Genomic DNA, 70,012 nt, shown 5'->3' with positions numbered 1-70,012 from the left:
ATCGGCTTTCCCAACCTTGAAGGCATTATCAATTAAAAAGTCTCTAAGGCATTCATACCATGCTCTTGGGGCTTGCTTAAGTCCATAGAGCGCCTTAGAGAGCTTACACACGTGGTCGGGGTACCGTTCATCCTCGAAGCCAGGGGGTTGCTCCACGTACACCTCCTCCTTGATCGGCCCATTGAGGAAAGCGCTCTTCACATCCATTTGGTACAACCTGAAAGAATGGTGAGCGGCATATGCTAGCAAGATACGAATGGACTCTAGCCTAGCCACAGGAGCAAAAGTCTCCTCAAAGTCCAAACCTGCGACTTGGGCATAACCTTTTGCCACAAGTCGAGCCTTGTTCCTTGTCACCACTCTGTGCTCGTCTTGTTTGTTGCAAAACACCCACTTGGTTCCCACAACATTTTGCTTAGGACGAGGCACCAGTGTCCAAACTTCATTCCTTTTGAAGTTGTTGAGCTCCTCCTGCATGGCCAACACCCAGTCCGGATCTAGCAAGGCCTCTTCTACCCTGAAAGGCTCAATAGAAGAGACAAAGGAGTAATGCTCACAAAAATTAACTAATCGAGATCGAGTAGTTACTCCCTTGCTAATATCACCCAGAATTTGGTCGACGGGATGATCCCTTTGAATCACCGCTCGAACTTGGGTTGGAGGTGCCGGTTGCGCTTCTTCCTCCATCACGTGAACATCTTGTGCTCCCCCTTGATCACACGTCTCCTTTTGATGAACCTGTTCATCATCTTGAGGTGGGGGATGCACCGTTGTTGAGGAAGAAGGTTGATCTCGTTCATCTTGTTCCTGTGGCCGCACTTCTCCAATCGCCATGGTTCGTATAGCGGCCGTCGGAACATCTTCTTCATCTACATCATCACAATCAACAACTTGCTCTCTTGGAGAGCCATTAGTCTCATCAAATACAACGTCGCTAGAGACTTCAACCAAACCCGATGATTTGTTGAAGACCCTATATGCCTTTGTATTTGAATCATAACCTAATAAAAACCCTTCTACAGCTTTGGGAGCAAATTTAGAATTTCTACCCTTCTTTACTAAAATGTAGCACTTGCTCCCAAATACACGAAAGTAAGATACATTGGGTTTGTTACCGGTTTAGTAGCTCATACGAAGTCTTCTTGAGGAGGCGGTGAAGGTAGACCCTGTTGATGGCGTGGCAAGCCGTGTTCACGGCTTCCGACCAAAAGCACTCGGGGGTCTTGAATTCTCCAAGCATAGTCCTCGCCATATCTATGAGCGTCCTGTTCTTCCTCTCTACCACACCATTTTGCTGAGGTGTGTAGGGAGCGGAGAACTCGTGCTTGATCCCCTCCTCTTCAAGGAACTCTTCCACTTGAAGGTTCTTGAATTCGGACCCGTTGTCGCTCCTTATCTTCTTCACCTTGAGCTCAAACTCATTTTGAGCTCTCCTTAGGAAGCGCTTGAGGGTCCCTTGGGTTTCAGACTTATCCTGCAAAAAGAACACCCAAGTGAAGCGGGAAAAGTCATCAACAATAACTAGACCATACTTACTTCCTCCTATGCTCAGATAGGCGACGGGTCCGAAGAGGTCCATATGTAGCAGCTCCAGGGGTCTTGATGTTGTTATCACATTTTTGGTGTGATGAGAGCCTCCCACTTGTTTCCCTGCTTGACAAGCTGCACAAGGTCTATCTTTTTCGAAATGAACATTAGTTAGACCTATCACATGTTCTCCCTTTAGAAGCTTGTGGAGGTTCTTCATCCCCACATGTGCTAAGCGGCGATGCCACAGCCAGCCCATGCAAGTCTTAGCCATTAAGCATGCATCTAGACCGGCCTCTTCTTTTGCAAAATCAACTAGGTAAAGCTTGTCGTCTAGTACACCCTTAAAAGCTAGTGAACCATCACATCTTCTAAAGACAGACACATCTACATTTGTAAACAAACAGTTATATCCCATATTGCATAATTGACTAACAGATAGCAAATTATATCCAAGAGACTCTACTAAAAACACATTAGAGATTGAAACTAAATGATCACTACAAGCATCAATGTCAAAATCTTTACACCTATTACAAGTTTCAACAATTTCTACACAAGAATTAGATTTACTAGCTACTTCTAGTTTAGCATTTAAATCATCATTAAAACTCTTTAACTTAGCAATAGTTTCATGACAAGAAGATAATTCACTAGAGAGCATTTCATTCCTCTTAATTTCTAGAGCAAGAGATTTCTGAGCTTCTACAAATTTATCATGTTCTTCATACAACAAATCCTCTTGCTTTTCTAACAGTATATTCCTATCATTCAAGGCATCAATCAATTCATTAATTTTGTCTACCTTAGTTCTATCTAATCCCTTGAATAAGCATGAGTAATCTATCTCATCATCATCACTAGACTCATCCCCACTTGAAGAAGCATAAGTACTAGTATTAGGAGTGCTTACTTTCTTCTCCCTTGCCATGAGGCAAGTGTGACGCTCGTTTGGGAAGAGGGATGACTTGTTGAAGGCAGTGGCGGCGAGTCCCTCATTGTCGGAGTCGGACGAGGAGCAGTCCGAATCCCACTCCTTGCCAAGATGAGCCTCGCCCTTTTCCTTCTTATAGTTCTTTTTCTCCCTCTTGTTCCCTTGATCCTGATCACTATCATTGTCGGGACAGTTAGCAATAAAATGACCAAGCTTACCGCAATTGAAGCATGCGCGCTTCCCCTTGGCTTTGGTCTTGCTTGGCTGTCCCTTGCGACCTTTAAGCACCGTCTTGAATCTTTTGATGATGAGAGTCATCTCTTCATCATTAAGTTCGGCCGCCTCAATCTGTGCCACCTTGCTAGGTAGCGCCTCCTTGCTTCGTGTTGCCTTGAGAGCAAGGGGTTGCGGCTCGTTGATCGGACCATTCAAGGCGTCGTCCACGTACCTCGCCTCCTTGATCATCATTCGCCCGCTAACGAATTTCCCAAGAACTTCTTCGGGCGACATCTTGGTGTACCTGGGATTTTCACGAATATTGTTCACCAAATGAGGATCAAGAACGGTAAATGACCTTAGCATTAGGCGGACGACGTCGTGGTCCGTCCATCGCGTGCTCCCGTAGCTCCTTATTTTGTTGATAAGGGTCTTGAGCCGGTTGTATGTTTGTGTCGGCTCCTCGCCCCTTATCATCGCGAACCGTCCAAGCTCGCCTTCCACCAACTCCATTTTGGTGAGTAAGGTGACATCGTTTCCCTCATGAGAGATCTTGAGGGTGTCCCAGATCTGCTTGGCATTGTCCAAGCCGCTCACCTTGTGATACTCGTCCCTGCACAAAGACGCTAGCAACACAGTAGTAGCTTGTGCATTTTTATGAATCTGTTCATTAATAAACACAGGGCTATCCGAGCTATCAAATTTCATTCCACTTTCCACAATCTCCCAAATGCTTGGATGGAGAGAAAACAGGTGAGTACACATTTTGTGGCTCCAAAATCCGTAGTCCTCTCCATCAAAGTGAGGGGGCTTGCCAAGTGGAATGGGGAGCAATTGAGCATTTGAACTATGCGGGATGCGCGAATAATCGAAAGAAAAGTTTGAGTTAACCGTCTTTTGTCTATCGTGGTCGTCGTCGTCCTTTTGGGAGGAGGAAGATTCGTCGCTGTCGTAGTAGACAATTTCCTTGATGCGCCTTGTCTTCTTCTTCCTCCCGTCTTTTCTTTTGTGGCCCGAGCCTGAGTCGGTGGGCTTGTCATCATTGAGCTCGTTGACGAAGGTCTCCATCTCCTTGTCGTTGATCACCATCCCCTTGCCCTTAGGATCCATCTCTTCGGGCGGTTAGTCCCTTTCTTGAAGAGAACGGCTCTGATACCAATTGAGAGCACCTAGAGGGGGGTGAATAGGTGATCCTGTAAAACTTAAAAACTTAAGCCACAAAACTTTGATTAAGCGTTAGCACAGTTAATGCCAAGTGGCTAGAGAGAAGATCTTGCACAATACGATAACCACAAGAAGTTCAACACAGAGAAGACACAGTGGTTTATCCCGTGGTTCGGCTAAGTACAAAACTTGCCTACTCCACGTTGTGGCGTCCCAACGGACGAGAGTTGCACTCAACTCCTCTCAAGTGATCCAATGATCAACTTGAATACCACAGTGTTATGCTTTTCTTTTCTTATTGCGTTCGCGAGGAATCTCCACAACTTGGAGTCTCTCGCCCTTACACTTGAAGTTCACAAAGAAGCACGGAGTAAGGGAGAGAAGCAACACACACAAATCCACAGCAAAATACGCACACACACGGCCAAGAATCGAGCTCAAAAGACTATCTCAAAGTTCTCACTAGAACGGAGCTCGAATCACTGAGAATGACAAACGAATGCGCAAAGACTGAGTGTGGATGATCAAGAATGCTCTAAGGTTGCTTGGTGTTCTCCTCCATGCGCCTAGGGGTCCCTTTTATAGTCCCAAGGCAGCTAGGAGCCGTTGAGAGCAAATCTGGAAGGCCAATCTTGCCTTCTGTCGTCGGGTGCACCGGACAGTCCGGTGCACACCGGACACTGTCCGGTGCCCGATTTCCTTCCTAAAATGGCGCAGCCGACCGTTGGCCGCCAGAGAGCCGTTGGCGCACCGGACATGTCCGGTGCACACCGGACAGTCCGGTGCCCCCTTCTAGCCGTTGGCTTGGCCACGTGTCCCGCGCAGATCGCGCGGCCGACCGTTGGCCCGGCCGACTGTTGGCTCACCGGACAGTCCGGTGTACACCGGTCAGTCCGGTGAATTTTAGCTGTACGCCGTCGGTGAATTCCCGAGAGTGGCCACTTCGCGCCGAGTCAGCCTGGCGCACCGGACACTGTCCGGTGCACCACCGGACAGTCCGGTGTGCCAGACCGAGCTGAGTCTTGGCTGTACCCAGCCAAGCCTTTTTTCATCTCTTTTCTTTTCTTCTTCTTTCTGTTTCTAACACTTAGACAAGTATATTAGTACATAAAACCAATGTACTAAGGCTTAGAAACATACCTTTACTCTTGATTTGCACTTTGTCCATCCATGAGCATAAATTCACATTTAAGCACTTGTGTTGGCACTCAATCACCAAAATACTTAGAAATGGCCCAAGGCACATTTCCCTTTCACTTTCAACCACTACTCTTCAACTATATTGGTTTAGTTTACTATTGTTGTGGTTGGAGAGTAGTGGTTGAAAGCCTATGTAACTTAATCTATAATTTTTAAATATAACATTTGTGGACTAATGGCTCGTTTTAGAGACAAATTGGTCTGCCATGTGTACATAAAGAACTACATGGTGTATAACCCTGTTTGCCTATGTAAAAATCTAGCTTCGTTAATGGAGTATCATACAATTATCCAAAGGTAGTGTGCTACAAATATAGCCAAGTACTCAAATTTTATTTGACAAAGCAGATACCTCTGAATGAGAAGCTATATCTGCAGCTTTACCACTGCGGATGATACTGACTATATTTCCACCTTCATTTAGAAGATGGATGCTCCGACCTGGTTTAACATTACTAGGACAAAAAACAGAAACAAAAAGTTAAGTATCTGCATTACGTTAATAGCAAGTAAACACTAAGATTCAGCATAAGAAAAATTAAGTACAAGAGAGAGCACCTGTAGTCGATGGATAGCTTCTAGATGATATTTGATTAATGGAACTAGCTATTGCCGATATATTACTTCTTCCAAGTCTTTCAGCTCCAATAATACACAACTGAATCAACAGAAAAATACCCAAGATCTGATACCTGCAAAAGGTTGTAAGAATCTGAATCTTTCAAGAGGGAAAAATACCCAAGATCTGATACCTGCAAAAGGTTCCCCTGACAAGGAGGCATAAAAATGCTCAGCCTCGGCCTCCTGCTCTGCAGCAGCGGTGGGGGGACCGAACTTGCCAACCCTATCGGTATTAACCGCCACATAGTACTCAAACCGGTGCGGTGGGGGCCAGGGTGCCGCATAGTACTCGAACTATGTTGCGGAGAGGGAGGGGCACCGCGGCAGCGCGCGGCACGAACTCCTGCGCCTGCACGTTGAGGCGGCTGGTGGAGCCGCTCCGCGGGAGACCTCCCAGCCGCTCATCCGTCACTCAGCCGTGGAGGTGGAGGTGTCAGGCGTGGCCGCATCCCGCGTGGAGCCGCCGGTGCCCACGACACGGTGAGGCAGGGGCCAGTTTCGAACGGCGAGGAGAACGGGACACACGACGGTGCGAGCGCTGCAGGCAGGGCCAGATCTGTGTCAGCCATCATGTGTGGACGCGGGGCGCCGGATAGCGAGCCGGCGGGCAAGGCAGGGGCGGATTCATGGAGGCGCCGGGAACAGGAAGCGAACAACCGCCGCCAACGTGAACGCTCCTACGCTGCGACTGCGAGAGAATTAGGGTTTGTTTTGGGTCCAAAAAATTATATATCCCAGATTTTAGGGGACGGTTCAGCTGAATGGATGGGTAACTGTGCGCACATGGAGAGTGGAGCTATGGTCGGGCTAGACGGTTGTGGTTGGACTGAACCGAAATAGACTTTTAGATCAAGGCTTCCTTGTTTTATTGGAAGCCCAGGGCTTCTAATACATAAACTATATATATATATATATATATATATATATATATATATATATATATATATATATATATATATATATATATATATATATATATATATATATATATATATATATATATATATATATATATATATATATATATATATATATACACGCGCGCGCTGAGAAGGTGAAGAAGAAGCATGCATGACATCGTTTGTCGTTTTCAGCCACCACACAGGCGGAGTTGCAGTGATGATATTTTTTTTATTTTAGCCCCCTTTTCTATTAGAATTTTAGTTTTATATCTTGATAAAGTTATTACTCTATACTATTTTATAGTAATTTTAGCATAGTTATTAGAAGAAAGCTCCATAATTACTAATGCATGGTAACAGGCTAATAGGCTACAGGTCCATGTAATTCATGCATCCTCTCCGTAGCGGTTCCGTTAATTCACATTGTGGGGCTATGTTTAATATCTCCAATATATAATTTAGCCCCTTTTTCATCTATTTCTGCCGCCACTGTATATATACACACGTATGTATTTGCTAGAAAAATGATTGCGTTGGCTGGACAAAGTGTGGGCGTGTTGAGACTAGAGAGAGATTGCAGACTTTGCAGCGCAGCACCAACTTTCGCAGTAGTGAGACTGTCTTCAGCGGTTCCCCCTAAATTTCTCCCCCTATATCTCACTCACGTGCCACGTCAGCGTTCTCTCTCCCCCTATATCTCCACGCTCTACAGCGGTTCCCCCTATATCAATCCTCTATACCCAACCACAACAATATTATATACTTTCATCATCAACTAACTCAACTACCATCCAATATTAATTTTATTTTTTTTCTTATTTGCACAGTACACGGGCGTAACTTGGTCCACAATTAATTACCAAACTTCATAATTAGTATTAATACGTTAGTATAAATACGGTCGAATTTTATGTTTTTTTAAAATAGAAATTCGCATTCTTCTCGTACACGACACGAGTGGCTTCCACCACACGACTGGCTTCTACGGCAAGCCACGACCCCCTGCCTTCCTTCACACACCGAAGCCATCTATAAATAAGGCACCCCTGCGGGCATGCTCCACTCAACTACACACTCGTCTCTTCTGTATCATCCGCCATTCGATCAAAAGTACGTAGTACGTAGTCTTAGTTCACCTCGTCATGGACTCATTGCGAAGCCTAGTGTTGTCTTCGTCATCCGATGATTCGGACGATGAGATCGATAACTTGTTGCTTTGGCAACATGTTGACCACCTTGTACTCGGAGACACGAGCACGCGTCGTAGGCGCTCCTCATTGCCTCGCCGTGTTATCCATAGGGACCACGCTGCTGGAGAAAATCTCATCAAGCACCACTACTTCGGACCTAATCCAGTGTATCCATCACATGTTTTTCGTCGAAGGTTCGTTTCCTAAGTAATGTTTTTACTTTGATTTGGATCTTCGTTTTCTTATTTTTTGCTTTGTTTTCGTTTTTAGGTTTCGGATGCATCGTCCTTTGTTTCTACGTATCCTTCGTGCCGTTCAACGAGAAGACGATTACTTCACAGTACGATGTGATGCTACTGGTTTAGCAGGGCTTGGTCCATTGCAAAAAGTTTGTGCTGCTTTGCGTATCCTTGCGTACGGGTTACCAAGCGATGCGGTCGATGAGTACATACAGATTGGACAGACTACGGCTAGGGACTGCCTTATCCGTTTCTGTCGCGCAATCATCTCTTCCTTTAGCGAACGATACCTCTGTATCCCTAACCACGACGACATTGCTCGCATACTTAGTGTAAACGCGGACAGGGGGTTTCCGGGTATGCTAGGCTCCATCGATTGTATGCATTGGGAATGGCGCAACTGTCCTACTGCATGGCGCGGACAGTTTTGTGGGCGCAATTCGAGGCCAACAATGATACTAGAGGCAGTCGCTGGGTATGACCTGTGGATTTGGCATGCCTTCTTTGGAATGCCTGGTACTAACAATGATCTCAACGTGCTTCATCGATCACCAGTGTTTGATCCGTTACGTAATGGGACGATGCCACCAGTGCACTTCACTATTAATGGTACCACGTACAATTTCGGATACTACTTAGCAGATGGCATATATCCAAATTGGCCTACCTTTGTAAAAGCAATTCGTCACGCTTTTGAGGAAAAAAAGGTTCACTTCACAGCCAAGCAGGAGAGTTGTCGAAAGGACATAGAGCGAGCATTTGGAGTTTTGCAGGCGAGGTGGGCAGTTCTACGTGGCCCTGCTTATGGTTGGGATCGTAATCACCTCGTAGAGATGATGACTGCTTGTATTATTATGCACAACATGATTGTCGAGGACGAAGGAGATGGTGCAGCAAATGTGGACTTCATTGGCCCCACTGGTCCCCCAGAAGTTTGTAATAATATTCCTGAGGTCCGCAACAAGTGGCTAAACAATCATATCCGCTCTGAATTACCCAACGATCCCAAGCAGGACATCACATCTCAGACCACATACTTGTCTTTGCAGCACAACCTGATAGAACACCTTTGGGCACGTCGAGGGTCGATGGGTTGAAGGCCTTCATCCATATTATGTGGTTCAACAATGTTGTTATATTTGATTTATGAACTAAGTAAGTAGTTCAAGCAATGTAAGTCATGTATCTTGGGCGTCAGTGAAGAAGTCATGGTAACTGTCATGTGTAATGCATCTGCTACAAATAATTTGCATATGTTGCCAAACGTCTAGTCATGTATGAAAAAAACGTTATTATGAATATCAATATTATGACAATAAACAATGTTCAAAAACCAACCTCATGTTCTCAAACTAGTAAGGAAATGTTCAAACTACTCGAAATCAAACAAGTCCAAACACACAGGACCAGGGTACGCCGATACAAAGGTGAGCAACACCTTATGAAATAAATTAGTACTCTTCAGACAGGATTGTTGATGAAATAGTCGATTAAACCTTTCCTCCTCGCGAGGTAGACAGCTCTCAATTCTTCAGGTAAAGCATCCATGTCCATAGCATAAAGTTTCTTCAGCTCTTCGTCCTTTTGCTTCCTGTCTTCCATCATCAATTTTTTCCTGCACTTGTATTTCCTTGGATTGAACCTCCAACTTCTTGAGTTCAACTTCCTTCATGAACTCAATGTTCTGTTGTTTCAGGTCGGATTTTTCTTCACTTTGCTTCAATCTTGCTATTTGAATGTCATGGATTCTTGACAGGTAGTCAGTAGACTGGGATGAACTGGACATTGACTTCTTCCTTGATGCTTTCGTCGAGTCACGTCCTAATGGTCTCTTGCCTTTCGAACCACCTTCATCAAATTCCACTTCATTAACAGACCCTGTAGGTGTTAGACTACGAACAGGCTCCGTCCCCGCATTGCCTCTCTAGGGGCTTCCATGAACCATGGCATCCCATTTGGGTTCGTTTTTTAGGCGCGTCCAGCAATGCATGAAATGAAAAGGTTTTTTCTGTGACGTTGCATACAGAGTTGCAGCTTTCGAAGTCTACACAAGATTGAAAAGCAGTTGCCAGTGCATGAATAACATTAAGTGGACAAAAACCATGACATACATAAAGTATTACAAATGAATATCATTGTACCTTGTCGTTATCTATGAGGCCACTCTGGTTCTCCCTTAGTACTCGAGCGTAGAATCTAGCAAATTTTCCTGTTTCAGCTCTAATTTTGTCCCACCTGCTGCTGAGAGCCCTATTAAGTCTCAATGGAAACTCACCCCTAAGTTCATTGTACCTTTTCTCAATTCTAGCCCACAAACCCTCCTTCCTCTGCCCTGTGCTAATAACTGGGTCACTACTAATCTCTAGCCATGTTTTGCAAAGCAACAGGTCTTCATCAGGTTTGAAGTTCTGTTCCTTTGTCCTTCTAAATGTCGCAGGTGTATCTGAAGGTTTGGTAGGGCTGTTAACTTCATGGACACTGTGTTCTGCTTTGGATTCAAAATTTATAGGGTCAGTCTGGCTGGGAACATGGGTGGAAACTTGTGGACCTGCAATGGGTGGTACCATCTGTGGTTGACCGAAAGATGTTTGTGTAGGAGGACTCCCAGTATTCGTCATACCAAAATATGGGTTCCATGGATTACGAAAGGTATATGAAGATGGGTCATTAGGTCCCTGGGACCAAGTAGGATTGGTCATATGGGATGTAGGATTACTAAAAATAGAAGCCTGGGTTGGGTCCAAACCTTGGGCGTGCCACATCTGAGGATCCCACATGGGTGGGGGGGAATTTGGTTACCTGAATTGGGGCTGGCAGCAGGTGGTCGAAAAGGTGTGTTTGTGTTGTTGTCAGCCATTCTGGAATGAAATACATAAATACATTAAGTTGGACAACAGATAACAAACTTGGAGTACAAACTACAAACTTTAATGCATTTCACTTAAGGTTCATAGACAATGAACACAAGGATGAACCATTGCACATAATTTTCATACAAAAGGATGAAGCATTCCACATAAGGTCCGTACATAAGCAAACATAAGCTTCAAGCATTCCTACATCGGGTACGCAGGCATCACAGACAGAACACAAAAGTTCCTATTTTATTTGGATGCATTACTACCACTACGACCATGGTCTAGGTACCACTATTACAAGTTCCAAATGCTATACCTAGTGGACCTGTCCAAGTCGTAGGAGTCATTGTCACTGGCCTCATACAATTCTGGTGAGGAAGGGGGGTGAAAGTGAATTGTCTAGGCACTGTCTTCGCAGGCTCAGCAAGGTTAATTTGTTCTTCCATCCTCTCCTTCTCTGGGTCAGACCTTGCTTTGCTCTCGAGTGCATCCTGCTCCATCAGATCTACCTCCTTTCGAATAGCAAGGAGAGCATTTAGAAGGTAATGCTCGTCACCCAAATGACGGAAAGCCTCTTCTAAAAAGGTCCTAATGTTCACAGCACCACTTTCCACTGAGGATGCAAGATTGAGGACCAAGTGTTGCAGCACTTTGGCATCATGGCTGCTCATCTTGATTCCAATCCTCAGCAGTTGGTCCTTGGCTAGACAAGGTGCATACATGAAAAAATTAGGGGCAGTGTTGTTACTAATTGGTGCAATTGAAGTGTTAATGTCAGTTAGGAAACATGTGTGGGCTGCAATATAATAAAGTCATGTGCCAAAGAAATAAACCAAACTGTTCATGCCAGTTACCAAAGAATTGTTGGTTGCAATGTTAATGCAGTTTAAAGAATTTGAACACAGTATCCGTGGCTTGGTCCATATGTTTGTTGCTTATAAAAAAACAAACATCCACAAGAAACATGGAAGCGCAGACAACATACATAGACAGTACAGTTAATCAGATGATTAAATACAAAGAACTAAAGCGAAAAAGGATTTAGAACCTCAGTTAGTTGAAGTGGACTTCAAATAATGAAATAAAATTTTGAAGCTGCATAGTAAAGGTTGCGTCAGTTGCATGCAATGCTTAGTCATGAAACGGTAATTGGTACTTAGTTATTCGCATAGGAAGAGGAACATTCATTTCTTGAACAGGTACATAGAGGAAACAACATACAAACAACATACAAATTAATTCACCAGTGACACATTGATGGATAAACAAAAATGACCACACGACGATGACGACTATCAAAATCAGACAAGAGTGTTCATGTTGTTTCCTATGATCCAAAACTAAAAGTGAACTTCGACATGATGTACATGATATGGACGGATCACTTAGGCTTCATACGCTAACAATAGGCCATTCGGACAACCGAGTTAACCCTAGCTGTCAAAGTTCGCCATGAACAAATGCATCGATCTACTTAAAATGTGAAGTACATGTAAACCCTAGGGTTATTCGAAGGAAGGTGTTTTTGGGAGACGGATTCAATCCGAGCTGAAGAACTTGGAGCAGCGATTGATGTACCTTGGACCTTGAAGCTCGAATGACGCAGATCGGCTCAGCGTAGATCTGTCGGCGAATCGATGAACTCCCGTTGACCTCCACCCCGCAGACGACGAACTGGCGGACACAGACGACCGGCGGCGGCGTCTTCGCACGGATCGGCCGGGTCGCCGCTCCGCGAACTTGGCCGCTGGATCCGCGTTGCCGACGACGTCTGCTGCTCGCCGCCCGGACCAACAGAAAGGATTCGCGGCCGACGGCGGATCCACGGCCGACGGCGGATCCACGGCTGCCTTCTCCTGGAGCGGTGCGGTCGCCCTTGAATCGCCTGGACCTCCCTCGTCGGAGTTTTCCGACCGCGCGCGCTTGTCTGGGAAGCTACCGGCCGAGGGGGAGGCGAGCGCCATAGCGTCCCCTTCCATTTAGCGAGAGAGAGAAAGAATCGGGAGGGGAGAGGAGGAGGAAGAGGGAAGCGTTGAAGGGGAAGGGGGCGTACTGTAGCCCCTATATGGGCTACAGTAATAGGAGAGGGGGTGCCAAGGGTGCACCGTTGAACATAGTCTGAGCACGGCCGAGAAAACAGGCTTACACGTTGACATGGGCTCCGTTTGGTTCAGCTTCTGGGGCGCTTCTGGCCACCAGAAGCCGCTTCTTGGACCCAAACGCTCAGATTCTTGAACAGCTTCTATGAAAAGCGCTTACAACAGAAGCTCACAATACACACGACCAGAGAAGCGGGTGGCTTGCGGCTGCTGAGAGAAGCGGGTGCATTTCTTCACCATGGATCATCAGTTCCTTTCATTTGAAGCAATGTCCCTTCTGATTTGTTCGGCCCTTCATTCCTTGCGATTAAGAAGATCGAATCTTTGAGGTCGTTTGGAAATTTAGTAAGGAGAGAACTAGTGTATGATTTTCACCGAGAGTTCATCCTGCTCTGTGCACTTGCATAACGTGTTTGTACTTCTATTTTCTAAACAATTTGTACACGATTTACATGTTTGTTTAAAGTATACACTCAGTAGATTCTTTCAACAGCTAGGTTACCAAACACCCAGATTCTTAACAGACAGCTTTTCTCCACAGCCAGCTTCCCTCCACAGCTAGCTTTTCAGAAAAGCTCTTCAGAAAAAAGCCGATCCAAACAGACCCATGGGCCCACCAGCCAACACAATAGACACAATCCAAACTCACATTTTCCTCTTCGTCTGCCATCGACTCATCGTGTGGCTCTTTCATTGCGGCCAGCAGCTCCAGCCTCCAGCAACGGTGAGCGAGGCCCCGGGACCTCTCCTCTCTCCCCGCCGCCGCTGTTCTTGCACCGAGGCAAGTGCTCCTCCTCACTCGTCCCCTGCTAATCTGCTATAGACCGATTAGTCTGCACTGTATATCCCTTCTATTCCAATCCACTGTTCTCCAGTATTTGCGGTAGATTAGATTAAATGAATTCGGAACATAGCTCAGGGCCGTGGCTATAAGCCATCACTTGTAGATTGATCTCAGGTGTACCAATACCAACCTTACTTTCGTGATCTTTTCAGAGAACTCCAACTTTTCGCGAGTTGAGGGTTGGCCTTGGGAGGAGGCGGGGCAATGGGCAGCAGCACGGCGGAGAAGTTCAGGTTCTGCATTGACAGGGGCGGCACCTTTACTGACATCTATGCCGAGGTACCCGGGAGAAGAGAAGGCTACGTCATGAAGCTTCTCTCCGTCGACCCGTCGAACTACGACGACGCGCCCATCGAAGGGATCAGGAGGATCCTGGAGGAGTTCTCTGGAGAGAGGATCCCCCGGTCGGCCAAGATCCCCACCGGCAGGATCGAGTGGATCAGGATGGGCACCACGGTCGCCACGAACGCCCTCCTGGAGAGGAAGGGCGAGAGGATCGCGCTTTGCGTGACAAGGGGGTTTAGGGATTTGCTCCAGATCGGTAACCAGGCTCGCCCGAACATATTCGACCTCAAGGTGTCAAAGCCGTCGAATCTTTACGAGGAGGTGATTGAGGTCGACGAGCGAGTTGAGCTCGTTCGGGATGGTGACAGAGATGAGTCATCTGTTGAAGGGATCTCTGGGGAACTGGTGAGGGTGTCAAAACCTGTCGATGTCCAAGCACTGAAGCCTCTGTTGAAAGGTTTGCTTGACAAGGGGATCAGATGCTTGGCAGTGGTGTTGATGCATTCGTACACTTATCCTCACCATGAACTCCTGGTTGAGAAGTTAGCTCTGGGGATGGGATTCAAGCACGTATCATTGTCTTCGTCTCTGACACCGATGGTCCGTGCAGTGCCTCGGGGCCTGACGGCAAGCGTGGACGCGTATCTCACACCAGTGATCAAAGAGTACCTATCGGGATTCATGTCGAGATATGAAGGGGGCTCTGAACAAGTGAATGTGCTATTTATGCAGTCAGATGGAGGACTAGCACCAGAGAGGCGATTCTCTGGGCATAAAGCAGTATTGTCAGGCCCTGCAGGTGGCGTGGTTGGCTATTCGCAGACCTTATTTGGACTTGAGACATCCAAGCCACTGATTGGGTTTGACATGGGAGGTACATCCACAGATGTCAGCCGCTATGATGGAAGCTATGAACAAGTTCTGGAGACACAGATTGCTGGGGCTATTATTCAAGCTCCCCAGCTTGACATAAACACTGTGGCTGCTGGTGGCGGATCAAAGCTTAAGTTTCAATTTGGCGCTTTCAAGGTTGGGCCAGAATCTGTTGGAGCACACCCTGGTCCAGTTTGTTACCGAAAAGGTGGTGAGCTAGCAATTACCGATGCCAATTTGATCCTAGGAACCGTTATTCCTGAATACTTCCCATCAATATTTGGTCCGAATGAAGACATGCCTCTTGATTATGAGGCTACAAGAAAGGCCTTTGAAAATCTTGCACTTGAAATCAACTCTCACCGAAAGAGTCAGGACCCATCAGCAAAGGACATGACAATTGAAGAGGTTGCACTTGGGTTTGTCAATGTCGCAAATGAGACAATGTGCCGGCCTATACGCCAACTGACTGAAATGAAGGGGCACGATACAAAGAACCATGCCCTCGCATGCTTTGGTGGTGCTGGTCCACAACATGCATGCGCAATGGCAAGGTCTTTGGGCATGTCTGAGGTACTTGTCCACCGGTACTGTGGAATACTAAGTGCATATGGGATGGGTCTTGCTGATGTCATTGAGGATTTGCAAGAACCATACTCTGCTGTTTATAATACCGATTCTTCTGCAGAAGCATCTAGAAGAGAAGCCCTTTTAGTAAAACATGTGAAAGAAAAGCTGAGGGAGCAGGGTTTTGGAGAGGAGAGCATCAGGACAGATTCATACTTGAATTTGAGGTATGAGGGAACTGATACAGCCATAATGGTTAGACAGCCAGAGCAAGGATCTGGAAATGACTATGCTGATGAGTTTGAAAAATTATTTCAGCAAGAGTATGGCTTCAAATTGCTAAACAGGAAAATACTCATATGTGATGTGAGAGTTCAGGGTGTTGGTACTACAAACATCCTGCAGCCTCGTGAACTGACGCAAATATCAACCAAACCTGTGCAAGAAAGTTCATGCCGGATTTATTTTTCAAGTGGATGGCAAGATACTCCGCTGTACAAGCTTGAGAATTTGGGTTATGGCCATCTATTGGAGGGTCCTGCAGTTATTATGAATGGGAATAGTACTGTGATCATAGAAAAAGACTGTAAAGCCATAATTACAAAGTATGGTAACATAAAAATAGATATCAATGCAGCTCCAAGCACTGTATCGATATCAGAGAAAGTTGCAGATGTGGTCCAGCTTTCTATTTTCAATCACCGATTCATGGGCATTGCTGAACAGATGGGTCGGACACTTCAAAGAACTTCAATTTCCACTAACATAAAGGAAAGGCTAGACTTCTCTTGTGCTCTCTTTGGTCCAGATGGCGGCCTTGTTGCAAATGCACCTCATGTCCCTGTGCATCTAGGAGCCATGTCTAGTACTGTGTGTTGGCAGCTTAACTTTTGGGGTGAGAACCTCAATGAGGGTGATGTTCTTGTAACAAATCATCCATGTTCTGGGGGGAGCCATCTTCCAGACATAACAGTTGTCACACCAGTTTTTGATCACGGTAAGCTTGTCTTTTTTGTTGCTAGTCGAGGCCACCATGCTGAGATTGGTGGCATCACGCCAGGAAGCATGCCTCCTTTCTCAAAGTGTATTTGGGAGGAAGGTGCTGCCATCAGAGCATTTAAACTTGTCGAAAGGGGTGTTTTCCAAGAGAAAGGAATAATCCAGCTGCTGCAGTCACCTTGCTCTGATGAACTTGCTGGCTATAAGATCCCAGGAACACGTAGGATCCAAGATAATCTTTCCGATCTCCGTGCTCAGGTTGCGGCAAACCAGAGAGGTATAGCACTTATCAAAGAACTCATAAATCAGTACGGGTTGATCACTGTTCAATCATATATGAACCATGTTCAAAAGAATGCTGAGGTAGCTGTCAGGGAGATGCTCAAAACAGTTGCGTCTAGAGTTGCAAAGGAGAATGGATCATGTGTTGTCGAGGATGAAGATTATATGGATGACGGCTCTGTCATTCACTTGAAACTCACCCTTGATGCTATTAAAGGTGAAGCTACAATTGACTTCGAGGGTACCAGTCCTGAGGTCTATGGCAACTGGAATGCTCCTGAAGCAGTCACAACAGCTGCTGTCATATACTGCCTACGCTGCTTGGTGGATGTTGATATACCACTAAATCAAGGCTGCCTAGCGCCTGTGAAGATCCTCATTCCTAAGGGCTCTTTCCTCTCACCAAGTGACAAGGCTGCTGTTGTTGGTGGCAATGTGCTGACGTCTCAGAGAGTGACCGATGTTATCCTAATGGCGTTCCAAGCCTGTGCCTGCTCTCAGGGCTGCATGAACAATTTGACCTTCGGGGACGACACCTTCGGTTACTACGAGACCATCGGAGGTGGATGTGGAGCTGGGCCGACATGGGACGGCACTAGCGGTGTTCAGTGTCACATGACAAATACAAGGATGACTGACCCTGAGATCTTTGAGCAGCGGTACCCTGCCCTTCTGCACACATTTAGCATCAGGGAGAACAGTGGAGGTTCTGGTTTACACAGAGGTGGTGATGGCCTTGTAAGGGAGATTGAGTTCCGGCGGCCTATTGTTGTGAGCGTTCTATCTGAGAGACGGGTGCATGCTCCCAGGGGACTCAAAGGAGGACGAGATGGAGATCGTGGTGCAAACTATTTAGTCAGAGAAGATGGTAGAAAGATTTACCTTGGAGGAAAGAACACTGTAACGGTCAGTGCTGGTGATATCCTTCAGATTTTCACGCCCGGTGGCGGTGGCTTTGGCTGTCCTTGATGGCACTTCCTGCAGACGCGGACCTTCCTCCATTTGTTTCCTACCTTTGTACACCAGTAGCTCTATTTAGATCGCGATTAAAATAAAACGTAATAAAACCGCCAACAACTGGAGATTCCTTATGCTATTGTTGCTCCCCGAGGCATTGGATCCGAATGCAGCATGAATGGTGCTATTGTTTATCAGATATCATTTATGTGAAACCAGCAATCCCAAAATTGGTGATGAATGATGCTTGCTCTTTCTTCTTGTTTTGATATTAGTCGGAAATTGCCACGCTAATCTTCTTATCGTTTATATTAAACATGCCCTCGTATGCCTTCTTCATACCTCAGCTTGTGATTGTTTCTTTCCGTTTGCTTCAAAACTATTGTTTCCGGTAGCTGCTTTTGATGCATCCGTTTGTTACTGGTAAGGATGAAAACTAGATTGTTTCCGGCCTGCTTTTGATGGGTTAAGATCGTATCTAGCAGTTCACTCATATAGTCTACTGTTTTATACTGTTTTGCAAGATCATATCCAACAGTTCACTCATATAGTCTACTGACTTATACTGTTTTGTATTATAGACTCATAGAGTGGAGTTTGAATATGAGCATGAAAATAAGTAAGCTGCTAGAGATAGCCTAAATGTAATTGTTTGTTAGATCGTGTCTAACATTTTATCTATATGATCACCAAAAAACTGTTTGCAAAGTGAATTTTGAATATAAGGATGATAAGCAGCTGAAGATAGTCTTACCGGTAGGGGTGAAAACAGTATATATAATTTCTATAAAAATGCATACAACAGTATATATAATTTCTATAAAAATGCATACAAGAGAGGAGATAGAATTTCTATACAGAGGATGGAGGAGTTATGTATATTTAGATGAGACTTTAGAGGATACCTATGTTTTCTGGTCGCTCGACCAGCTAGTCGAACTGGGAAACCGACCAGCGACTAATCTCGATTAGTCGTCGACTAGGTCCGACTAATCGAGCTCTGGTCGACCTGGTCGTTTACTGGTCGTCCTGTTCATCCAGGAGACCAGGACCTATGTATATACTATATAATATATACTATTATACTATATAGTAAATAATTATATAACTATATAGTATATATGAACTTCATATACTATATTACGAAGGATAGGGTAAACATGACATGAATTCAGCAATACTGAAAAGTGAAAACAGCAGAGAAACACTTACTAGTTATTAATACTACAAGTCCCAGATACCAGTACCACACAACACACATTACCACCCAGTTACCTAAAGAAGATCTTCATCCAATTGAAATTCATCACCTGCAGCTCCCCTTCCACCTGATTCTTGTTCGCCTTCATCTTCATCATCATTCATTTGTCTTGCTGTCTCTTGTTCTTGTTCATCTTCAGCAGGAGAATTGTCATCTTCTTCACGTATGTCTTGAGCTGTAGCTGCTGCATTTCTGGGTCTTTTTCTGGTTCTAACATAGGTTTGTGTCTGGGTTTGAGAGGAGGAACCAGTAGCAGCAGCAGTCCTAGGCAAATTTTGGCCTCGGAGACCCTGACTTGCACCTAGAGCTTCATCCACGGCGTCCCAAATGTTATCACCATCAGATTCTTCTTCAACCCATTCATTTTGCCATGTAAACTCTTCAAGCAACAGTGGATTGCTTCTCTTTTCCTTGGAACCTAGCTCTCTTATATTTGTGAACCTATTATCCATCTTCCTGTTGTAGCTTACATAGGCCAATTTATTTAGCCTCTTGTGCTCCAGTCTGTTTCTCTTTTTTGTATGGATCTGCACATGGACATAGTTTATTACTCAATCTGAAATTCTCAACTCTTAAGTATGAAGTATGAAGTATGCACAAACAAAAAAACAGTACTTACTGCTGTAAAATCACTCCAGTTTCTTTCACAACCAGATGCTGAGCAACATAGGCTTATAATTCTTTTTGCAAGGCTTTGGAGTTCATATGCCAATCCTCCATAGGCACCCCACCATAAGACTGTCATATAAATTTGAGATTGTTAGATACTTAGATCAGTAGAAAGTAGAAACTAGAAAGTACATTAGCAGACAGAAACTAGATACTTAGATCACTTACTAGGATTTTTTCTCTCTCTGTCTCTTATAGCTCCAGGTTTTGAGAATGCTTCCCCTTCGGACCTCTCATAGTCATCTGCTTGATTACTTATTTTAGTTTGTTCTTCCTCATCACTGATCATTTTCCACATCACATCATTGAACATAGATCTCAGAATTCCAGCTTGCTTCTTGTCTTTCTCCCTAATGGAGAAGAATTTCCCTGGATTCAAAAACAGTGCTGCTCCATACAATGGTTGCTTCATTTGTTGATCCCATCTTTTATCGAAACATGCCAATACTTCTTTAAGTAGTCTAGGCTTCCCTTTCAGTGCTTCCTGGATGGTGTCTCATGCTTTACCCATTGCTACCATGATCTCTGGAGCTGTTGGTGTTTCATCACCATCAGCAATCCGTAAAGCAATGAGAAGGGGTTGTGAAGCCCTTAGGCAATTCTCCAAGTTTTGCCAAAACCCTACAGAGAGGACAATGTTCTCAGCTTGCGTACCTTCTTGACTGGTAGAGAATTTAGAATGCTGCCACTCATCACAAATAAACAAACTGCGCAAACCATTCTTATGTTTTTGCATGCTTGCCAAAGTGAGGAATGATGTTGCAAACCGAGTAATACCTGGCCTAACAAGGTCTCCACCTAGCTTCTCCCTCATTAGGCTATGAAGTCGTCCATTCTTGTAGAGGAACCTCGACACCCTCTTTGCCATAGTAATACAGTCATTGAATTCCTTGATTTTTTTCGATGTCCTCTAACAATAAATCCAAACAGTGAGCAGCACAAGGCGTCCAAAATAGGTGTGGAATTCTTTTCACAAGAACCCTCCCTGCTGCTTTAAAATTAGATCCATTATCAGTTACTATCTGGACGACATGTTCTCTACCAACACTGTCAATTTGCTTCTCTAGTAGATCTGCCAACAATTCAGCACTAGCTATCTCAGTCGATGCATCAACAGAAGCTAAAAAGAATGTCCCTGCAGGACTATTAGCAAGAAAATTGATCAAATGCCGCTGTCTTGTATCAGTCCATGCATCTGACATAATTGAGCAGCTGTATTCCTTCCAAGCTTGTTCATGCTTCGACCTTAATGTTGTTGTCCTATCGACAGCTCTATCAAGCCAAGGCACCCTAACATCATGGTACGATGGACCACGGTATCCAGGACCAAATTGCCCAATTGCATGCAACATAACCTCCCAGCTCCTTGAATTGACGATGTGCAATGGTATTTTGTTCTCATATAGAAAATCTGCGACATGGTCGTTAACAATTTGCTTGGCTTCCTTTCCTTTCTTTGTGCAAGCTTCAAGAGTTGACTGAGTGGTTTTATTTTTATGCCTGTCAGCAACAACTTCTTCTGGCGTCTTGCAAAACATGGCAGCCACTGACTTGCCAAACTTTTGGTTTTGGGTGGGATGAGCTGAAACAACAAAAGAGCTGATGGCGGCTTGAGTTGCTTTCTTCTTCGCTTGCTTGTGCTTTGTCCCTGAACTTGGTTCAGGTTCAGTAGCATCACCATGTTCCTGTCCTCCTTCCTCACTTTCAACAGAAAGCACAAGCCTTGTGTTCCTTTTCAAATAAGCATACATGTCCTTCGAAACTAATTCTGGAACCATTGAACATTTTATCGTATCAGAAAATCCACCGGCAAGGTGCTGTTTGAACCTTTTAATCCCAGAAGGAACAACTTTCAAACAGAAAATACATCGGATGAAATCTTTCTTGGTAGGATCTGGCCACCATCCAAACTTCCAACCAAGATCCTGTGATTTGGCCTTTCTCTTTGAATCAGTTGCGTGTGCACGAACATCGGCAGGCAACTTTGCAATAGCCTTATCAACGAGAGCTGCAGAATCTGCAGCGGCTGAGGCTGATGATGCCGAAGCAAGAACTGTGTTATCCGCAACAGAAGATGGATTGCCGCTGCCCACAACTTGTGATTCTGGGAAGATCACCTCAACATTATCCTGACAGCGACGACCAAACTCTGTACAAGAATAAGGAATAAGGATGGACTGATGGAGTACAAGAATAAAAATTCAGAAGTCCAGTCCAGATTACAGAATGACATAGCAGACAGCACATACAAGGATGAATGATTGAAGGATGAAGATTGAAGAACAGAACTACACAAAAGAATACCTCCAGAAGATGATGAGAGCACCTAGAGGGGGGGTGAATAGGTGATCCTGTGAAAACTTAACCTTATAGCCACAAAAATTTGTTAAGTGTTAGCACAATAATTGCCAAGTGGCTAGAAAGGAGTCTCAACAAAACACAATACCATAAGAGATCAAACACAGAGATGACACAGTGGTTTATCCCGTGGTTCGGCCAAGACCAACGCTTGCCTACTCCACGTTGTGGCGTCCCAATGGACGAGGGTTGCAATCAACCCCTCTCAAGCGGTCCAAAGACCAACTTGAATACCACGGTATTTTGCTTTGCCTTTCAATATCCCGTTTGCGAGGAATCTCCACAACTTGGAGCCTCTCGCCCTTACACTTAAGATTCACAAAGAAATACGGAGTAAGGGAGAAACTAGCAACGCACACAAGACTCAAAATCAGAGCAACAACACGCACACAAGTCGCAACAAGAGCTCGCAACACAACTCAATGAGTTCACAACTCAACAAGAGCTCTAGATGCTATCACAATGAACCAAATGCGTGGAATCGATGTCTTGGTGCTTAGGAATGTTGTAGGAATACTTGGTGTTCTCTTCCATGCGCCTAGGGGTCCCTTTTATAGCCCCAAGGCAGCTAGGAGCCGTTGAGAACAATTCTGGAAGGCCATCCTTGCCTTCTGTCGTCGGGCGCACCGGACAGTCCGGTGCACACCAGACACTGTCCGGTGCCCGATTTCCTTCCTTAAACAGCGCAGCCGACCGTTGCAGATGCGGGAGCCGTTGGCGCACCGGACATGTCCGGTGCACACCGGACAGTCCGGTGCCCCCTTCTAGCCGTTGGCTCGGCCACGTGTCCCGCGCAGATCGCGCGGCCGACCGTTGGCCCGGCCGACCGTTGGCTCACCGGACAGTCCGGTGAATTTTAGCCGTACTCCGTCGGTAAATTCCCGAGAGCGGCCACTTCGCCCGAGGTAGCCTGGCGCACCGGACACTGTCCGGTGCACCACCGGACAGTCCGGTGCCCCAGACCGAAACAGCCTCTTGGCTGTACACAGCCAACTCTTCTCTTTTCTTCTTCATTCTGTTTCTGATACTTAGACAAGTATATTAGTACACAAAACCAATGTACTAAGACTTAGAAACATACCTTTGCTCTTGATTTGCACTTTGTTCATCCATGGGCATAGATTCACATTTAAGCACTTGTGTTGGCACTCAATCACCAAAATACTTTAGAAATGGCCCAAGGGCACATTTCCCTTTCAATCTCCCCCTTTTTGGTGATTTATGCCAACACAACATAAAGCAACTAGAACAAGTGCAATATCACTTCAAATAAAAACTCAAATTTATTTTGATTCAATTGGGCATATATGGATCATCCTTTGCCACCATTTGGTTTGTTTTTGCAAATCAAACACAAAATCCTATCTCTAAGTCAAATCCACTTGTAGAGACACAAAGAGAGGTTTTCCAAAGAAAATTGATTCAAGATTCCAAAAAACTCCCCCTTTTTCCCATAATCAACACTTCTCCCCACAAGAGACCAACTTTTGACAAAAGAGACAATGCAAGAGTTTTGACAACACAAAAGCTCTAATCTACTATTTTCAAAATTCCTCAAGTGGTAGCTGATCCATCTATTGCTTTGGCCTTTATTTTCTCCCCCTTTGGCATCAAGCACCAAAACGGGATCAATCTTGGCCCTTTAACCCTATTGCCTCACCAAAATCTTCAATTAAGAGCAAATAGGCAATAAGAGTCTAAAGATGAACTTGGAATAAGTTACCCTCTCATCGGAGTGCAGTGGAAGTCTTTCATGGTCCAAGTCCACCTTTTCCCTTTCAATTCTCCTTCGAGACTAAATAACGCAAACTCAAGCATATGGTTAGTCTCAAAAGGGTCAAGTTGTAACACAACTCCCCCTAAATATGTGCATCACTTACACAAGAACTTGTGAGGTTCAGGGAATGTTTGTACAACTTGAGCACCACAATAAGCAACAAAATGCAAAAAAGAACATGATCATAAGGCATAAACACATGTATGCTACACTTCAATCCAAGTTCCGCGAATCTAAGACATTTAGCTCACTACGCAGCCTGCAAAAGGTCTTCTCTTCTAGAGGCTTGGTAAAGATATCGGCTAGCTGGTTCTCGGTGCTAACATGAAACACTTCGATATCTCCCTTTTGCTGGTGGTCTCTCAAAAAGTGATGCCGGATGTCTATGTGCTTTGTGCGGCTGTGCTCAACAGGATTCTCCGCCATGCGGATAGCACTCTCATTATCACATAGGAGTGGGACTTTGCTCAGATTGTAGCCAAAGTCCCGGAGGGTTTGCCTCATCCAAAGTAGTTGCGAGCAACACTGTCCTGCGGCAACATACTCGGCCTCAGCGGTGGATAGGGCAACGGAAGTTTGTTTCTTAGAGTTCCACGACACCAGGGACCTTCCTAAGAATTGGCACGTCCCCGATGTACTCTTCCTATCGACCTTACATCCAGCATAGTCGGAATCTGAGTATCCAACCAAGTCAAAGGTAGACCCCTTTGGATACCAGAGCCCGAAGCAAGGCGTAGCAACCAAATATCTAAGAATTCGCTTCACCGCCACTAAGTGACACTCCTTAGGATCGGATTGAAATCTAGCACACATGCATACGCTAAGCATAATATCCGGTCTACTAGCACATAAATAAAGTAAAGACCCTATCATTGACCGGTATGCTTTTTGATCAACGGACTTACCTCCTTTGTTGAGGTCGGTGTGTCCGTCGGTCCCCATTGGAGTCTTTGCGGGCTTGGCGTCCTTCATCCCAAACCGCTTCAGCAAGTCTTGCGTGTACTTCGTTTGGGAGATGAAGGTGCCGTCCTTGAGTTGCTTCACTTGGAACCCAAGGAAGTAGTTCAACTCGCCCATCATCGACATCTCGAATTTCTGCGTCATCACCCTGCTAAACTCTTCATAAGACTTTTGGTTAGTAGAACCAAATATTATGTCATCGACATAAATTTGGCACACAAACAAATCACCATCACATGTCTTAGTAAACAGAGTTGGATCGGCTTTCCCAACCTTGAAAGCATTAGCAATTAAAAAGTCTCTAAGGCATTCATACCATGCTCTTGGGGCTTGCTTAAGTCCATAGAGCGCCTTAGAGAGCTTACACACGTGGTCGGGGTACCGTTCATCCTCGAAGCCAGGGGGTTGCTCCACGTACACCTCCTCCTTGATTGGCCCATTGAGGAAAGCGCTCTTCACATCCATTTGGTACAACCTGAAAGAATGGTGAGCGGCATATGCTAGCAAGATACGAATGGACTCTAGCCTAGCTACAGGAGCAAAGGTCTCCTCAAAGTCCAAACCTGCGACTTGGGCATAACCTTTTGCCACAAGTCGAGCCTTGTTCCTTGTCACCACTCCGTGCTCGTCTTGTTTGTTGCGAAACACCCACTTGGTTCCCACAACATTTTGCTTAGGACGAGGCACCAGAGTCCAAACTTCATTGCGCTTGAAGTTGTTGAGTTCCTCCTGCATGGCCAACACCCAGTCCGGATCTAGCAAGGCCTCTTCTACCCTGAAAGGCTCAATAGAAGAGACAAAGGAGTAATGCTCACAAAAATTAACTAATCGAGATCGAGTAGTTACTCCCTTGCTAATATCACCCAGAATTTGGTCGACGGGATGATCCCTTTGAATCATCGCTCGAACTTGGGTTGGAGGTGCCGGTTGCGCTTCTTCCTCCATCACGTGAACATCTTGTGCTCCCCCTTGATCACACGCCTCCTTTTGATGAACCTGTTCATCATCTTGAGGTAAGGGATGCACCATTGTTGAGGAAGAAGGTTGATCTCGTTCATCTTGTTCCTGTGGCCGCACTTCTCCAATCGCCATGGTTCGTATAGCGGCTGTCGGAACATCTTCTTCATCTACATCATCACAATCAACAACTTGCTCTCTTGGAGAGCCATTAGTCTCATCAAATACAACGTCGCTAGAGACTTCAACCAAACCCGATGATTTGTTGAAGACTCTATACGCCTTTGTATTTGAGTCATAACCTAACAAAAACCCTTCTACAGCTTTGGGAGCAAATTTAGAATTTCTACCTTTCTTCACTAGAATGTAGCACTTGCTCCCAAATACACGAAAGTAAGATACATTGGGTTTGTTACCGGTTAGTAGCTCATACGAAGTCTTCTTGAGAAGGCGATGAAGGTAGACCCTGTTGATGGCGTGGCAAGCCGTGTTCACGGCTTCCGACCAAAAACGCTTGGGGGTCTTGAATTCTCCAAGCATCGTCCTCGCCATGTCGATTAGCGTCCTGTTCTTCCTTTCTACCACACCATTTTGCTGTGGTGTGTAGGGAGCGGAGAACTCGTGCTTGATCCCTTCCTCCTCAAGGAACTCCTCCACTTGAAGGTTCTTGAATTCGGACTCGTTGTCGTTCCTTATCTTCTTCACCTTGAGCTCAAACTCATTTTGAGCTCTCTTGAGGAAGTGCTTGAGGGTCCCTTGGGTTTCAGACTTATCCTGCAAAAAGAACACCCAAGTGAAGCGGGAAAAGTCATCAACAATAACTAAACCATACTTACTTCCTCCTATGCTTAGATAGGCGACGGGTCCGAAGAGGTCCATATGTAGCAGCTCCAGGGGTCTTGATGTGGTCATCACATTCTTGCTGTGATGCGCTCCTCCCACCTGTTTACCTGCCTGACAAGCTGCACAAGGTCTATCTTTTTCGAATTGTACGTTAGTCAAACCTATCACGTGTTCTCCCTTTAGAAGCTTGTGAAGATTCTTCATCCCCACATGTGCTAAGCGGCGATGCCACAGCCAACCCATGCTAGTCTTAGCAATTAAGCATGCATCTAGACTGGCCTCTTCTTTTGCAAAATCAACTAAGTAGAGCTTGCCGTCTAATACACCCTTAAAGGCTAGTGAACCATCACTTCTTCTAAAGACAGACACATCTACATTTGTAAAAAGACAATTATATCCCATATTGCATAATTGACTAACAGATAGCAAATTATATCCAAGAGACTCTACTAAAAACACATTAGATATAGAGTGCTCATTTGAGATTGCAATTTTACCTAACCCTTTTACCTTGCCTTGATTCCCATCACCGAATATTATTGAATCTTGGGAATCCTTATTCTTGACGTAGGAGGTGAACATCTTCTTCTCCCCCGTCATATGGTTTGTGCATCCGCTGTCGATAATCCAGCTTGAACCCCCGGATGCATAAACCTGCAAGGCAAATTTAGGCTTGGGTCTTAGGTACCCAACTCATGTTGGGTCCTATAAGGTTAGTGCAAATATCCTTAGGGACCCAAATGCAAGTTTTGTCTCCCTTGCATTTTGCCCCTAACTTCCTAGCAACTATTTTCCTATCCTTTCTACAAATAGCAAAGGAAGCATTTAAAGCACAATAAATTGTAGAAGGTTCATTCACTACTTTCCTAGGAGCATGAATAATATTCTTTCTAGGCAAATTATGAACAGCATTTCTCCTACCAACATTTCTATCATGCACATAAGAAGAACTAGAAGCAAACATGGCATGAGAATCAAAGACATTATATGCATTACAACTCCTATAAGCATTTCTAAATTGTCTCCTATCATGGTACATAAAAGCATGGTTCTTTTTAGCACTACTAGCCATAGGGGCCTTCCCTTTCTCCTTGGCGGGAATGGGAGCCTTATGGCTTGTTAAGTTCTTGGCTTCTCTCTTGAAGCCAAGTCCATCCTTAATTGAGGGGTGTCTACCAACCGTGTAGGCATCCCTAGCAAATTTTAGTTTTTCAAAATCACTTTTGCTAGTCTTAAGTTGGGCATTAAGACTAGCTACCTCTTCATTTAGTTTAGAAATGCACGCTAGGTGTTCACTATAAGCATCAAGGTTAATATCTTTACACCTAGTGCACGTTATAGCATTTTCTACACAAGAGGTAGATTTACTAGCAATCTCTAACTTAGCGTTCATATCATCATTAATGCTCCTTAATTTAGAAATTGTCTCATGGCAAGAAGATAATTCACAAGAAAGCATTTCATTTCTTTTAACTTCTAGAGCATGAGATCTTTGAGCTTCTACAAATTTATCATGCTCTTCATACAATAAATCCTCTTGTTTCTCTAAGAGTTTATCCTTCTCATTCAATGCATCAATCAATTCATTGATTTTATCAATTTTATTTCTATCCAATCCCTTGAATAAGCATGAGTAATCTATCTCATCATCATCACTAGATTCATCATCACTAGAGGAATCATAAGTAGTACCGTCTCGAGTACATACATTCTTTTCCTTTGCCATGAGGCATGTGTGACGCTCGTTCGGGAAGAGGGATGACTTGTTGAAGGCGGTGGCGGCGAGTCCTTCATTGTCAGAGTCGGAGGAGGAGCAATCCGAGTCCCACTCCTTTCCTAGATGTGCCTCGCCCTTGGCCTTCTTGTAATTTTTCTTCTTTTCCCTCTTGCTCCCGTGTTCCTGGTCACTTTCATTATCGGGACAGTTAGCAATAAAATGACCAATCTTACCGCATTTGAAGCATGAGCGCTTCCCCTTGGCTTTGGTCTTGCTTGGCTGTCCCTTGCGACCCTTAAGCGCCGTCTTGAAGCGCTTGATGATGAGGGCCATCTCCTCATCATTGAGCCCTGCCGCCTCAACTTGCGCCACCTTGCTAGGTAACGCCTCCTTGCTCCTTGTTGCCTTGAGAGCAATGGGTTGAGGCTCATGGATTGGACCGTTCAACACGTCGTCCACGTATCTTGCCTCCTTGATCATCATTCGCCCGCTTACGAATTTTCCAAGGATTTCTTCGGGCGACATTTTGGTGTACCTGGGATTCTCACGAATATTATTCACCAAATGAGGATCAAGAATGGTAAAGGACCTTAGTAGTAGTCGGACGACGTCATGGTCCGTCCATCGCGTGCTTCCATAGCTCCTTATTTTGTTGATAAGGGTCTTGAACCTCCTCGCCCCTTATCATCGCAAATCTTCCAAGCTCGCCCTCCACCAACTCCATTTTAGTGAGCATGGTGATGTCGTTCCCTTCGTGAGAGATCTTGAGGGTGTCCCATATCTGCTTGGCATTGTCCAAGCCGCTCACCTTATTGTACTCTTCCCTGCACAAAGATGCTAATAGAACAGTAGTAGCTTGTGCATTTCTATGGATTTGTTCATTTATAAGCATAGGGCTATCCGAGCTATCAAATTTCATTCCATTCTCTACAATCTCCCATATGCTTGGATGGAGAGAGAATAAGTGACTACGCATTTTGTGACTCCAAAATCCGTAGTCCTCCCCATCGAAGTGTGGAGGTTTGCCAAGAGGAATGGAAAGCAAATGCGAATTCGAACTATGTGAAATACGAGAATAATCAAATGAAAAGTTCGAATTGACCGTCTTCCTGTAGTCGTTGTCGTCGTCCTTTTGGGAAGAAGTAGACTCATCGCTATCGTCGTAGTAGACGATCTCCTTGATGCGCCTTGTCTTCTTCTTCTTCCCATCTTTGCGCTTGTGTCCCGAGCCCGAGTCAGTAGGCTTGTCATCCTTCGGCTCGTTGACGAAGGACTCCTTCTCCTTGTCGTTGATCACGATTCCCTTCCCCTTAGGATCCATCTCTTCGGGCGATTAGTCCCTTCTTGAAGAGAACGGCTCCGATACCAATTGAGAGCACCTAGAGGGGGGGGGGTGAATAGGTGATCCTGTGAAAACTTAACCTTATAGCCACAAAAACTTGTTAAGTGTTAGCACAATAATTGCCAAGTGGCTAGAAAGGAGTCTCAACAAAACACAATACCACAAGAGATCAAACACAGAGATGACACAGTGGTTTATCCCGTGGTTCGGCCAAAACCAACGCTTGCCTACTCCACGTTGTGGCGTCCCAATGGACGAGGGTTGCAATCAACCCCTCTCAAGCGGTCCAAAGACCAACTTGAATACCACGGTATTTTGCTTTGCCTTTCAATATCCCGTTTGCGAGGAATCTCCACAACTTGGAGCCTCTCGCCCTTACACTTAAGATTCACAAAGAAATACGGAGTAAGGGAGAAACTAGCAACACACACAAGACTCAAAATCAGAGCAACAACACGCACACAAGTCGCAACAAGAGCTCGCAACACAACTCAATGAGTTCACAACTCAACAAGAGCTCTAGATGCTATCACAATGAACCAAATGCGTGGAATCGATGTCTTGGTGCTTAGGAATGTTGTAGGAATACTTGGTGTTCTCTTCCATGCGCCTAGGGGTCCCTTTTATAGCCCCAAGGCAGCTAGGAGCCGTTGAGAACAATTCTGGAAGGCCATCTTTGCCTTCTGTCGTCGGGCGCACCGGACAGTCCGGTGCACACCAGACACTGTCCGGTGCACACCAGACACTGTCCGGTGCCCGATTTCCTTCCTTAAACAGCGCAGCCGACCGTTGCAGATGCGGGAGCCGTTGGCGCACCGGACATGTCCGGTGCACACCGGACAGTCCGGTGCCCCCTTCTAGCCGTTGGCTCGGCCACGTGTCCCGCGCAGATCGCGCGACCGACCGTTGGCTCACCGGACAGTCCGGTGAATTTTAGCCGTACTCCGTCGGTAAATTCCCGAGAGCGGCCACTTCGCTCGAGGCAGCCTGGCGCACCGGACACTGTCCGGTGCACCACCGGACAGTCCGGTGCCCCAGACCGAAACAGCCTCTTGGCTGTACACAGCCAACTCTTCTCTTTTCTTCTTCATTCTGTTTCTGATACTTAGACAAGTATATTAGTACACAAAACCAATGTACTAAGACTTAGAAACATACCTTTGCTCTTGATTTGCACTTTGTTCATCCATGGGCATAGATTCACATTTAAGCACTTGTGTTGGCACTCAATCACCAAAATACTTTAGAAATGGCCCAAGGGCACATTTCCCTTTCAGATGAACTCATGCCGACGAAAAAACTGGATTCGCGCGTGCTGGAGATTGAAGGATGAAGGATGAAGTCTGGAGTCCGTCGGTGAACTGGATTCGCGCGTGCTGGAAGCCTGGAACTCGAGATTGGATTTGCACGTGCCGGATTGGAAGTCTGGAGTGGAGCAGTGGACTTTGGAAGCCTGGATTCCAGAACAAGATCAAGAACTCAAGAACAGCCGCCGAGCAGGTAGGGAATTAGGAAAAGGGAAATAAAGAGAAGACAGAACAGGCAGGCGGCTGGCGTTCCATCTTCAGTAGAGGCGGCTGGCGTGTGGCGTTTCAACTGCCTATAGTTGGGCCGCCCGCCAAAAAAGCCCACGAAGCCAAGAAATCAAAAAACCTAGGTCCTAAACCTAGTCGCCCAGAACCGGCTAATCGAGCGACTAATCGGCCCTAATCGGCGACTAGTCGGACGACCAGGGCGACCAGGTACTCTAGTCGAGTCGGCTGCCTAATCGAGCTCTGCTAACCGACTAGCCCGACTAATCACGATTAGTCGGACGACTTGAAAACACAGGAGGATACTACCGGAGGAGAAAATCTTTCGTTATACTGACTCCTTTTAGCGTCTCTTTGGCAACACGATTTTTTTAAAACCATGGTTTCCAAAAAAAACACAGTTTACATTTGTTGTATCACCAAAACCATAGTTTCCACATACTACAATAAAATAGTATTTACTTGTTTGGATTCACAACTCAAACAGAGAAACAGTAGCATTCAATGAACAATAAAACTCGGTGAACAGTAACATTCTCGTAGTTGAGTTCATATACAGTAGCATCGTCAATAATTACCCAAGTTAATAGGAAACATACATTTTGGAGCACTGAACTCTGTTGTGTGTGGAGAAAATGGCACGATTATGGTTATCTTTAGTATGGCTCTACATGTAATCCAACACATGCTCTGCAAGAAAGCTTAGCTCAGATTGCCTCATTTGTGACTCTAGAGTTGAGCTGAATAGGTTCATTGAGGAGATAAATGATGCACATTTTTCTCCGAAAACCTTTGCCAAATCTTCTCGCATATTAGACTCGGAATCTGCGCCACATTTTTCTTTTGCGTTTCCAGAGTAAAGAAGCAGAAACTCGGAACATTTTAACCTGAAAACAATTAAAAAGGAAAGACAGTATTTTATTGTGATAAAGCTGTTACTCGTAATGGAACGTGTTGTGAAGTGTCAACAGACCTTACATGGTCATCCCTATTTGCATCTTTTACAATGACAGCAATTTTATTTAGTCCATCTTGTTCTTTGAAATCCTACAAATAAAGACGCCAACAGGAAGAGATCAAATGAGATGCAGGCACGAAAAGACGAGCAGACAAACTGTAGAAAGAAGAGTAAAAGGGTTCCGTGCTCGACGAGCAAATCTCTCACCGTCAGGTTTCCTGAACAATTCACCAGCAACGCTAAGAGAGTGTCGAGACATGCTCTTTGCTCGAGGATACCACGTGTCATCAGTATATTCAAAACCACCTGGCCACGATAAGTGTAATTTATGCAAAGTTCAGATAGAAACTGCGTTAAAGCCAGCAGCAGGATACGCGTTACTACTTCGGTGTTGAAAGAATCCAAAAAAACAGCTGTAGTTAGTGTCTCCCCTCATCCGCATGAGTTCTCTACGTACTGGCGCATGAACTAATCCCCACCCAACGTCTCGAGCTACTTTGGTATATACTTCAATTCGCCTCTAGAAGGAACCATGGTGTTCTTTGGCTCAAAAGTTATAACGCAAACGTCAATGTAATTCGAAAGCACTACTAGCGAAAACAAAATAACAAATCATGAACTTTGTTTGGTTTCTACGTTGTAATATACTCCTATGTTCCAAATTAGTATTCATTTTAGCTTTTGGTTTTTATGTCTATATTCAAATAAATGATGATGAATCTAAACATATGTGCAAAACACATACATCAATTATGGTATGAATCCAAAAGACAAACGATTTTTATTTTGGGACAGAGGGAGTAAATAAAAACCCTAGAAATTGTCATCAGAGGCAAGTTGTTACACGGAGCTCAACACACTGGCTATGTAGTATCGACACTAGGGCACACAAGGTACCTAAATGAAATAATCCAGGAGAATAGAGTGTCTGACGTTGTACAATATGTCTACTAGGTCATGATTACTCAAGCATAACTATACTTAAGATTTATATAAGTTTGGGTTGTTAGATGTGTAATACAACACGTCCACTTCTGATGGTGGGGTTTCTATAGCTTTGTAGTATACATAGTTACAATCCTCAAGCAATGATGATGGAAGTTCGGAAGAAACTAGGGACTAAAACAAGCTACTACGCTCTAGCTTTTGGCAGAGAGCTTACCTTAAAATCCCTTATGTGAAGGTTGGTTGTGTGCGATCTAAATAAATGTTTGCTTTACTACCCCTTTGACCGTTGACGTAGACTGCTCTTACCTACTGTTATGTGCATATCCTTGTGCCATGAGATATATATTTTATTTGTGTATAATGTTATGGACACTGCATAACCATGCGGTAAGGTATGTGTGTATCGCTACATTTAATGCATGTATGTTGAGGCCATCCCTGAGTGCCATCTGGGTCGTACTCTTTCCTCTGCTGGTATTGGCGCCCTTGTCAAAGGGCTTATGTGTCATGGTCACGATGCTCATAAATGGGTGCCCTTCCTCTATTTTTTTACCACTTTTATATTTGTACGCACATTATCTGGGTTTATTCAGTTGCCATACATTTGCTCTGAGTGCTCTCAAGTATTCCGCTAAATAAGGTGTATGCATGCATGCCCCATAATGTCATCCATCACACCTTTAATTTGATGTACCATATGCCTTTTTGCTAGAGAATTGTATCATATACTTTATTTATGCCAAACTCAAAGTGGTGCCCATGCTTTGGCCTTGAATGGTCTCCGACGGGCCCTCAATATCCGTACGACCCTTATGGGTTGAAGGTGTATGGCCCTTCGATCTCCTAACTTCACTAAGTGCCATGGGTCGTAGGGGTCACAGGGTCTTATCCATCTAACATATTGGGCACGTGGAGCCCTTGGGACTTCAGCGCTACGGGACCTTGGGCATGTGAGGCCTTGGCGGCCTACCAGCCATGTGCGCTACGGTGCGATGGCCCCCGAGGCCCTAACGTTTTGGAGCCTCGAGGTATAGGGCCCACGATAGGCCTTGCTTATCAGTTGTCCCGGGGCATGAGAGAGCCCTATGGTCCTGATGCCCAAGGGCCCTAGGACAAGGGGGGTTGTGGTCCTGATGGTCGGGCTCCTCAAGACTCGAGGAGTCCAAGTGGGCCTTACGAGCTAGTTGTGCCATGGCAAGAGGGGACCCTATGTTCCTATGGTGAGGGGCCTTAGGGTGCGAGCAACATTTGGTGGCGAGGGCCCTGGTGGGCTCTAAGCTGTCACGTGCATGAGGGGAACCCTATGGATGCCTTAGGAGTTCCAAATCGTTCTAGAACTCTGAGAGCAAGCCAAATAATTTTTACTCATGGCATGCACATCTTTTGACGAGATCATCATTGGTAGGGCCGTTCCGAGGGGCATGTGGGCTATGCGACCGTATAGGTCCCCCCAAAATCATAGGACCAAAAATTTATAACAATCTATATATATTATAAATAAGTAAATATTATTTTACATAATAGGCTAAACGTGATCTAGAATCGTAAGAATGTTGAAATCGATCGATTCTTCTTATTATTAATGAAGCTACTTCTTTGAAAATTTAAACAGTATTTAAGGTTATCAAAGAATATTCGATTTCTTATTTATCTGCAGTGTATTGCAGTCATTAGATAAAAAAGCTTGAAATCTTGTTGCCACCATCTTAAGGGCACACCTAAAAGAGAAGAACAATCTAATTCGATACAAGTGACCTATATGTGGAGTTGAGTTTCCTCTAGGATTTTATTCTACAAGAAAATGTGCTATATTGTCATTATGATTTTTAAAGCAACATGCGTATTTTCCTAATGCAACTTATGCAAATAGAGTTTTTTACTATTCATGTTATAATTACATCAGATGAGTGAAGTTTTTCTAAATTAAAGTTATTGAAGTCTTATTTGCTTTCTATAATGACACAAAAAAAACTTAATGCATTGGGTGTAATAGCAATTGACATTAAAATGCTGGAGAAGATTGAATTCTGTTGCAATAATTTGTCATTGTTATATTATGTGTATATGTATATATACTATTACTTAATATGTTTTGCTACATTTTGTACAATGCCTCCCAAAATACCAAGACGTCCCCTGCTCATTGAGTCGATAGTTGTCATGGATGAAAGGGGTCTCGTCCTTCTAATACTTGGTGATCGCTCCCTTGGCCCAACGGAGTTGGCTGTGGTTCTTGCGCCCTTACATGGCTAACCATTGCCGTCGCCATCATTCTTCCTGTATCGCGTCATTATGCCGGTCGAGCCACCGCGACTCGGCACGAAGATGAGACGTAGGAGTTCCCATTACATTGTCACCGTGTTCACGGCCAGCCATGGCAAGGTCATCAGGGATACCTCACTCGACGCTCGTTGCCGAGTTGCGAGTTGCGACTTGCGAGGGAGAAGTCATTAGGAATGAGATGGCGAAAGGAGCGGATGCTATATTTAGCTTATCTCACATCTTATCCCATTCCTTATTTCAAATCCCACTCTATGAAACGGTGCATTCTAGTGTTTGGCACAACCATATTTACGCTCCGGTGAGCACTGCCTAACGCCGGGTGAGAAGCGAGATCAAGTTTGTACAGGCACATAACTGTTCATGGCGTGATCTATTGCTGATTGGATCAACCAAACGTGAAACAATCTTATCCATTAACACCGTGAACCATTGAATGGCTAAAATGGCCCAACCAAACAACAACCACTGGACATCTTCAGGCGGTAGTTATACTAAAATAAAAATACCTACGGAGAACTTGTCCCACTGTCAAGTGCTTCGTGTACTGCGTCTGTGCAGGTTCCTACGGTACTGTACTAGTGTGGTGACAAGAACAACACAACCAACGGTAGTAAAGGCAGGCAGGCAGGCAGGACAGACCATAAGAACCTCGGACATTACGTTGTCGAACGACCAACTCTGGGTCTGGGTGAAGGACGCCAAATTTTCCGGGGCGCAAAGCAAAAGCAAATGCAAATGCAGAGGTACACCGAGGATCGCGAGGCCGTACCTTGACGGCATTGTAGCGGTGCGCCGCGGCTGCGCAGGCCGGGCAGAGGAGGCAGCAACCTTCGAGCACCCTGAGCGCAAGCACGACCTCGGAGTCCGTGGCGGGGTTCCTGAGCCTGGCGGCGGCGGGCTCCATGCCCAGCACCTGCGCCACCGTCAGCACCGCGTCCCCGGTCGCCTTGCGCAGGCTGTGCTCGAACAGCACCGGGATCACTGCAAAACCCAGCTCCGTTGGTTGGCACGAGCGATCAATCGAGAAGATGGAAGAGGGCAGAGCCGGGTCGACGACGACAGGTGAACGCGACGTGGGTGGGAACCTTGGAGATCTCGGATGGACTGGGAGTCGCGGAAGAGGCCCGCGTCGGCGTCGGCGTCGGCGTCGGAGGTGGAGCGGAGGGCGCGGAGGAGCGCGCGGAGGCCGCGCAGGCGCAGGAACGAGAACCCCGCGGCCGCGTCGCGGAGTCCGCACCGCAGCGACAGCGCCAGGTCGCGGTACATGCGCCGGCGCTCGGACGCCGTCGGCCGCCTTCCCGCAACAGCGGCTGCCGCCGCGTCCGCCTCTGCCGGCTCCATGGCTCCTGGCATCGCCCCGCCCGTGGCCCGCCGCGTCAGCGTCACGGGCTGGCTCCAGGCTGCGGTCTCCGCGAGGCGCGGCGCCAGTCTCTCTCGTTAAATTCCCGCGGCGTCTGCGGTGCGGCCGTCTTCGAGACGAGTGGGAGATCCTGTGTCGCGGTCGTGGACGCGCACGCTCACGCTTTTGCTTCTCTGCGGTGCCGGTGGGGTAGGGTGGCCCGTCTAATCGTCCGGGAACAGCGGGGCCCACCCACCTCCGCACCGCACCGCACCGTGCCATCGTCCGTGTGTAGGCTGTGGAACTCTGGAGTCTGGACACGCTTCAAACACGCGGACGGCACGTGAGAGTGAGACCGATATCGTCGGCTTCTTTGCGTAGCATGTATCAATGAGAATCCACATGTGTTCATACGTGTTAGAGTATCAGGTAAGATCTAATATGTGACCCAGTATATGGATTAGAATACGTTGTGACACAAATGCATATTTGCTCCTAAAAAAGCATAATTCCTATTTTCTAAACTAAGGATGAAAACGGATATTTATTCAAATATTATTTTTTTTGTCATTTTTCTTTGTTTACAAATAATTAGGATATAGAATATGTTATGAAAATTTATTTTCTTATTTTAGCATTAAGTTTGTAAAGATTTATAAAAGATAAACCTTAAATTTGTTATGTATCTTTTTAAATAATTGATATAAACTCAGATACAGATACATATTTAGATATTTTTTTTATCTTTTGTTATAGAAACCCAATATTTTATAGAACAATTTATGTAAAATTTTATTCTGTAATCATGTGCTTGATAATATAAGAAAATATCAGTATCAGATTTCATACATATATATTTTAAAATATTAAATTTGTTATAACAATTCGGATACCCACTTTCATCCCTAATTCTAAACACTCAAACGATTTTTAAATTGTACTCTCTCTGTTTGTTTTTATTTGATGCTGATTAGCAGAAAGTTGAACTGGGTGGGGGTGACGACAAATAAATAAAAACAGAAGTAGTACTAGTTATCAGATATGTTTTATAGTAATCTGCTTAACGTTATAAATATTAATACTATTTTATGTAGGCCCAAAGTTGAGTTGGCTAAAATATGAAATTTTCTATAGTATTCTTTTATGTAGGGAGTACCTGCTATGTGCTGACACCGCCGAAAATATGGCAAAGTTTCGTCGACCTAAAAAATCAGGTCTAAATTAATTTTAAAAATACATTTTATTAATCTAATAATATTTATTTAATATCTTAGACATTGATATATGGAGTACTAAACACGAAACAGTTTAGACATGCACCTAAAAAAACTGTTTCTCAATAATATAACGGCCCTATGAACATTGTTGTCTTGTTGAACCAGTTTTATGTCGATAGCCACATCGACGAGTCGTATTTACGCGCCGTTGTAGTGCCCAATGAGCGACTCTCGAATCTCGACTGTCGGTGCTGAACTCGATTACTCATCACTACTCGTCCTTCGCCGTTTACCTGTCTCAGGAGTAGTACGCAGAGTCGCTGGACGGTGGACGCTAGCCCAATTGACTGCTTCAGAATTTACAGCCTGCTTTCGATTGGATAATGATCAGCCCATTCCGTATTCAAGTTCCAAGCCCAAATGCAAATCCGATGCATGGGCCATGACCACCAATGGGCCTTCGCCGAGCATCGAGAAGCCTCCGCGCCCGCCGCACGCCGGAGGAAAGGAACTCCCCCCGTCCCCAAATTCCCAAAGACAGTACCGCCGAGAAGGACAGAGAGTCAGAGACTGAGAGACTGGAAGCGCCCGCGCGTGCCGGCGATGGAGAGGGACGTCGTGCTCTCCGCACCCGAGGCCGCTGGGTCCTCGTCCTCCCCCGCCTCCTCGTCGTACTCCTCCTTCGCCGAGACCAGGGTCATCTGCCGCGTGTAAGGCTTGGCTCTGCCATACGGCTTCTCCTCTCCTGCTGGCGCAAAGCATCGGGCCCTAGCGGATCTTGGTTCCTACCTGCTCGTGCTAATGCGTTATTCTATGTGCCGCTTGCTTGCAGGTGTCAGAAGCAGTTCGCGCAGTACACTTGCCCCCGCTGTAACGCCCGGTACTGCTCGCTCTCGTGCTACAAGGTGCGGCCTCCTCTCGCTTCGTGTGTGTGATCTCGTTGCGCGCTCGTCCTGTTTTAGGGCTTGTAGAATACCGTTCGGGGATTTCATTCGCTTTGTTACTCTCATGCCCGGGCTGCCCTCTGCTGACGCCCACAAGGTGTTTGATGAATTGCTCACTGACTTTTGAAGCTTTTGGACAAGAAATCCTCTGATTCCTGCTCAAAATGTGTAACTATCCATGATATAAACTACGACTTACCTCTGAATCATGCAAACCACATGCGAATTGTTCACTTTGGCCTCTATATTTGGTGATCTACGTGGAATAATGCGTTTTTGTTTTGCTGTGCTGGGTTTAACAAATATACATTTAGATTAAATGAGCAATCCAAAAAAGCTCAAAGAAATTTATAGTTTCCATGTTCTCCCCTTTAGTGAATCTCTCCTAATGGTTTAATAGTTGGGTTCTTTGCTGACCTAACTGTCATGGCCGGTCCAGCGACAGGAGGCGGCATCGATTGATTTTTGAATTTTCAACATTCTGTAAGGTGTTGGGCCGTGTGGGCCGGATGATGTGTAAGGGTGTGAGGCCCATGTAAGCGACTGCTTAAATAATTCTGTGTGAGAGACCAGGGAGCTAACGAAGAAGAGAAACAGAACTCCACAAACCGTGGCAAACCTTGCGTCTTCTGTATCTCTGAGAATCACCGGTGATCCTCACGTCGACGGCGACGTGACGTCGGCCACGGGCATCACAAGTGGTATCAGAACTGCGATCCTCGGCAGCAACCACGACGGCTCCCAAGGCGAAGCCCTCCGTGCAGACTCGATTCATTTTGGAGGCCATGGCCGAATCCGATCGGGCGGTGCAGGAGAGGTGGAATCGGATGTTCGAGTCGATGGAAGCACTAACGGAAGAGGTGAAGGACATGAGGAAGGTATCAGACTGATGAATTGTACCTGAAGCTGGAGGAGACGGGTCGAGAGATGGCTCAATTACGGCTGGATCAGATGGGAAGAGAGCTGGAGAATTCATCAGGGGAAGTGGAGAATCGAGGAAGGAGGAATCACCAGCAGAACATGGGTTTTGAGCGAGGATTTCAGAGAAGAGACCATTCCGAGCCGAGGGTGGATCGACATCGAGAGGAGAGGCCGATCGGGCACGCGAACACGCAGGTACTGCCTAAGATGTCTTTCCCTAGATTTTCTGGTGATGATCCTGCTGTTTGGATAGATAAGTGCCTGGAATATTTTCACATGTATCAAGTTCCATCGTCTCTGTGGGTTTCGGCTGCTTCTATTCACATGGAACAGAATGCAGCGAGATGGTGGCAGGTGCAGAAATTGAAACAAGGAGCGAGGGTGTGGACGGAGTTTGTGACAGCAGTAGAGGGCAAGTTTGGGGCAGATGCGTATGCCAAGGCTCTGAGAAAATTGAGAAATCTGAAGCAGGTGGATACTCTGGATTCATATGTGCATGAGTTCGAACAGGCCAGATATCAGGCTGCTGTGCATAACACAAGGTTGGATGAACTGTTTTTTGTGACACAGTTTATACATGGGCTTAAGTTGGAGATTCAGCATGCTGTGCAGATGCATCAACCTACCACTGTAGATAATGCTGCATCATTAGCCCAGTTACAGCAGGAGATGTTGGAGAAAGGAAGGCATAAGGTTGCCAGACAAGGGTATGCTACGAAGCAAAACTTGGCTGGTAATAAGGTAGATGGAAGAGGACAACAAATGGGGGGAGAATTATTTCGTGAGAGACAAGTTAGAGAGTTTCGCAAGCTTAATGGACTGTGCTATGCATGTGGTGAGAAATTCGAGCCTGGACACCTGGCCAAGTGTGTAAGGAGGAAACCCGTTCAGTTGAATGCGGTGGTTACTGAGGAGGAGCCAATGGAACTCACTGATGACGTTCTCCGGAAACTTGCCCAGGAGGATGAGAGGGAGGATCACTGCTGTCGGTTATCTTTTCAGGCTGTATCAGGAACTGACAATGAACAAAGCATGAGGATCAGGTCAGTGGTGGGAAAACATACCATGTTAATGCTTGTGGATTCTGGCAGTTCCTCTAACTTCATCAGCCAACATATGGTGCATATGTTGGGTTTAAAAGTGGAACACTGTCAGCCAGTGAAAGTTAAGGTGGCTAGTGGGCATGCATTGGATTGTAACACTATGGTTAAAAACTTGGAGTGGTGGTCACATGGACATTTCTATCATACTGATATGAGGGTGTTACCTTTGGGGGTATTTGATGCCATACTTGGTTATGAATGGTTGATGGAGCACAGTCCTATGGAGTGTGATTGGATTGATAAAGTATTACAGTTTAAGGATGCTGGCCAACGGGTGAAGTTGTATGGAGATGGTGCTGGGAACAATACTTCCATTCAGAATGTGTCAGTTCTGCAAGTGCAGAAATGGCTCAAAGGTCATGAAGTGTGGGTCATGGTTCTGCTAGAGGAGGTTAAGGAGAATAACAGCACTGTTCAGCATGAAGATATTCAGGCTTTGCTGATGGAGTTCGCAGACCTGTTATCTATTCCTACTCAGTTACCTCCTGTCAGAGAATTTGACCATCATATACCTCTGTTACCTGGAGCAGTTCCTGTGAATTCTAAACCTTATAGATACTCACCTTTTCACAAGGATGAGATTGAAAGACAGGTAGCTGCACTGCTGAAAGCTGGGCTCATTACCCCAAGTGCTAGTCCTTTTGCTTCACCAGTGTTACTAGTTAAGAAAAAGGATGGCTCGTGGCGTTTTTGTGTGGACTATAGGAAATTGAATGACCTTACTATCAAAAACAGATTTCCTATGCCGTTGGTTGAGGAGATATTGGAGGAGTTAGCTGACACTAAATACTTTACGAGTCTGGATCTTACTGCTGGGTACCACCAGATTCGGATGGGGATAACAGAAGAGTACAAAACTGCATTTAAGACACATCAAGGGCATTATCAATTCAGAGTTATGCCATTTGGTCTCACAAATGCGCCAGCCACATTTCAGTGTGCTATGAACTCCATTCTAGCACCCTTTCTTAGGAAGTTCACCATGGTGTTTCTTGATGACATATTAATCTATAGTGCTTCCTGGAGAGAGCATGTGCAACATGTGAGGATGGTGTTCACTAAACTGAGGGAGCATCAATTTTTTCTCAAGAGGTCTAAGTGTGCTTTTGGTAAAACTGAATTGATTTACTTGGGTCATGTGATTTCTCAGGATGGTGTAGCAGCTGACCCTTCTAAAACTGAAGCTATGAGAAAATGGCCCACTCCATCGTCAGTAACAGAATTGCGGGGATTTTTGGGTCTAACTGGATACTATAGAAGGTTTGTTAAGAATTATGGAGTAATCGCCAAGCCACTTACTAGACTATTGCAGCACAAGGCTTTTGTGTGGACTACAGAGGCTGAGGCAGCTTTTGTTGCTCTAAAACAGGCTATGATGACTACTCCAGTTCTGGCTTTACCACAGTTTCAGGTGCCCTTTGAAGTGGAAACTGATGCTTGTGCAGTGGGTATTGGGGCAGTGCTGATGCAAAAACATAAACCTGTGGCTTATCTAAGCAAGGCTCTTAGTGCAAAGAATCAGCTGTTGTCCATATATGAGAAAGAATTTCTAGCATTACTGTTGGCTGTTTCCAAGTGGCGACAATATTTACAACATGCAGAATTCATCATCAAGACTGACCATAAGGCTCTTAGCTTCTTGGAGGATCAAACATTGCATTCTGAATGGCAAAAAAAGGCTATGGCTAAGCTTATGGGACTCCAGTTCAGGGTGGTGTATCGAAAAGGCAAAGAGAATATAGCTGCTGATGCCTTATCTCGAGTGGGACATGCTATGGTAATGCAAACTATCATGCAGGTTCAACCTCTTTGGATTCAGGATGTACTGAATTCTTATGTTACTGATGTCCAAGCTCAAGAGTTGTTGGGTCAGTTGGCCATTCACAGTCCTGATGAACATGGGTTTTCTTTACATCAGGGTATTATAAGGAAGAATGGGTTGATTTGGGTGGCCAATAATTCTGCCCTCAAAACCAAACTCATTTCTGCTATGCATGATAGTGCTATGGGAGGGCACTCAGGAGGCCAAGCCACTTATCACAGACTGAAGAGAATGTTTTGGTGGAAGGGACTTAAGGGTGATGTCTTGGAGTATGTCAGTCAGTGTGACATTTGTCAGCATGCTAAGACTGAAAGAAAGCATTCCTCTGGACTTCTTCAGCCTTTACCCATTCCACATGGTGCTTGGCAGGATTTGACGATGGATTTCATTGAGGGATTACCTAAGTCTGAAGGCTATGATACAATTTTGGTGGTGGTGGATCGTTTCACTAAGGGCTTGTTCGGTTATTCCCAATACACATGGATTGGATGGGATTGGAAAAAATTGTGAAGAAGTTTGAGCTGTTTGGGATTCAAACCCATCCAATCCCGCTCAATCCACATGGATTGAGAGCTAACCGAACAAGCCCTAAGTCGGCTCATTTCTTTGCATTGAAACATCCTTTTTCAGCAGCTACAGTGGCTCAAGTATTTCTGGACAACATTGTGAAACTGCATGGTACTCCCAACTCTTTGGTTTCGGATAGGGACAAAATCTTTACTAGTCTTTTCTGGAAGTCACTGTTTCAGGCTTTGAATACCAAACTGGCTTTATCCACAGCCTATCATCCTCAGACTGATGGACAGTCTGAAAGGGTTAATCAATGTCTTGAAATGTATTTGCGTTGTCCTATCCATGACAATCCTACCAAATGGAAGAAATGGCTGGCTCTCGCTGAGTTTTAGTACAACTCTGCATATCACACTAGTTTGGGCTGCTCTCCGTTTAAAGCCTTATATGGTTATGATCCAGTCTTAGCTGCAGCTCCTCATCTGTTAGGAGACACTGATCAATCTGTTCAGGATTTGCTCCAAGAGAGGCTGGCTTATTCGGAGTTGTTGAAGACTCGCTTAGCTGCTGCTCAGAATCGCATGAAGCATCAAGCTGATAAGTTCAGACTGGATAGGGACTTTCAGGTGGGGGATAGTGTACTTCTGAAATTGCAACCCTATGTTCAGAGTTCAGTGGTCAACCGAGCTCATCCCAAGATTGCTTTTAAATTCTTTGGTCCCTTCAAAGTGCTACAACATGTTGGATCAGTTGCTTATAAGCTGGATTTACCTTCTACGGCTTTGGTTCATCCGGTGTTTCATGTGTCTCAGCTTAAACCATTTACGCCCAAGTATACACCAGTTTTTTCTGACATCTCTCAGTTGGTCGACCTGTCTGGCCGGGATGTTCATCCTGTTCGGTTGCTGGATCGTCGTTTAGTTCGGCGAGGTCACAAGCCTGTGGTACAAGTTCAGGTGGCCTGGTCAGAGCTACCAGATGATGCTACTACTTGTGAAGATATTGATGTGTTGAAGACTCGGTTTCCAGAGGCTCTTGATTGGGGACAATCAATTCATGGCGGCGGGGAAGATGTCATGGCCGGTCCAGCGACAGGAGGCGACATCGATTGGTTTTTGAATTTTCAACATTCTGTAAGGTGTTGGGCCGTGTGGGCCGGATGATGTGTAAGGGCGTGAGGCCCATGTAAGCGACTGCTTAAATAATTCTGTGTGAGAGACCAGGGAGCTAACGAAGAAGAGAAACAGAACTCCACAAACCGTGGCAAACCTTGCGTCTTCTGTATCTCTGAGAATCACTGGTGATCCTCACGTCGACGGCGACGCGACGTCGGCCACGGGCATCACACTAACCCAGCATAATTTGAATCAGCTGACATCTGAAGTGACAGTAAGTTGTAAAAATTCGTCAAAGCTAGATTCTAGGTAACATGATTTTTTTACCTATATGCTGTAATTCACCTCCAGTTGCTGGTCTGAGAGGATCAATATGTCTGTATGAGACTTTCAATCAGTTCTTGAAAGAAACTGCTTGTTTATTCATGCACGAAACAAGCTTCTGGCTTATGTAAACTGCTTTGTGTTGGAAACCCTAACCCTAACCAGGGTTGGGAGATGTATTTATAATAGGAGTACTTGGGCCTAAGCCCATTACACAATCACAACCCATCACATTAGGCATTACAACTCTAACACCCCCGTAGTCGAAACTCTAGCCACAACAGATGTTGAGATTGGACCAAAACTCCTAAAACACCGACGTAGGGAGGCCCTTTGGTGAAGATGGCGGCGATCTGAGAAGTAGTGGAGACATGACATGAAGAACATGCACATCCCCAACGACGACACACTCGCGGACACAGTGGAGGTCAAGCTCGACATGCTTCGTGCGTTGGTGCTGTACGAGCTTCCCATCACATTAGGCATTACAACTCTAACACCCCCGTAGTCGAAACTCTAGCCACAACAAATGTTGAGATTGGACCAAAACTCCTAAAACACCGACGTAGGGAGGGCCCTTGGTGAAGATGTCGGCGATCTGAGAAGTAGTGGAGACATGACATGAAGAACACGCACATCCCCAACGGCGACACACTCGCGGACAAAGTGGAGGTCAAGCTCGACATGCTTCGTGCGTTGGTGCCGTACGAGCTTGGTGGAGAGGTACGTGGCGCTGACGTTGTCGCAGTAGACAAGAGTACTACGCATTAGCGGACTTTGCAGCTCCTGAAGTAGCTGACAAAGCCATGTTGCCTCGGCTACGCCGTTAGCCACAACATGGTACTCAGCCTCGGCGTTGGAGCGGGAGACGACTGGCTGCTTCTTCAAGGACCACGAGACAAGATTGTCGCCGAGGAACATGATGAAACTGGAGGTGGACCGACTTGTGTCAGGATAGCTGGCCCGGTCGGCGTCGATGTAGATGGCGAGGTCGTTGGTCGCAGATCATCGAAGGAGCCCGAAGTCGGTAGTGCCACAGAGGTACCGCAGGATCCGCTTCATAGCAGTGAGATGTGGCTTCCGCGGGGCGTGCATATGGTGGGACACATGCTGGACGACGTATGCGATGTCGGGTTGGGTGAGGATGAGGTACTGCAACGCCCCAACAAAACTCTGGTAGTTGGTGGGATCAGCCACCGGGGGCCATCGTTGGAGGCCTTGCCCTGAGTGTCCACCGGAGTCGTGCAAGGCTTACAGTCAGCCATGCTAGCGCGCTCGAGGATGTCGACGATGTACTGGTGCTGGTGGAGAAACAAGCCCTGGGACCGACTCTCCATGGTGATCCCCAGGAAGTGGCGCAGCTCACTCAGGTCCTTCATCGCGAACTCCTGCTAGAGGGAGGAGATGATGTGCCACAGGAGTTCGTGCGAGGAGGCCGTGGGGACGATGTCATCGACATAGAGGAGGAGGTACGCCGTGTCCAGGCCACGATAGAAGTCGAACAAGGAGGTGTCTGCCTTGGCCTCGAAGAAGCCTCGTGAGAGCAATAAGGCGGCAAAGCGACTACACCAAACTCAGGGCGCCTGCTTGAGACCAATTGAGCTTGCAAACCATGTCAGGTAGGGATGAAAACGGTCAGAAACGATATTTATTCGGTTATCAAATTTTTGGTCATTTTTCTTTGTTCGCGAACAAATAGGATATATAATCTACTATACAAATTTGTATTCTTGTTTTTAACATTGAGCTTTTAGATATTCATAAAAGGTAAACCACAAATTCATCCTATATTTTCTCAAATGATAGATGTAAAATTCGGTATGGATTCGGAAACAAATTCGATAATGTTTCACTTTTTTGTTGTAGAGAGCAAATAATGCATAAAACAATTTATGCAATATTTTATTCTTATTTCTAATAATATGCTTGATAACATAATAAAACATCAGCATCAAATTTTATACAGATCTATTTTAAAATAATAAATATGTTCTAATAGTTTGGATTGCCACTTTCATCCCTGATGTCGGGTGAGCCGGGTCCACAGAGCCGACCAATTGAGTGTAATACACCGTCTCCGTCGGAGTGCCATGGAGGAAGACATTCTTGACGTCGAGCTGATGTACTGGCCAATCCTGTGAGAGAGCTGGAGTCAGAACAATCTTGATGGTACCAGGCTTCACCACGGGGCTGAAGGTCTCGTCATAGTCCACCCTGGGATGCTAGGTGAAGCCCACAGGACCCAACGAGCCTTGTACCGATCCAAGGAGCCATCCACCTTTAGCTTCTCTTGAAGATCCATTTCCCGGTGACCCCTTTGGCTTGTCTGTGAAGGATCTTGCTACCAGGATCCTTCTCACGTGGTGTGATAGCTCCGAGCCGCTGTACACTCTTCGCCTGCTTGCCTCCAATTCCCCGACCTCCACCTTGCATGCCTTGACCGCTGCTACCTCATCTATCACTTGGTGTCACCGCCTTGGCCACCTCGGGCCTGATGTGATGTCTAAGTTGTCTAGCAGTTCTGTCATCTCATGTAGTCGGGGTTCTTTTGAGCATTTGTGTCATGCCTTTCAGTTAGGTCAACATGTTAGGCTCCCTTTTCCCTCCTCTTCTAGAGCAACAAGCAATTTTGATCTGGTTCACTGTGATGTTTGGACATCCCCTGTTCTCATCATTTCTAGCAATAAATATTACTTGCTCATTCTGGATGATTACTCTCATTTCTTGTGGACTTTTCCGTTACGCTTGAAGTCTGATATGTTTCCCACGCTCTCTAACTTCGCTTAGGTTTCCACTCAGTTTGGACTCACCATCCGGGCTGTCCGGTGTGACACTGGGCGGGAGTTTGATAACTCCGCGTCCTGTGACTTCTTCCTTTCACACGATGTTCAGCGGAGGATGTTGTGCCCCTACACTTCTTCTCAGAACAACAGGATTGAGCGCATGATTCGCACCACAAACAACGTCATGCACTCCTTGTTGTTCTAGACCTCCCTTTTCGCTCGCTACTGGGCTGGCCACTGCTACCTATCTGCTCAATGGCCTCACCAAGGCGGTTCATCACCCCACCCCCCTACTTTGCTCTCTTTGGTACCTCTCCCTCCTATGATCACCTTCGCGTGTTCGGGTGCGCTTGCTATCCTAATCTCTCTCTCACTGCTCTCATAAGCTTGCATCTTGCTCCACTCGTAGCGTCTTCCTTGGCTACTCTCCTAATCATAAGGGGTACCAGTGCCTTGATCTCTCCACCCATAGAGTCCTCGTCTCTGACTTTCCCTTCTCTGTCTCCCCTTCCACCGCCTCCTCCTCTGAGTACGACAACCTCCTTGAGGTGGACTCTGTGGTTCCCCCTCTTGCTCCCTTGCTTCCCACACCCTCGTGTGCGATGCGCTGTCAAGGAGTCTCCCGCGCCGCCACGTAGGACTGGGCAGAAAACCCGATACCAGAAGCCCGATCCCGAAACCAAACCCAAATAACCCGAACCCGAAAAGCTCAAGAAACATTTTGGTACGAACTTCCGGTACCCAAAGTTTTTAAGCAAATTTTGGGTCAGTTGTACCGGTACCCGAATAGACATACTACCCGAACTGGTGCCTGACGTTGAATCGCTGTCGCCTGTGGTTAAGCCAACAGAAGAACAACACCAACATCGGAGGAATCTTGCAATGTATGTGGTTATTTGATCGGTGTTTGGTTTTTGTATAGCATGTTCTAATTGTTCTAGCGGATTTGATCCTGTTAATTGTGAGCTAATGTGAAACTAGATTTTACAACATGTTCTATTTGTTGTAGGCTTGCAGCAGGTAGGGTATGGTAATGTCGCACTGGTGTCAATAGTCTTCCCTGACGACATCTTGGCACCCCCTGGCTCTGATACCACTTGTCAGGAACCACGCCGGAGAGACAACCTTCAGCAGGTTGCCGACAAACTCCTACCTCCCAGGTCAGTCTCACATACACATGCGAACACAGGAAACTCGGAGACAGAACACAGGTGTTTTGGTGGCACCCTATTGACTGCCTTTTCTTAGCCTCTAAGGCCATATATTTATAGACCGTTACATGGAAACAAACTAACCATTACAAGGAAATAAACCGGACTGTTATCAGTCCTGATCCTGCCGACCAGACCTGTCCATATAGGACTGAACTACTACCATATTAGCTATTTCCTAAAACAAAATAAGTAAACTAGCACCAATCAAGGATTACTTTCCTATCATACCTAAACCTAGTTAGCTAGTGCCAAAATTTCAGATCAATCTAACCGGTGTGGGTTGCGCGGCACTGCGGTGCCACGACACTGCCGGCCTTAACTCCGGCACTGACGGACATTTATTGACCGTTGGAATCTGAATTTTCTTGATTTGTTTAATTCCTTGGTCTCCAACAGTTACCTGCTGCGTATCCTGACATAGGGATACAACAGACAGGTTAAAGTACCCCTTTGTCCCATTTGAGTCTCCCTCTCCCTCACTTGCTCCACCTTGGCTCAAATTTCTGTGGCTTCTTCTCCAAAGCTGAGAGAAAACCCCAAGAACAGCAAGAACCCTAGGTTTTCCCCAGTTTCTCATTGAGCATTGGAGCAACTTAAGGCCGACATTCACTCATTGATTCTTGGAGCTTGCTCCTAGCCGGCGTGTGACATCCCCTCTTGGATTGCTGTAAGTTACCCTCATTCATAATGAAAACCCTCTCGTACTAAGAGCAAGAGCTCTGGGCTTGAGATCGAGGAAGGGTGTGTGACCATTGACCTTTGTGACTCTCCTCAACAACGTGGAGGTAGGCAAACCTTTGTGGCGAGCTAAACCACGGGATACATGTTGTGTCCAAGTGTGCTGATCTGATTGGTGATTTGAATAGTTAGCGTTTTAGTGGTTTACATTTGAATACTTCTCTACCCTATTCTGTCTGCTTACTGCGCATTGCTCATTTCATTCTTCACAACCCATTACATTAGGCATTACAGATCTAACACTTTGTGTTGTTATAACGTCTTATTTAAAACTGAGAGATTGAAGCTGACAAGTTCGTGTGTCTTCTTTTCTATGCACACAGATGCAAAGGAACATTGCACTAGAGTGCTTTATTTTCTTGATATTGCTTTAAATGTTTTTCTCAATTCTTGTTTCATAGGGTCATAGTGTTCAATGCACTGAATCCTTCATGCGTGAGAATGTTATGGACGAGCTTAAGCAGATGCAACCTGAGGATGAATCAAAGAAAAAGATGCTAGATATCCTCAAGCGGCTCCACTTGGAAGAAGAGATGGCATCAGATGGTGAAGATGGTATGTTCTGCGTGCTTCATGTTCCTATGCCATTGATCTATCTTACTTTCTTTAATAATAACACTAGAGGTGCACATAATTGCATTTTTTTTATATTGTGATAACTGCTAATGAGGACAAAACTACAGATACCTCCATGCCAGTGGTGGATTCAGACATGAGACAAGAGAGGAGCTAAATATAATTGAACACTTAAAATCTTATTAACGTAAACTAAAAGCTATAATTTGTATAATAAAGAACATAAATAACTATGTAAATTAACATTGTTCAAGCAACATGTAAAATATTTTTCAGCTGCGAGAGAGGGAGAGGCTGGCTGTGTCGTCGTTAGGTCGGGTGGGGCTGGGCCTTCAAACCTGGAATTTCCCTGGGCTGCTGAGGTGAAAATTACAGGGGGTATTCTCATTTTTCTTGGGCTCACCCCGGGATGAGCACCCCCTACCGCTTGGGCCCTAGGGCTGCTCCTGCTCCATGCGCAGTATGCTACACTTACGATTTTACTGTTTGGTACATTAAGTTTTCCTGTTTATAGGTAGTTATCGAGTTATGGTGGCTTGTCTGTTATGAATGTATTTCCTTTCGTTATTACGGATAAATTATATGTCATCTTGTAGATAATTGGTTGTACATATTTATATAGTAGACTGAGAAACGGCAAACCCAGTGCCGGAGGTCTCCACATGAGTGGGTCCGGGAAGGGATAAACTGTGACCTGGTGACTTTGTGCGACAGCTCTCACCACTGCACCAGGCCTGCCCTTCAATATTGCTTTAGTAGACCGCTGAAGATTTTATTTTTGACATGTACCTTTTTGTCCTGCAGAGTCCATGCTATCAGAGGAGCTTATTCAAAAAGTTATGTCTGGTACGTTATGATTACTTTCATGCCATTCTAAATGTGACAGCACAGTAGCTTTTCCTAGTACTATAATAGGTTATTTATTGTTTATGAATTTTTGTGTGTCTTTTAAACAATCTTATCTCTTAGTCTTAGAAATCATAATTCCTTATGTCGACTTGAGTTGCACTTGTTTGGGAAGAGCTTTCACAGTTGAATTTCCTGATTAACTCTTTGTGTGAGAATTATGTTCATTACTCCCTTTTGGTTAACCTGTCTTTCTGTGACCTGATCTTCTAGGAATTAATTAGGCTGTCAAATGCTGGTGATCGGTGGCAACTCCAATGTCACGGGCCTAAATATGGGCCCCTGGCTAAGCCCTGCAAAGCCTAGAGAAGGGCCCTGGTCAGCCAAGCTGCCAAGGCCTGGGCTTAGACATCCGACTGGGCCCCAAAACAGACATCCACCATGACTGTAGCACGGTACTGTAGCGCGCCTCCCAATCGGGATAGTCTAGATTGCAACAAAAACTTAAGTCTTTTGGTCCCAAGCAAGGTGGGACGGCTAGAGTTAAGACCCAATAGAAACCATAAGTCAAGGTTATGACACATGGATAGATGTTTTCCATGCACTTCTATTCAAGGCTAATCTTTGGGTATATTCTATCCTTTCAAGTCTCATTACGCACTGGTGTCTCTAGAGGTCTTGTTGGATACGTTTAAACCATCTCAACTGGTGTTGGACAAGTTTTTCTTCAATTGGTGCTACCTCTATCTTATTACGTATATCATCGCTCCGAATTTGATTTCTTTTTATATGTCCACAAATCTAACATAACATACATATTTTTACCTATTGAGCATGTCTTTTTTTGCCAACATTCTGCACCATATCTCGTCCAATCGGCGTCCTATAAGATTTAACTTTTAGCTTTTGTGTTACCCTCTTGTTACATAGAACACTAGATGTTTGATGTCGCTTCATCCACTCTACTTTGATTTTATGGCTAACATCTTCATCAACGTCCATCTCTCTGTAGCATTGATTCTAAATGCCAAAAAGTATCCTTTTGGGGCACTTCTTGACCTTTCAAACTAATCTCTTTCCTCATGTTCAGTACTGCCGAAGTCACATCTCATGTATTCGGTTTTAGTTCTACTGAGTCTAAAACCTTTTGACTCTAAAATCTCCTGCCACGACTCTAGTTTTTTATTTAGTCCTGCCTGACTTTTAATTAGGAAAAGAGAGTCCACATCTATAAGGACTCTATAGATTGCTTGGAAGTCAAAGTCCCCCAGGACTATAAATAAGAGGGGTCATGTAACCTTTCAGATCTTAAGCAGAAATAGAGCGAAAGCTCTGCCCCTTCTGTGCCTCGGTCTCCTCTCCATCTCTCCCTGTGCCTCATCTCTCTCTGCGCCGCCTCTGCCTCCCCTTGCGCCATCTACAGCAGCCACCCAGTCCTCTCCCTGCCCTAGCCGCCCCCACTAGTTGGAGCAGCAGTAGCCACAGCACCCTCCCCCAGGTGGGGCTGACATCCAATTATTTTGTTCTAGTATTTCCTTCTGCCCAATTGTTCTCATATTTAACCTGGTTTTCTGTGGCCTGAACTCCTAGCAATTACCTATGCTGTCAGATGCTGGTGATCAGTGGCAACTCCAATTATTTTGTTCTGATATTTCTTTTTTATCAATTGTTTTCATGGTTTATGTTTTGAGATGAGCAATGCAATAAAGCAGTGTCTAACTGTCAATATTTGTCCATTTTACTCATTCGTCCATCTACAAACGTTGGGTGATATTTATGTCCTTACCCTTTTAGACTGCAAGTTCGTTGGAATCAGTAAATGTTGATATGCATATCAAGTATCTCACCAGGCACATATTGATCTACTCTTTCTATCGTACAGGGGAAGAGATAAAGCTGGAAGACCTCTCTGATTGTGAAATCAAACGATTCCGTCAAGCTCTGGCCTCAGGTGAGCTCAGTAAGATGATTGAACCGTGGACACCTTGGTGGAAAAAACCCTCAGCCAGATCTATTTCCCTTGGCCCGGATGGAAGCCAGCTTATCAGACAAGTAAACGCAGAAGACACTGCTGTACCATATCCAGATGCAAATACTGACCAAGAGGCTAGCATCAACGAAATCCCTGAAGGGCCAGAATCTCCTCTCCCGTCACTGAAACAGTTAACAAGGACAGAGCCATCTCCTTTGCTTGCTGTCCACTTGGTTGACATTCTGTACAGTTACTGCTTCACACTTCGGCTCTACAACGGTGATTGGCACTCAGATCCTTTGGGTGCTTCCACTGTCGCCCTGTCGATGTCGAAAGTCATGGGCCAGGATGCTAAACCTGAGACTGTACCTGAAGCACTCGCAGCCTGCATCGAGGAGACATGCTCACCAGCTTACAGGCATACTGGTGGTTTCAGGTTTGCTATTGGACTCGTGGACGATATCATCGCCATTCTCTCCTTGGGACAGAACGCACTTATTTGTGCCCTATGCGACTTCCATCGACTCGTTGAAGTTGGTAAGAGCATGCTCAAAGTGGAGAAGGTGGGCAAGACGGAGAGGGCACAGGGCTCTCCAAAGCTTCGCAGTGCAGCTAGGAAGCTATTCTTCATGACTTGTTGGGTCCATGAGCAGCCAGATGAGGCGTGGCCATCTTTAGCTCACATCGTCCAGGTGCAGAAAGCATCTATGGAGGAGTTGGAGACCGGGAATTGGAAGGCGGATAGAAAGAGCAAACCACAATCCGCGGTTCTTATCGAGGAGCTGTAGGCATATGGATGTACCACTGGAAACTGGATCGCGAAGCTCTGTACCCTTGTGTATCGCTCAGGATGAATCCAACGAGAGACCTTGTCCTTGTAATGCAGTTAGTTGCTTTTGTGTACACTTTTTTTTTTGAAAAAAATTGTATTTGTTGAAATCCTGGTTGAAGCGATCCTGCTTTACTTTGCTTGTTAAGTTGCGGGCTGATTTAATCCATGCGTTGGAGCTTATGCAGTTCAGATATTCTTATGATTGCAAGTTTGTGCGGGTATTTCCAGTGTGTCTCCTTGTCCATCATCGTGAAACTAATTGTTGCATTAGCCTATTGCGCCGTCCTTTATTTGCAGTGCTAGTTTTCAGCTTTATGGAAACAAGTTCATGATCATGTGACTATGTGAGCCCCGGGCTAGTTTTTCAGATATTCTTATGATCATGTTTTCCATGCACTGAAGAACGATGCATGGGCCCCGGGCTAGTCGTGACAGTTGCGGTGTCTGTTGGGCTGATGAGCCAAGCTTCAGAGGGTTGCCGTCAGCCAAATGTCGGCAGAACATGTGACTATGTGAGCGAAGTCTGTGAAACGAAGCTTTGGTCCAAAACGGAGTGTTTTTTATTTTTATTTTTTGAAAATTTGGTCATGTGGTTCTCAGAATTCTTCGCCCGTTTTCTTTGCCCCACAGTCGTAAAATAAAATCTCGTAGAGACTGACGCGTTGTCGCGGAGTGCAGTAATACGGCACGCCGTTCAATCTACCGGGACGGCGAGACGGAGAATAGAAGACGTCAGCACTCAGCAGTTCAGCACTGACCCGTCGGCCGTCGCCCTCCCGGCTCGCAACCGCATCTCTCTCGGCTTCTGGCCTCTTCCTAGTTCCTAACTACCACCGCCACCTCTACCACTGGCCTCAATCTGCAAACCCTAGCCCTCGTCGCCGGCGGCCATGGCCGAGACCGTCGACGACAAGGTCAGCTACTTTCAGGCCGTCACCGGCATCTCCAACACGGACCTCTGCACGGAGATCCTCGCCGCGCACAACTGGGACCTGCAGCTCGCGGTGTCCACCATCACCGCCAACCCCTCCTCGCCCTCCGCTTCGGCCTCCACCTCCTCGCGTGACCCGGCCCCTTCCGCTCCGTTGGCGGTAGATGCGGAGTACGTCGCGCCCCCGCCGCCGCTGCCGCTGCCGCTGCCGCCCCAGCAGCAGCCGGGGATCGCGTGGAAGCTGGTGACGCTCCCCTTCCACGTGGTCTCGGGTGGGGTCGGCCTCGTCGCCGGCACGTTCCGCCTTGGCGCCTGGGTAGCCGGGGGCGTGCTGTCCCGCTCCCTCTCCCTCCTCGGCCTCGCGGGGCAAGCCGGCAGCGGTGACCGCCTGCTAGAGTTGCCGCCGTCAGCTGCCGAGGCGGCCGACTTCGTCGCTGAGTTCGAGCGCGAGTTCGGCGCTGGCCGCGGCCCGCGCTTCGTGGCCGAGGGGTTCGCTGATGCGCTGAAGCGAGCGCAGCGGGAATTCAAGCTTCTGTTCGTGTACCTCCACTCCCCTGATCACCCGGATACCCCTGCCTTCTGCGGTGGCTGCCTCTGCGCTGAACCCGTCGCGGCCTTTATAGATGAGAACTTCGTTGCCTGGGGCGGTAGCATCAGAAGGACTGAAGGATTCAAGATGAGCAACAGCCTGAATGCGTCGAGATTTCCGTTTTGTGCTGTGGTCATGGCTTCTACAAACCAGAGAATCGTGCTATTGCAGCAGGTATGATGTTGAAATGATTATCTTTAGGTCTGGAAATAACTTTCAATATTCATCTAGGTTGGATTTGGCTGCTGCTGTTGATAGATTTGTCATTTTGGTTAATTTTCGTTACCACATTATTCAGAGAAGATTTTTATGTGAAACCAATAGATCATGTGTACTTAGATCACTGATGTTTAGTTTTAATGTCTTAAATGTGTTTGGCAGTTTAGACTTTGTAACCTTTAATTGCCAAAGTTAGCGTATCCTTATCCTTATCCTTATGGAACCGGTTCTCCTTTATAATAAGAAAGGAGAGTGATGTTGCCTCTGGCAAGATAATGCAAATGTTGGATTGATTTATAAATTCTATGTTTCCATAGCTAAATTAGGTATTTGGAGTGTTTGCAGTATAGTTTCTTGAGTTAAGTGTTAATTTTCTATCTGAGATGGCAGTCGTAATAACTTCATTGCTGCCTGTGTGTAAGATAATACTCCCTCCATCCCAAATTACACATTTTAACTTTTCTAGATACATAGCTTTTGCATGCAGTCATGCACTTAGATATACCCTATGTCTAGATACATGGTAAGAGCAATGTATTTAGAAAAGACAAAACATCTTATAATTTGGAATGGAGGGAATACTCTATACTGTCCCTTTAGTTAAGGCATCAATCCATGTCATAAAGTGGTTTATAAGATTTTTTATCTCCATGTCATTTTTTGTCTATGTTCATACCATGTAATGGTAATTGAAACCAAAGCAGCAATTGCAATCAGATGAATATAGTTTGCGCCAAGGTTCAAGAAAGCGCTAAGCGCTGAGCGCGCGCTAGGGTGGTGAAAAAGCTTAAGCGCGATTAATCGTGCTTAAGCGTTTTTGTTAAAAAGAGAAAAAAAGACATGATATTGGGCCACCCTGCAGCAGCCCTTAACCCCTCCTCCTCTCTTCATGGGTCTGCAGCCCACTAAGCCCATATGCCAGGAGGCCCAACACAAAACCCCTCTCCCGTGATGACCTAATAGGCTAGTACTCTGCTGCCTCCTTCCACGCCCCGCGCCGCCACCCTGTGCTCTCCACCTCCCTCTCCCGAAGCCTATCCCCCCCATGTCGTACGCTCTCCGGCTCCCTCTCCCGAAGCCTCTCCTCCCTCGTGCGATCTTCACCGCGAAGCTGCTCCGCCTCTCTCTCTCTCACCAATCTGCTGCCTGCAGCCATCGTCGCTCCGTCCGCTCTCTCTCTCTACCTCTCTCTTGAAGTCTCTCATCTTCTCTCTCGTCGATCCGTCGATTTGCTGCCTGCTGGATTGACGCCGGAGGTGTTCCTCATCTTCTCTCCCTCCTCTTCTCCCTTAAACATGTCGGATGGGCACGATTAAGCGGGGCCAGCGCTTAATTGACCGCTTAGTAGGTAAGCGATGCGTTGATCCTCTGCTCAGCGCTTAACCGCGCCTAATCGCACGCCTAATCGCGCTTTCTTGAACCTTGGTTTGCGCTGCCATTAACTTAACTGGTTAGTTTGAGGTCTATGTGAGAATTTTGGTGGGTGTTGTTTTCATGTTCAACTTTTAGTCCGTTGAAACAATTGATAGGATTGTTGAGAGTAAGTTGGTGGGAGTCTGTAACACCATAAAAGCCATCAATTAAAATAATGAATTTAGTTATTATATTAATTAGGGTCATAATTTTTTTTAAGTGTTTAATTATTTATTTGCATATTGAAACAATTTTCGTTGTGTGCGCTTGATTGCTTATCGGATGTTTATTATCAGGTATTCGTAAAAAGAGATCCTAGTAATTAAACAATAATTAGGAAATATAGTAATTATTAGTCTAAAAACAAGTATTCTATTTATAAATATTTTTGGTATTTTTTTTTGAATTTTTGAGCTGTTTAAAAATTCATTTCAGAATTAAAAAAAACTCCTAAACTAAACCGGCCCACTAGGGGCCCAATACTCCAAACCCTAAACTACTGAGCCGCGCGCGCCCTGGGAATAATTCCCAGCCGCCGCTCCCTCTACTACTCCCTCTCTCTCTCCCCTAATTCCTCTCTCCCGCCGCCGCCTCTCTCCCTCACGTCTCTCTCTCTCACGTTTCTCTCTCTCTCCCACTCTCTCTCTCCTAATTCCTCTCTCCCTCGCCGCTTCTCTCTCCCACGCGTTGGCCGCGCGCATGCAGCCGCCCGCGCCGAGCGCGCCTCTGCTGCGCGAGCGCACGACCCGCCAGGAGCCGCCAGCCGCGACGCCGCGATGCCACGGCGTGACGCGAGCCCGACCGCCGCGACGACTCGAGCGAGCAGTGCGCTGTCCACCCGCGTGACGCGTCCGTTTCTTGCGTTATGGACTTCATTCCCTCCGTTTCTCCTCCCTATTCCTCACACCGTTAATGTCTTGAAGAAACTGACGTAGTGATGGCCATGAAGGCAGCAGCGCCCCATTCAAGCTCCCTGGCAGACTCTCCCCTCCCTCTCTCTATAAAAGGGAACAGCAGAGCCTCTCCATTCCTGCCTACTCGAATTTGCCTCTCCCTCTAGCACTCCTCGCTCATCGCTAGTGCGTTGCCGTTCGTCGCCGGAGTTCACCGGAGCCGCGTACTAGCTGTCCGTAGTCGAGCCCCGCTCTCCGTCCGGCCGAAACCCGTCGATCCGTCCCCGTCACACGCACGAACCCGAGGTTGTTGGCGACCCAAATTTATTTTATGTATTTTATAAAGTGCTTTCGATTCGATTCATGTGTTGTATAGTTCGTTTGTTGTAATATGAACACATGTGATTCCAATTTATGTATTTGTGTGCGCTACGGAATTTGTTAAAATATACGATTAGTAGTGCACCGTGTTATTCCATGTAATCGACGCGTTGATTTTGGTTTAGAAAAATATGGCGTAGATTTAATAGTCACACGTTGGTGATAAAAATACTAGATAAGAAATTATAGTCAATTTTGGTCACGATAAATTCTAGAAACTATTTGGAGAATTATAGGTGCACTTTTGATGGATTAGAAAATGGTGTAGAACGCATGTTATATGAATAAAATAGGATTTTTAGATGATTTATCCGATTATTTAATTAATATCTTCTTTTAGAAAGAAAAGAGAAAATATCACCAGTAGTGTGAAAAATAGATTTTTGCTAGCTAAATAATCTTGTTCGCAAATTGAGCACTTAGGTTTTTAGACTAAACAAAATATTAGTTTATGTAAAAAATATCCTCACTTGTGTTATAAAAAGTCCAATTACCAATTTATGTAGATTTTTAGAATATTAATATTTTTAAATTCATTTTTTGCTATGCTAACTAATTTGAGTTAGAAGTAATAAAATGTATTAATTTATTTATTAGTATTAAAAGACAGTAAATATTATTTATTTTCATTGATGATGTTAAAATATATTAATACTAGTTAAATGGTATTTATTGCACCCACTCATAAATTCACCATTAGGATCACATTAATAGCTATAGTTGAATTAATAAGTATTTACACGATTAGGACGTATTTAAGATGTGATTAGTGCGATGCGTTAATGTGTATGTAATGGTGGATGATTATGTAGTGGTGCATGTTTATTTATTGGTGTATGTTTTATTTTTGTATGTGCGCTATGCGACTCTATTAGAAGCGGATTGTGCGGTAGGCGATCCGAACTCGTTCGAGGACAATCCGCAGGACTCGCTTGAGCAAGGCAAGTGGATTCTCCCTCTGCATATTCTTTTTGTACCTATTCATTGCATATAACAAACGTTTACTTTTGATATATTGCATAATTTGATGGGCTTACCTAATTAAGGATTTCCTAGATTTACTACCTGTATTCCTTGTTTAACCTGGGAAAATAATTAAGCTGTGCAAGATTCACGCTACCGCTCAACTTAATGATTCATAATGTCACTCTTGAATTGGTTTTAATGTTCCAAAAATGTTAATTTGCAATTATGACATTAACCCGATGGTTAAAGATAACTTTATTACAAGTTAATTGGACCATGGAGTGACCACCCAGGATAACAGTGCAACCACGAGTGCTATCATGGCTCTGGCTTTGGTAAATAGCTCTATATGCTTAGTGTCTAGCAACCTTACCTGAAAGATGGGCAAGAGGGGGAGCGGTAGGTGCTGGCAGCCCACGTTAACATGAGGTCGTATTCTTGGCTAAGGTACTTCACCCAGGGGGCCACCACCATCGTCTTAGAAACCTTAGCGGGTTGCTTCGTATTAAGTGTATTTTGTGAAAACCTCATAATGGATCCCTAGCCATTCACCTCGGCAGTGTTTAAGGGTCCGATCAACCCGGGCTAGATGGGATACATGGCTTGTGGGTAAAGTTGTACCACCTCTGCAGAGTGTAAAACTGATATATCAGCCGTGCTCCCGGTTATGAGCGACCTGGACTCCTCACATGATAATTGAACTTGAAGATGGAATTAAATTGAGATCCGATGATCTGCCAATAATTTGCTTAAGTGGTTTCACTTAAGTGTTTTTGCTATATTCATATTCCTTTGTTTAAATGGGATATTTGGGACTCACACTTATTAGTAAGACAGGTGTTGTTAATACAATGTTGACCAACTAAAATGCTTACTGCTCAACCTTGGCCTCACCTTGTTATACCTGCATTAGTTTTTCCCCCACTTGCTGAGCTCCGACCATAAGTGAGCTCACCCTTGCTAATATTTTGATCAGAGGGTGATGTTGGAGACTTTGATGGAGATTTTATCGACGACGATGATTTCTAAGTCTAACGATGCGCCGGTCATCTTCCTGTGGGAGATTGCCTAGTTGTTTATTTCCGCTTTACTTTGATGTGATACTTGTTAAAGATACAATGTTTCAGATGATGTAATAAAGTATTATACTCTCTTTACGCCTTTATTGCATTGTCTTTTGATATATTACACTTGTGACGTCAACATATGTGTGGAAATGGATCCTGGCACACATATGGTATGCGCTCGGTTCTACCCCTGGAACCGGGTGTGACAGAGTCTGCACCTACCAATTTCAAATACGAAAACCTTGGATCTGTTTCACAATCCCGGCATATTGTAGATCATTGGATGCAGTCACATGATCCTTCTCCAACTCTATTATGAATTTTGGCCGAATGCTCAAGAGTCATGATCTGAAAGATGATGTGGTGATTCCCTTTTCGTTACAAGAATTTGAGCGAAGTGCTGCAAATGTGGTTTCTTACTATTTGAATGTGCAGCTTGCTATAATTATTGGTTTATATTTTCTCTTGAAGGTTGAATTGATATCTATATAAAAAATTCTGGTCATGTCATCTGCATGGCATGATCATCTGAGTAGCTACGGCTAGGGTGTAAATGGTACGGACGTTTCCTGACTGTCCGACCGAAGGGTTTCATATCCATACTGTATCTGTATCTGGATACTCAAAGTCGGCTATATGTGATGTCAATATTCATTCGTATCTTATCCACACTGCTTGCACTAAATGTACCTAAATCTGAATTCGAGGAATACTGTAACTACCTGATTTTCTATCCATAGGTATCGTTTACATCCCTAGCTAGAGGTGAATATATTACAACGTTTAGTAAACAAGGGCATTAGTTTCATTGTTTGCAAATTCAACCACATATTCTACAATATTGGCACCCAAATACTTATTATGCAATGGTGCTTCAATATCAATTTCTAATGGTTGATGCTACAGCTTGGTAGCATTTGTGTGATTTTTGTTAACACAACTTGTTTATCTGTTTCTTATAGCAAAATCTTTTTTGATATTCTTATGTGTATCCCTTCCTCCATTTTCGCTGGGGCTCACATCATTTTTATTCAAAAGGTTGATCTTTTATTTTGGTCGAGTGAAATCAAGCTTCTGCTGAACACTACACATTAGTCATTGATGGATCCAACACCCTTTATGCTTTTGGTCTTGCTATACTTTAGAAATATATATGACTGTATGGTATTTTTTTGGCCTATAAAGCTGTTGAAGTGTGTTGCTTTTACCAGAGTTGATCTGTATTGGTCATATTGTGTGTTTGGCTTGTAAAACCTCCAGAATTTTTATTTATTAGTGTTGCTAATACATTATATATAAATGTTCCTAAGGTTGAAGGGCCCAAATCACCTGAAGAGATGATAACAGTTCTTCAACGTGTTGTTGAAGAATGTGCTACATCACTTGTTGCTGCTAGGATTGAAGCTGAAGAGAGACTAAACAACCAGCGATTGCGTGAGGAACAAGATGCTGCTTACAGAGCTGCACTTGAAGCTGATCAGGTAACTTAAGTTATATGGGCAGTGTGCATCACTGATTTTATTACATAGTAGTAGAAAGTACACATGTTTATGTATAAAATGGATGCATGCGGGGTTGGTCAATTATGTGGGCTGGAGAGGGTGGTTATGTTGGACCACTATTTGTTTGTGATGACATTTCAATCTTTTTTGTTAAGGAAATCGTACCTTTCAGGTATTATATTTGTTCATATTATACCATACCGTAATACACCAACAAAGTTTAAGAAGGGCAGGACTGGTTCAGTGAGAGCTGTCTCATTAATAAGTCACCAGGCCACGGGTTCGAAACAACCTCTCCGCATTTGCAGGAGGAAGGCTTGTCTCAGTTTATTCTTTCACTAGACTTCATCTATGTAGGGGCAGTGGGTCTGCCCTTTTCACACCAACAGAGTTCAGAAACATGCACCCTGATTTGTTTCAAGTACTGGTGGTGATAATACTAGCTAATCACACTTTTTTGTTGGAATATATTACCAGGCCAGGGAACGTGAAAGGTTAGAGGAACTGAAAAGACGTGAAAGAGAGGCTGCAGAGGCTGAGAAAAAGCGTAAAGAAGAGGAGGAAGCTGTAGCAAGGGCATCCCAAGAAGCAGCTGAGAAGGAAGCTGCTCTTGCAAGGAGGAGGCAAGAGAAGGCCATGGCTCTTGGAGCTGAACCTGAGAAAGGACCAGGTGTTACTCGGGTATGTGATGTCTAACCCTCTATGCTTGTGTCTTTAAACTACCTTTTTCCAATTCTTACTGCAAGATAGCATGCTTCATGTTGTGCCGATTTTTAAGGATTTGTCTATTTGAGTGCGTCAAATATCACTGTTGTGCCTGCAAATATCTGTTTCATGTACGATATATTTACAGTGATTGCAATGAATCCTTCGTTACTATCTGAGTTAATTGTTAGTTTTGGCTACGTAGTGCCTGAATTTGATATCTGCAGATGCACTCTGCATCCTCTACAGTAGTTAGCACGTTACGCTATTAGTGTATCCATGTATGCAAATTCTTGTGAAGCTAACTGGGGTAGACGTTGTGATGACTTGGCAGGTTCTCATAAGATTCCCAACTGGAGAGCGCAGAGAGCGGAGATTCTACAGTTCTGCAACCGTCGCTTCCCTCTATGACTATGTCGATTCTCTAGACTGCATGAAAGCGGAGAAGTACACCCTAGTTTCGAATTTCCCACGCGTTACATATGGTCCAGAAAAGCAATCCCTGACGCTGGAGGAAGCAGGCTTGCATCTGCAGGCGAGCTTGTTTATCGAGATAGAACAATGATGCTGTAAGCTAAAGAAAAGCCGAAACTAAAGTACAGACGCTCCTTTTTCGAAGTTGTTCAGCGACAGTTAAGGATTTCCAGATGGTAATACACCACAGGTGCATGCTTCTTGTGTACTTTTGTCATGAACTAAAATTCGCTTCCACCAATATCAGTTGGCTGCAGCCAGGTCTTGTAATATGTTGTGTGACTTACGTTTCTCAGCCACTATACTGCAGTGCTTCAGGGAGGTAGGCAAAACTGGAAGGCTTGTAGCCACACCGCCATACATATGATTTGCTCCCGTTGTCGTTGAGCAGCCGGAGATCCTTATGTGTTGTGGATTCTGAAACTTCAGAGTTTCCGCGGTTCTCCTGATCCTCTCGATCAGAGCTGGGTTGCTTTTGCAGCAAAAAGTCAGGCCTGACGGTTTTTAGGCGCCAGAACAGTGACAAGCCTGGCCTGGCCTGGTCCTGTTAGCCGAAGTATGATGAAGTATTTGTTTGCCTATCCTTCTGACAAGTTCGGTATCCAAAAAATGGCATTTTGAGAGTTCCAAACTGGAGACAAGTTCATGAAGCGCATAAACGATATTTTAGAACTTCAGGATCTGGATTGCATCCACAAGATAGGTATAGTGACCGATTTATTCCATACTTCACAGAATAACATTTTAGAGTTTGGGACACAGCGATTGATTTATTCTATAATTTACAGAAACTGGATTTTTTTTATCCAAAACAGACGCTACTTTTGCGTAAAGAATGTGGAGGCGACATCAACGCCAATTTCCACTATCAACATTTTCTCTCTCTCTTATCTCCATATCACATTCACATCTACCATTACCATTATTTTGCGGCGGAAACAGGTTCAAAAATAACTCTGGAAATATGCCTGTCTACCACATGCGGCGGGCAGTGAGCAGCGTAGTAACAGCTTTTCACGATGCTCAGAAAGGTCTGCCTTGTCTCGCTGCTGCCGGTTTTCTTCTCACCGAGTCTCAGAAGATACTGAACGAACTCTCGTATACGCAGCTTCAATTCGTCATCGACATGGCTCATCATCTCTTCGTTCTTCTCGGGGTCCTATATGAAGCCATATACATGCATCATCAGGTCATCATGTTCGTCACATGAAAAAAGGGAAATAATAACTACGCACAAACTTTCTGTAGTATATATGTGCTATACCTGAGATACTAGCATCTTCTGCTTGAGACTGTCACATATAGACCCAGTGAGCTGGATAATCCGACGGTCACCATCTTCGCTCGCAGCCTCACCTGCAGCTCGCCCAGCGCTGATCTCGATCATTCGAGCTAAAAGCAGACACGTTTGCTTGTCATGAACCATGCGCGACCCTTCTTGTTCCACAGCACTGGATCCATTACACACGCTGTCTGCTGCATCTGCCTTCTCCCTGACCCATTCAGCCCACTACACAAGTTCACAGAAGAATAATGGTATTAGTAGCTAGGATGACTGTGCATGCTGAACAAAAACGATAGATGTCGTAGTACTTGTTAACTGCAAAAAAAAAAAAAATCTCTTCTTCTGAACGTTACGTTTAACTTACAGCTGATCTCAGTAGCTTGTGGATGTCCTCCGGATCACCGCCGTGAATCGGCTGCGCTTCTCGCGCTAACGAGTCGGTAAGCCGCAGAACTGCCTTCACAAGAACAGCGTCACTTCCACTTGATGAGTTGAACCTGGATATATATGCACCACATTGCATTGGTCTCAGATAATGGCAACAAAAAAGAAAAAAAAACTTAAATTTTTAATTTCCCATCGATCAGCTTATTACCATGATCCATCCGTTTCTTCACTGGGGCGGCAACGCAAGGAGTGTTCCAAGCGTTCTCTGAATGAGGGGCTGTTACGGAGATGGGTAGAGACGGCGTTGGCAAGTATCGCCGCTCTGGCCCACGCAAGCCGCTCCGCGGCTCGGCACGGCTCGTAGACGGAAGCGGCGGCCAGGAAATACGCTCGCAGAGCATCCTCTTGCGCCACTCCGAAATCCATGAGCCGGTTCTCAGTGTACCACCTATATATAGGTGATAAGATATATACGAGAAGCCCTTATTATATATCAAGGATATATATGATGATCTGTGCAGATTTATTTTGTATCGAGAAGAAATGGTAATCGCGAAAAAATAAAAAACCATACATACTTTTTCAGGCCTTGCCACTCAAGCTGATGTAGGGCTTGGCAATGGTTGAAGTCCATCCTAGCCAGCTCAAGATACACGTCGTTATTCACAAGAGGCATCCTGTCAAAAAAAGAAAAACAAAAAGACAGCCATCACATACACTGAGGTTATTTGGCTTCAATTACATGCATCAAAAGAACCAATGCAAATTTCTGAAACCAAATATATAGCTAAAGATCTATCTACCTGTAGAGCGTCTTCCCGATCCAGACATCGTCGCCGCCGCCGTACTGTTCGAGATAGTCTCTGGCCTCCACGCGCGGCAGGTTCCCATACCAAGGGAAGTCCAGGGTGTACACTACCTCTCCAGGCAGGTCCTTAGATATGATCCATTTGTCACGGAGCGCTCCCTCGGCTTGTTTCCGCCTGAGGAACTCGTACGAGAAAGGCCCTGCACGGTGCAGGACGTCCTCCCCCGGGAAGCTTATCTGGGAGGCCCTGTTGAGGTTGTACATCCCCGTCACCGCCTGGTTCGACTGCCCCACGAAGGCGAAGAACTCCCCGTCCTTCTCGAAGTTCTTGAACACATCTACACGTACACAGGCAGGGCAGAAGCACGTTTTTTTTATTATTATTACGTACGATGGGTGGGAGACCAAATGAAAAATGTTCAGGACACGCGTGTGTATGACGTGACGATCTCTGTTGTCTGCGCGTTTTTTTTGTTTGTTTGTTACGTACCTGGCGAGACGCTGTATCCGTGCAGCCGTAGCAGGCGGAAAGCCATGGCCGTGTCGTCCACCTCCTTCACGTCGGAGTTCCTCGCCCAGCAGATCCCGTCCTCAGTCCAGTGCCTGTTCACGTAGTCCATGCACTGCTCAATCTCTTTCTGGAAGTAGCGGGAGATCCCGAGACGCTCCAGGCGATCGACAGCCCATATGTGCTCGAAAAGGTCCACGGGGTAGACGTTGGGCACTGCGAGAAACGGCGAGAGAAGACGAACCGTTGAAGAGACGAGAAGGAAGGCGCATGCAGTGGGCAACGCTGCATTGCATGCATGCATGCTATGCCCATGTATCTACGCTACTGCTTGCCGCTTGCGTACCTCCTCCGTTGAATTTCTTGACTGTCCTGTCGATGTAGCTGAAGCACCTGTCGTCGCCGGTGTTCATGAGAGCGTACGCGGTGGCCGCGGGTGAGAAGAGGAAGGACCCGTCGCTCGACTGCAGTTTCAGAAGCCTTGCCCAGTCTAGCCCGGGCATCCCTTCCAGGCTGTGGAGAATGGATGTGGGAACCGTGTGCATCACTTCCTTAGGAATCCTCTTCACCTTGATCTCCCTGCTCGAGTATATTGCCTGCAGAGCCTGGTGGTCGTACGGGAAGTCGTGGACGCCCAGACTCTTGGCTAGTTCGATGAGGGAAGGGAACGCGAGCTCGAACCCTATCGGCATGGACTCCTCGTCCTCCGTCGCTAGCTTCCACATGTTCCGGCCGAGGAAAGAGAGCCCTGTGAACACACACACACACACACTTGAGTCTTCAGCAACGCCCGTTTTCTGTCGAGGTACACTGCCGTCGTGTGTTCTCTCGATCGGCCAGCACACAGTAATTACGTACCTCTGCCGCGCATCTCGGGCTCCAGCGACCACCTGGTGAGCGTGACGACGCACGCCAGCGTGTTGATCAGGCGGTCGTACGCGGAGAACAGGGCCGCGTCGCCCCACGAGCCGTCGGGGAGCTGGTTGTTCCGGATCCACCGCACGGCGGCCGGGAACTGCGGGCCCTCGCCGCCGTCCAGCCTGGGCACAAGACCGACCCAGGCGGTGTCGTACGCCGACACGCTGATGTCCCCGTCGCTCATCGACGTCAGCATTGCCCTGATCTCGTCGACCAGCGGCTCAGCGTCGTCGTCGTCCGTAGGCCATCTCGTGCGGCGGCTTTCGGCATCGGTTCTCACGATGGGCGTTAGGGACGAACCTGCATGCATGCGTGCGTTACAAACCTAGCTGTTTGGTGCTCAGATTTGGAGCGAGCTAGCGATCACCCGTACCTTTGGCGACGGCGGCGGATTCGCTGGTGTCCTGGGCCCGCGCCCGCGCCCTCCACCGGCCGGCGGCCGCGGGGACGGCGACTGCATCCGTCTTCTTCTTGATGCGGGAACTCCATGGGCCTAGTTGAACGACCGCAAGGGAAGAAAGGTGAGGAACTGTTGTGCAAGACGATGAAAGAACCATCTTTGCGCTTGCGCTTGTAGTACGTTTTTACTTTTCTACTACTAGTTGACAATGAGATGTGTGGTTTCTCTTCTCTTCTTCCTTTGGCCGGATATATCGGAGAAGAGATCTACTACTATAATACTCGCACTGAAACGCATGAAACTGACTAGTAATTCATTTCAGAGCCGTCGTCCCCACATAAATTTTGCTGGGGCGCTATCTGCGGATGTGTGCGTGAAAGGACACCACCACCCAGCATTTATGTAGAGGATCCAAATGAAAAAAAAGGGACAGAACGAAGCTACTGCTAGCAGGGGCACTGGTACGGGTTGAGGTCGCTCCTTTGGTTTAGTTTTTTCTTTTTTTCTATGAGTTTTTTTTTTGAGAATATAGCTGTGTAAAGAATCTGATCTGCCTGTGGAGAAAATCTAGGTATATAATAGAGATTACGTGTAGAAGAAGATAAACGAGTTCATAGGATTTAGGACATAGAAAGTGATGGTTTTCTACTATCTCAACGACTCAACTGATTATGTGTTAACGTTGATTTTGTATGATTTTAACTAAAGTCATCCTCATGTAAGTTGATTGAAAGATATATACATTTGCTAGTGTGCAGCAGCTTCTGATGGCTACAAGATAAAAAAAAGCTGAAACAAACAATACCATTACCTGCCACAGCCGTGCGCCACTGTGACCCGCCGCCGGCCGCCGTTGCCGTCGGCGCTGGCAGCAGCATGGGCGATGATTGAAGCCCCATGCTATAGCTTGCGATCGAACTGGTATGTGTAGAAGCTACAGCGTGTATGGGTGTCAGCAGAGAGAACAATGTACGCACGCACGTACAGCAGCTAATAATCACTGAAACGGCAAGAGCAGCAGGAGGAAGAAAGGAAGGAAAGAATGAAGAAAGGGCCGGCCGGGGGTGGTCAAGTCATCTGGAAGCTCGTCTATGCAAGCATATATATCAGTGAATTGAAGCGAGGTGAGGTGAGGGGGTAGCCAAAAAAAAAAAAAGGATGGCTACATGCGTACGTGCACGATTCAGCTTCTGCTGGTACATACGGGTGCGCTGCTGACCAGACCAGTCGGCCGCGCATGCAGTCTCAACACATGCCGTGGAAATCCTGCATGCATACGTTACGCATCCGGTAGGTGCGTGCACACCTGACACCAAGGGGGTGATATAGAAAGAAAAAAAAAAAAAAAAAACAAATCCAGGCGGCGGGTCCTCCGTCGCGTTCGTGCGTGCGGTCGCATCACGTGGCGCGAAAAAATTCATCGGCACGGCGCTCTGCTGCAGGGTCCATCTCGCGGCAATCTGCCGCCACCGTGAGAAGACGACGAGGAGTCAGACAGACAGTGGCGCGGCGACTTCATCACATACGCTCCTTCCTGCCGCCTGCCTGCCGAGACAAGTCTGGAACTGCACACGCTCCATTGCTCCTGGTCCTCCTCCTCCTGATGACGATGGAACTAATTAAGCAGCTACAAGTCGCACCATGTGGTCCGATCGAGTTCGACTAAGAAACACGGGTTCAAGTACAATATAAAAATATGGGGGGCAGTTCTACCACGAGTCCCAGACCATTTCCGTTGACCACCGAAAACGTGTCACCATTTAATTTAAAGCTAGTTTATAAGCTACAGAACCGGAGAAAATCGAAAGGACTAAAATACGCTTCTTATTCCTATTCCTGAGAATCAAACCTACGCCCGCCCACTCGCGCACCAGCGAGCGAGCGAACCAACCAAGCTACGAACTGCGTCGGAAGAAACTAGTTAGCACAACGAATTTTCAAATCATAAGAGAAGGAAAAAGATAAAATTAGGCAATGCCCATGTCCAGATCGGTTAGGCCGGTTTTAGTTTCCTGTCTATTCTGAGTCCGGTTTGTTTTCTATTCTGGACATATTTTCTTGATAGAATAAGGCCACCCTATCTCTCTCTCTCTCTCTCTCTCTATATATATATATATATATCTATATATATATATATATATATATATATATATATATATATATATATATATATATATATATATATATATATATATATATATATATAGGGTGATAGTAATGGAAGCCCTGGGCTTCATATAGGTGCGCGGAGCCCCAGCCAGACGAGCCGAGCCTGGTCGAACCGAATGAACCGATCCAGGCGGCCCGCATTAATGCACTGCAGTTATACAATTATAATAGCTAGTACAAATATACGTAAACAGACGTGGGCCACTTGTTCGAACGTGGGCCGGTGACGTGTAACCCGTAAACTGGGGAAGCGCATTTAAACAGACAGTTACGACAACGTAAATCTATGTATAAAATTGCATAAATGGCTGTTACTCCCACGATCAGCGCGCCCACGATCCTAAAATTCAGCGGATAATGGATATGCGCCGTGAATTTCGCGTCCACGAAATTGGATATACGCATGGTACAGGGAAAATATTCATAATCTTCCAAAAAAAGTGGACAGTACGCATCATTTGATAGGGCGCGGCAGGGTGAAGGGCGTAATTGCTCTGGAAGATGGCGGCGCCATGGGGTAACGAGTCAATAAGTGAGTATACGACGCCGACGTCTGTTCATCGACCAAATCAATGCTTGGATATCGTAACAATGGTGCAGGAAGAACAACAAGGAGGGAACCAGTTTACCTCAGATGCAAGTACGCATACAAAATCAGCTACTGCTGTAGATGCAATTACTCCACCAGCAGCTTTGAGGGCCCCGGGGGTTGATGATCAGACCATATTTGAGGCATCGAAGATGACAGTAAATCAAGGAGGACAACACCTTAATACTAT

At 45.6% G+C, this 70,012-nt stretch overlaps 5 protein-coding genes across 8 annotated transcripts; 3 read left to right on the top strand and 2 right to left on the bottom strand.

The window, feature by feature from the left end:
- Positions 1 to 13,591: 13,591 nt before the first annotated feature.
- On the top strand, positions 13,592 to 18,024 carry LOC103637109 (5-oxoprolinase). Its single transcript, XM_008659374.3, has 2 exons — positions 13,592 to 13,731; positions 13,947 to 18,024. Exon 2 carries the CDS (start codon positions 13,999 to 14,001, stop codon positions 17,767 to 17,769), a length of 3,771 nt encoding a protein of 1,256 aa, XP_008657596.1. The 5' UTR covers positions 13,592 to 13,731; positions 13,947 to 13,998; the 3' UTR covers positions 17,770 to 18,024.
- A 13,596-nt stretch (positions 18,025 to 31,620) lies between these two features.
- LOC103637093 (binding) lies at positions 31,621 to 36,853 on the bottom strand. 2 transcript variants are annotated; one of them, XM_008659365.4, is made up of 5 exons: positions 36,448 to 36,853; positions 36,132 to 36,343; positions 32,339 to 32,437; positions 32,152 to 32,220; positions 31,621 to 32,060 (listed from the first exon to the last, which is right to left on the bottom strand). In XM_008659365.4, exons 1-5 carry the CDS (start codon positions 36,713 to 36,715, stop codon positions 31,986 to 31,988), a joined length of 723 nt encoding a protein of 240 aa, XP_008657587.1. In that variant the 5' UTR covers positions 36,716 to 36,853; the 3' UTR covers positions 31,621 to 31,985. The 2 variants fall into 2 exon arrangements, with proteins under 2 accessions (XP_008657587.1, XP_008657583.1); XM_008659361.2 differs by having other exon boundaries at positions 32,147 to 32,220; positions 36,448 to 36,851.
- Positions 36,854 to 38,338: 1,485 nt separating this feature from the next.
- On the top strand, positions 38,339 to 53,811 carry LOC103637084 (zinc finger HIT domain-containing protein 2). The gene is made up of 5 exons (XM_008659354.1): positions 38,339 to 38,628; positions 38,751 to 38,823; positions 49,794 to 49,947; positions 50,773 to 50,814; positions 52,697 to 53,811. The coding sequence occupies exons 1-5, from the start codon at positions 38,339 to 38,341 to the stop codon at positions 53,572 to 53,574; spliced, it is 1,437 nt and encodes a 478-aa protein (XP_008657576.1). The 3' UTR covers positions 53,575 to 53,811.
- Positions 53,812 to 54,288: 477 nt separating this feature from the next.
- On the top strand, positions 54,289 to 63,181 carry LOC100217311 (uncharacterized). Of its 2 annotated transcripts, XR_002266875.2 has the most exons (5): positions 54,289 to 55,312; positions 61,388 to 61,558; positions 62,057 to 62,260; positions 62,619 to 62,948; positions 63,069 to 63,181. XR_002266875.2 is itself a non-coding variant. In NM_001143657.1 (4 exons), the coding sequence occupies exons 1-4, from the start codon at positions 54,509 to 54,511 to the stop codon at positions 62,847 to 62,849; spliced, it is 1,410 nt and encodes a 469-aa protein (NP_001137129.1). In that variant the 5' UTR covers positions 54,344 to 54,508; the 3' UTR covers positions 62,850 to 63,153. The 2 variants fall into 2 exon arrangements, 1 of the variants encoding a protein (NP_001137129.1); NM_001143657.1 differs by having other exon boundaries at positions 54,344 to 55,312; positions 62,619 to 63,153.
- Positions 63,182 to 63,444: 263 nt separating this feature from the next.
- Positions 63,445 to 68,139, bottom strand: CPPS2 (CPP synthase). 2 transcript variants are annotated; one of them, NM_001361178.1, is made up of 11 exons: positions 67,876 to 68,139; positions 67,038 to 67,157; positions 66,605 to 66,964; positions 66,093 to 66,494; positions 65,729 to 65,962; positions 65,234 to 65,576; positions 65,009 to 65,107; positions 64,639 to 64,878; positions 64,408 to 64,540; positions 64,023 to 64,268; positions 63,459 to 63,917 (listed from the first exon to the last, which is right to left on the bottom strand). In NM_001361178.1, exons 1-11 carry the CDS (start codon positions 67,961 to 67,963, stop codon positions 63,681 to 63,683), a joined length of 2,502 nt encoding a protein of 833 aa, NP_001348107.1. In that variant the 5' UTR covers positions 67,964 to 68,139; the 3' UTR covers positions 63,459 to 63,680. The 2 variants fall into 2 exon arrangements, with proteins under 2 accessions (NP_001105257.2, NP_001348107.1); NM_001111787.2 differs by lacking the exon at positions 67,876 to 68,139 and having other exon boundaries at positions 63,445 to 63,917; positions 67,038 to 67,265.
- Between the last annotated feature and the right edge of the window lie 1,873 nt (positions 68,140 to 70,012).

The sequence above is a fragment of the Zea mays genome, chromosome 1, assembly GCF_902167145.1.
Source record: "Zea mays cultivar B73 chromosome 1, Zm-B73-REFERENCE-NAM-5.0, whole genome shotgun sequence".
In the NCBI taxonomy this organism is placed as follows: Eukaryota; Viridiplantae; Streptophyta; class Magnoliopsida; order Poales; family Poaceae; genus Zea; species Zea mays.
Note: the sequence above shows the minus strand (reverse complement) of the source record. Positions and strands in the feature narration are given on the sequence as shown.

What these genes read in the sequence shown, in the direction of transcription:
- CPPS2 (NM_001361178.1), bottom strand. Translation starts at nt 67,963, where the DNA reads ATGGGGCTTCAATCATCGCCCATGCTGCTGCCAGCGCCGACGGCAACG. An exon ending in CGGATACAGCGTCTCGCCAG is followed by an intron (nt 65,577 to 65,728) that starts GTACGTAACAAA and finishes GTGTACGTGTAG; the next exon opens with ATGTGTTCAAGAACTTCGAG. An exon ending in GAGTGGCAAGGCCTGAAAAA is followed by an intron (nt 64,879 to 65,008) that starts GTATGTATGGTT and finishes ACCTATATATAG; the next exon opens with GTGGTACACTGAGAACCGGC.
- LOC100217311 (NM_001143657.1), top strand. Translation starts at nt 54,509, where the DNA reads ATGGCCGAGACCGTCGACGACAAGGTCAGCTACTTTCAGGCCGTCACC. An exon ending in GAATCGTGCTATTGCAGCAG is followed by an intron (nt 55,313 to 61,387) that starts GTATGATGTTGA and finishes AATGTTCCTAAG; the next exon opens with GTTGAAGGGCCCAAATCACC. An exon ending in CTGCACTTGAAGCTGATCAG is followed by an intron (nt 61,559 to 62,056) that starts GTAACTTAAGTT and finishes ATATATTACCAG; the next exon opens with GCCAGGGAACGTGAAAGGTT.
- LOC103637084 (XM_008659354.1), top strand. Translation starts at nt 38,339, where the DNA reads ATGCAAATCCGATGCATGGGCCATGACCACCAATGGGCCTTCGCCGAG. An exon ending in GGCATCAGATGGTGAAGATG is followed by an intron (nt 49,948 to 50,772) that starts GTATGTTCTGCG and finishes TTTGTCCTGCAG; the next exon opens with AGTCCATGCTATCAGAGGAG. An exon ending in TATTCAAAAAGTTATGTCTG is followed by an intron (nt 50,815 to 52,696) that starts GTACGTTATGAT and finishes TCTATCGTACAG; the next exon opens with GGGAAGAGATAAAGCTGGAA.
- LOC103637093 (XM_008659361.2), bottom strand. Translation starts at nt 36,715, where the DNA reads ATGCCAGGAGCCATGGAGCCGGCAGAGGCGGACGCGGCGGCAGCCGCT. An exon ending in ACCGCTACAATGCCGTCAAG is followed by an intron (nt 32,438 to 36,131) that starts GTACGGCCTCGC and finishes TATCGTGGCCAG; the next exon opens with GTGGTTTTGAATATACTGAT. An exon ending in ATTGTTCAGGAAACCTGACG is followed by an intron (nt 32,221 to 32,338) that starts GTGAGAGATTTG and finishes CTTTATTTGTAG; the next exon opens with GATTTCAAAGAACAAGATGG.
- LOC103637109 (XM_008659374.3), top strand. Translation starts at nt 13,999, where the DNA reads ATGGGCAGCAGCACGGCGGAGAAGTTCAGGTTCTGCATTGACAGGGGC.